The sequence below is a fragment of the Falco punctatus genome, assembly GCF_963210335.1.
Source record: "Falco punctatus genome assembly, chromosome: 11".
Taxonomy (NCBI): Eukaryota; Metazoa; Chordata; class Aves; order Falconiformes; family Falconidae; genus Falco; species Falco punctatus.
Window position 1 is genome coordinate 18,032,865 of NC_137591.1, and position 72,089 is coordinate 18,104,953.

General features: G+C 40.1%; 3 protein-coding genes across 8 annotated transcripts in view; 1 reads left to right on the plus strand and 2 right to left on the minus strand.

Annotated features, from left to right (window-relative positions):
• Positions 1 to 1,934, plus strand: part of PKN2 (protein kinase N2) — a 56,254-nt gene extending 54,320 nt beyond the window's left edge. For both annotated transcript variants that reach the window (XM_080406653.1, XM_080406652.1), the window contains one exon: positions 1 to 1,934. This exon is cut by the window's left edge and continues 491 nt beyond it. The gene's annotated coding sequence lies outside the window, so the exon portion shown is untranslated.
• Positions 1,935 to 4,719: 2,785 nt separating this feature from the next.
• On the minus strand, positions 4,720 to 29,099 carry GTF2B (general transcription factor IIB). The gene is made up of 7 exons (XM_080406665.1): positions 28,959 to 29,099; positions 26,280 to 26,386; positions 14,761 to 14,894; positions 7,976 to 8,122; positions 7,710 to 7,839; positions 6,782 to 7,063; positions 4,720 to 5,225 (listed from the first exon to the last, which is right to left on the minus strand). Exons 1-7 carry the CDS (start codon positions 28,973 to 28,975, stop codon positions 5,092 to 5,094), a joined length of 951 nt encoding a protein of 316 aa, XP_080262791.1. The 5' UTR covers positions 28,976 to 29,099; the 3' UTR covers positions 4,720 to 5,091.
• A 4,349-nt stretch (positions 29,100 to 33,448) lies between these two features.
• Positions 33,449 to 60,133, minus strand: KYAT3 (kynurenine aminotransferase 3). Of its 5 annotated transcripts, none has more exons than XM_080406657.1 (14): positions 60,081 to 60,133; positions 55,578 to 55,678; positions 52,380 to 52,438; positions 50,973 to 51,117; positions 47,119 to 47,268; positions 45,832 to 45,918; positions 44,318 to 44,440; positions 44,107 to 44,227; positions 40,107 to 40,183; positions 39,118 to 39,207; positions 38,310 to 38,496; positions 37,242 to 37,315; positions 36,714 to 36,800; positions 33,449 to 35,387 (listed from the first exon to the last, which is right to left on the minus strand). In XM_080406657.1, exons 2-14 carry the CDS (start codon positions 55,674 to 55,676, stop codon positions 35,325 to 35,327), a joined length of 1,362 nt encoding a protein of 453 aa, XP_080262783.1. In that variant the 5' UTR covers positions 55,677 to 55,678; positions 60,081 to 60,133; the 3' UTR covers positions 33,449 to 35,324. The 5 variants fall into 5 exon arrangements, with proteins under 5 accessions (XP_080262783.1, XP_080262781.1, XP_080262782.1 ...); XM_080406655.1 differs by having other exon boundaries at positions 55,578 to 55,706; XM_080406656.1 differs by having other exon boundaries at positions 55,578 to 55,696; positions 60,081 to 60,125.
• Between the last annotated feature and the right edge of the window lie 11,956 nt (positions 60,134 to 72,089).

Consider the following 72,089-nt stretch of genomic DNA (forward strand, 5'->3'; position numbering starts at 1 on the left):
TCTCTGGCTCTTCTACAGCAGATAACATCCCTCTTTAAAGTATCTGCCTTAAGTGGGAAAAGCAGACTTTGAGCTAGGTAATCACTTCTCTCGGCCACGTTGGAACAGAAGTTTGGGATAGTGATGATACTCCCACAGAACACGGTTCTAGCTGGAGAAGGCAAATGATTTCAGTTGATTATCTTGTGCAGTCTATAAACCTACACCTTTCTATGTACACCTTCATCTTGTGTTCTTAAAATAATGGTATTGAGAACAGATATGCCTTGTTTTGTAAATTTTCTATGGTATTTATTAGGAAAACTGTTAAATGCCTTGCCTTTGAGATAACAACAATGTAAGTGCTTCCATTACAAAGAAAAATCCAGAAAGTTTACCAAAGCCACTTGCCAAACAGTTTTGCCTTCAAGCTTTTTAAGCATGGCTTAAACCCCTGGTCGATATAAAGAATGTAACAAGGATGTTGCTCAGCGTAACCACAGAGCAGAGCATATGCATTTCCCGAGCCCATCCACTTCTGTACTCAGACCCCTGCCTTTCCCACTCACCAAGTGGGCAGATCAGTTAACCAGTCTCTATCTAACCACCTAGATACTGTATCTGCTGTACAATATTGTTTCACTTTTGGAAAACACATGGATTTTCAATGTATACATGCTGCGAACATGTATATTTGGAAGTTGTAATGTATTATGTCCAGGCAAGTAATTTAATCATACCACTTCATTAATTTTGCGCAGTGGCCAAGCGAACAGGATAGAACTGAGTGAAAAAAGTATGTGTATACATACAGGCCGCTGAACTCCAGAACATCGATTGGCAGTTACTGAGGGTAAAAGCAATATGTTGTAACAGAATGTATAAATATTTTTGATAAAAACAGTGTATATTTTATAAACCCCTTAACACTAAAAGCTGTACCTCAAAAGTTGAAAAATAACTTAGACCAGACACTGTGCATACTTGTAAACCACAACCTATTTTTGGCATCTGGTGTTCTGTAGGCAAACATCACTTCTTGGAAAATAAGTTTCCCACGTGGTCCTTAGCCCTAGCACCATTCAGAGCCAACAGTGTATGTAATCTCACACGTTCGTCCCAGCCAGGAGGTTGCTGGCTAAGAGCGAGAATCAGCACTCATGAATTCAAAACTTGTCATCTTATTCATTCAGAGAAGAAATGCAAACCACCCGAGTGTGCAACACCAAGGTGGTTGTTCAAAATCACAATGCTGGACAGACCTGCACGGTCTGGCAGGGGAGAGACTGAAGGAGGGGAGGGGGGTAAAAAAATTAATGGTTAACAGGTCTAAATCGACATTCGCACCGCCACCACCCCGGCAGGAACAAGGCAGGCATCTTTACCGGCACCACAAATCACGTTTGGCAGAGTGAGTCAACTTTTCAGCATTACTTGTTTCCAGATTCTAATTAATCAGAAACAAATCCTGTTCCTGTATCTAGCTGAAACCAATACTTTTGAGGTACAGTCAGCTCACTCTCTTTGGTTCCCAAATATATATATGAGCATCTAACAAGGTGCTTAACACTTACGAAAGTATCCTCAAAAATACCTTTTGTAACTACATCTTGTACAGAAATCTTTTTTTTTAATCTAAGTAAATCACTAAAAAAAAATAAAAAAATTAGAGGGCAGGGTATGTTCACCCAGTTAAGCTGAAAGAAAGCACTAATTTTATCTCTGTAGTTTTTTAAATATTTTTAGGCAAATTAAGATTTTAAACCCTAGATTGTAAATATATTTTGCTATACTTTATCTGTATGTGGCTGCTGAAGCACTTTGTAAGGAAATTAGGATATTTTAGAATGGTACACTATGCATTAAAATGAAATGTGCCTTTAACAAATGTCATTCTAAGTGTTTTGCAGTCATTAATATCACAAATTAAAGTTTTAAATAGAGTAATTTGTAAATTGTGTCCCAAACATGATTTGCTGTTTCTTGAAGTGACTTGTCACATTTTCTCCACAGGTAACTTCAGAAAAGAACTTGTAATCAGGAGGGGACTTACAGAAACCCAATTTCATGCTGGTAGCTCAGTGTGCTTCCATTCATTTCTTTAAAAAAAAAAAAAAAAAAACAAACACAAAACAAGATAATTACCTCTTTACAAGGTTGAAGAAAAGTAGCCTCCTCTTGCTTGGGTAAGAAGTCCTTCTGATGGGATCAGGAGAAGACTGTAGCTGTTGAAGTCTGGCCAGCTGGGATCAGCATGCTTCCTTTGAGGGCAGGGGGAGTCAGCACTCGCTCCCCTCACCAAGTATTTCTTCATTATAGTCTCTTTCCTGCCCCCCACTATACAGGAAGGCTCTATAAGCAAATCAAAACCTATACCCAACCCCCCATGAGCCTGTTCTTTAAGCAGAAAATGAAGCTTGCTTTTCCTGAGTGCACTTAGAAAAGAAATCTTCACTCTTCAGAATAAACTAAAATTTCCCATGAGACCAGTGCCTACAGGCACTTAACTTCACCACTTAACCAAGCAATCATTCCAGAAAGGGCTGGCTCCAAATGAAGATGCAGTTTCAAATATCTCATCTAAATTGCAGCGGAATTAGCACAGGCAGTGCCTGAAGATGCTGTGCCCTTGCCTTTGTTGCCGAAGGGCTGCTCTCCCCACACCCTCCTGCCTGCTCCGGGCTCGCTGCTGAACCACCTCCCAGCACCGGCATTAGCAGAGAACCCCGAAGCTATAAACGCCCCCACTGTAGCCCAGCTCCCTGCTCACCCTTTGGGTTCTACCAGTCGCGCGGTCTCCGCTACCGCTCAGCTTTGGCAATGAAAGAAGGTGATTAGCTAAAACCAGGCTGCAGAGCTGCAACAGCCTCCTCTGCGGCTCCCCCCGCCCATCCCTGCGACCCCCAGACCTGCCTGCCGGTGGGTGTACCGCATATACAGCTGCTGGCAGACACCCCCCCGCTGCCGAGCAGCGCTCCCCCAGGAACAAGAACTCATTGCTGAATGCGAAGCTTCTCTAAAAGAAGCCGAATTCCTTAGCTTCATCAAAACAGCTTCCTAAAGGGGTCATAACTGCCTAAAAATTAATTCAGTTACACTGTTGGGTTTTTTCCTGGAATGCTTTACGCTAACCGTAGCAGTAACTGGTTTTCAAAAAATACACCCCCTTCACGCATACTCCTCGTTCTGCCCCTGGGCTGCACAGTTACTACCCTCCCCACGCCGAGGGAGGTACAGGAACTGCTCGTGGAATAGCAGGAAGAGGCAGGGTCAAGCCAGGATAGTGTCCCTGCCTCCCTCTGCTGCACACCAGAGCTCTGCACAGATGTATTTAAATTTCCATCCAGACAGCTCGTGCTGTGTTTAACAACATCAAGTACTCGCACGTAAGGCCTCAAAGCATTTAAAATACAAGCATGATTGCTAAACCCGAGCTTCGGCCATTTCTAACCTGCGTGCGGTAGCTCTAACACACTGATCGATGCTGGGAGGTACACCCACGCCAACATCGCTTTCACCTTTGCCTTTCCAAACCGTAAGGGTACATTAGAGATCAGGCCCCGCCTATTCCAAGCATCACACCTTCTCCCACAGAGCAGCTCAGAGCAAGACGGGGACAGCCTAGGTAACAGGCAATGTTGCAATAAAATGTAAGGACATGCACTGGAATACAATCCCTCCAAATTGCCAGGAGCACCACCTTTAACATCTGCACCAGAATTGTTCAGGACTGCAACCAACAGCCTCAGTGGTGTAACAGAACTGTTCAGCCTTTGGTATTTGTTTAAAGAAAAAAAAAAAAAAAAATGTTGAGCTGCTGGTTTTCCATAGTCCTGCCTGGCAGAAGAGGATTAAAACTAAACCAGCAAGAAAACACTGAGGGCTATTGACAATTAGTGCTATTGGCACTGGACACGCACCATCCCTCTGGATGGCTCAGGACCAGATGCATAGCAAGCTGACCCCTCAGCTGTTCATTTCGGTAATTAAAATGAATTTGCACCTGTGATACAAAATTAACTTGGGAACCAGAAGCCTCCCAGTCAAGTACATTTGTGGCTTTGCACACAAAGAGACACTGTCAGGAAGCAACTAGTTTTTCAAGCTGTTAGTTTGGGGAGGGCTGAATAACTTCTGCCTTTACTCCTCGGCACCTGGTGCGTAATTTCAAACAAGTGCTCACTTCAGAGGTAACTGTGCCGAAAGCTTAACCGCTGCCCAGCCAGACTGCAGGGTAGGCTGACGGGTCAGAACATTTAATAGAAACTTAACTAGAACTAGCTTTTACCTTTCTTTGTACAGTACCAAGCATCACAATACTGTCAGGAATGCAACTGAAGGAAGAGCCCTTATGTTTCACTTCAGCTGCTTTGTCATTATGTCAAATTCACAGAAGCAAAGCAGAGACACATCAGTGAGAATCGGGGAGACCATGCCAAGGATGTGACTAATCCTTTTACAACAGATTTGGAAATCTTCAGCAGCAGTTGTGCAAATATTCAAAGTGCTTTTCAGCAACTGCTTGCGTTCTGGGTTACATCACCCACACTACAGCTAGCTACAAATGCAAAAGCCACGCTAGAGATTAAACACTGTCAAGAAAGCGAGTGTTTAAGCAGCCTTGTGACCAAGTCCATAAGCAGGAAGCTAACCCTACCGTTCTATGGACTGCATTCCCGCTCTCAGCATGCGGAACAGTATGTGCATGTCAAACTGCAGTCATATTCACAAGATGGTAAGTGTTTTTGGAAAACAGTTTATTTGGGAATTACATAATATTTTAAATTTTCCAAAATACATCTTACGAGATCCCTACAAAAGAAATCTAAATAAGTACAACAATATGAAATTAAGTTTGTTGCAACAATCATTAAATACTTACTTCCACTAATATATACATACAAAATGCCAAACTGAACTTTTTTACCCTTGGAATGTGTGCTGTCTTCCAGCAGTTATGCTCCATCTCCATATCCTCCAGTTCCACAACATGAAGACTCAATATTAACACTTTGTACATCCTTTATTATAGGCAAAAATCAAAAGTTTGTTGTTGGGTTTGGTTTTGTTGGGGTTTTTTTAACGAAAAATTAAAAGTAACACTCTGCAATTTCACAGCTGTGGTAGCTTATCTACAGGGGTATCAAACTTGAAGTCTGCTGGGAAGAGATCTGGAGCTCGAGGATAGATCAGCCTGTACGATTGTCTAATCGTAACATCAGCCACACCAGCAATATCACCAATTTCTAAGATAAAAAGCAGAGAAGTGATTAGTTTTTACTTTTGACATTTGCAATGAAGAAACCAGCAAGCATAAATTCTCAAGCAGTGCTACACACTTAGCTTAAATCCTAACTCTCCGGAAAGGCTGGTAAAAATGGTTTTAACGACAGTGACTAATATTTTGCATATATAAGTCTGCCTTCTCATGTGCCGTAATTAAACTTCTGCTATTAATCTTGAAGTAATATTTTCAAATTGACAGAGGATCAAGACTGCAGAAGTCATCAGAAGCATCTAGTCTAAAGTCTACATGTGCCCAGCAATATTCTAATAAATTATCATCAAGATCAGGATCTTCATTTTTGCATTTAACTTAAATACAAGCAGAAAGAGCAAAAATCTTAGGCATAGACAAAAAGCAGTAACTTCAGCTAAACGTGAAATGCATTTACCTTACAATGTACAGAGAAGTAAGCCGGCAGCACAGAGCACCGTTTAATGAGCTGAGAAAACACTTGTTTGAGATGCACAGAAACTCTAAATTTATTCAAGATTTAACCAAGTTTGGATTTAAACCTTGAACTGTGAAAGCCTTCAGCATTGTCCGAGGACACTGAAGGAGCATGGAGGCATGTCTCTACGGCAGGCAGCTGAATTTTGTTTCAATGATCACTCCTCTTAAGACACATAATCCAATAGCTCAAGGCGAGCGAGGATGAAGGCGCCGTACTGCTTGGGCTCTACATCACTCACACGCCCAGGAAACTGCCAGCACGACGAAAGCTCCAGGGGCTGAATAAGCTGTGATTAGTGCAGAATAAAGCAGCACAACCTGACAGATAAAAGCTATTCTTTACCTAAAAGCAGCTCTCCACTACGAAATTGCTAGATTTTTTAACATTTCTAAACAGGACAAGACACATCAACAGAGCTTCCACAGCCAGCTACCAGCAGTTGGATCCATTTGTCACACCAAGTTTAACCCCAGCAGCCTCTGCTCCCTTCCTGCCCCATACGCTGCCCCCACACAGGCCTGTGCCTCTTGATCCCCGGAGGCACATCCATGCTGCTCCAAAGCTCAGGAACAGCCTGCACTCTCCGTCTTTACCACAGGCTCGCAAGAAGTCAGGGAGCATGTACCCATCTAGGCGATTCCCTGGCTGCTAGGGTTTAAACACTCGGCGTACTCTAAAGCCAGAACACTGCCTGCCACTGCCCTCAGGTTTGCGTTGGGAGCATTTCAGAGCAGCACAATGTACACATGCAAATACTAGCACGGGTAAAGTTAAAATTAGGCTCATTTGAATGCACTGGTCTATTGCATTCAAGAATTCAACTCCTAGCGCCAGAATAAAGTAAATTCTGTTTACACTGAGCATAGCCAATTGCTCGATTTTCATTTTAGGGAGTGGGAGATGCTGGTTTGTTCCTTGCTGTGTGCAATGAGAACAGCACTTCATCACTACTTTGCACAGACCTCATCCAAGTTTCACATTAACACTGAATCCTCTTTCAAGCAGCAAGACATGGGGACGGGAAAAAAAAAAATGGAAAAAAAAGAAAAAAAGTTAAGACTTACCTTTCTGCGTTCTTTTTTCTGCAGAAGCTTGTGATGCCATGTAAATGGCTGCCGCTGCTACAGAGATAGGGCTTCTCCCAGGAACCAAATCTAATTCTACAGCTTTACGGGCAATATGCGTTGCTGCCATTTGTACTTGTTTGGGAAGACCCAGATTGGAACAGAATCTGGACATGAAGTCTCCAGTTGTAATCAGATCAACACTGGTTTCCAGAGCTTTCAAAATAAGTTTAAAACACCGGCCTATTTCCTTCTTTGAAATCCTGGACACCGCACATATTTCTAAACAAAGAGTAAAAATTTAGCCTTGACAACATTTACTCCCCCAAAATAATCAAGTTTGATTCTCAATATATTAAGACCCACAAAAAAGGCCAATATCATGAAGGTCACCATCACTAAATAATTTGCACGTTAGTGAAACTTCCAAATCACTTTATCGGTGCACATTTTTCAAAAGGGGATAATTAAGACAGCTTGCTTAATAAGGGAAATTTGGTACTCAATGCCAAAAAAAGCTGCATCCCTGACAGGGAAAAGTTACACATATTTACTGCACAATTGTTGGTTCAAACTCAGTTACAACACTGCCCACCATCCTCCAATCAAAGCAATACCTTTTAAGTTTCACCAACACTCAGAATGACTTTCAACTGCTGCATTAAGACTAAAAAGCTTGAGAGCTTTATTATAAATATACTTTATATATTTATAATATATAAAAAGTAAGACTAAAAAGCCCGAGAGCCTACTAACGTCACAAGTATAACACGTGTCCAGACTCCCTCCTACCCTTCCCCAATAAAGGTGAGCTGTAGCTGAGAAGAACCAACTCAAAGTCCAGGAATGAGAAAGCCAACCTCGTACAGTGACAGTAACTAGACCTGTACTTCACAGCAAAATTGAATCTGTATCACTGAAAACTTACCTTTAAATGTTCTTGGAACACCTTCTTGCCTACAGGCTATGTAGAGACAAGCAGAAGCAATAGCATCATTACTCCTTCCCTTCAGGCTCTTCTGCTCATACACTTGCTTGAATAAATTATTTGTTCGATCCTTCAATGCAAGAAGACTAAATTTAATTAACTCTAGGCCATTTAATTAGCAGCAATATCAAAAATTCATGTGCTCATTATATTATGCTAACTAAGTCAATGCCAGAACAATTTAAGGAAGGGAGACATGAACTTACAACTATATTTCTAGGGAGGTTGATTCTGTCTGCCATGTTCGTAATTTCTTTAAAAGCATTCATCATTGCCCGATCAGAGCTGCTCATAGTTCTGCGATTTTGGTACTTTGAATTCCCAAATTCATCAAAACTTGCTGCACCTGTGCCCTGAAAAGAAAAAAAAATTTTGTCAATAAAATACAAGCAACTTCTTCCTCATTTCAAGAGTAAACATCTTCCAGCTTTATCCATCTTAATTCGACGCATTCAGTTGCGCAAATAACCATCACTGAAGTAAATCATACAATCGAGCATTGTTCCAAACATCAGGTTCTATACTTCACACAAGTCTCAAATTGTGAGTTGATTTCCAAGGACCACAGATTATGCAGGGCTTTTTTTTTTTTTTGCTAGTGTCACAGTAGTTTAAAGAATGAGTAATACGTAGCCAATGTGTGCACCTCAATACTCCCGTCAGCAATGCTGAGGTCCAAGATTAGATTTTATGCAACACGTTTGTTATCTGGGCTGCATCTGCACTGTGGCAGACTGGCGCCTCAGAAAAACAAAATTTTATGGTCAACTGGAGACCAGTTGTTACAATGATAACTCAAATAGGAAAAAGAAGGCATGAGCAAGGACAACATCCAAACCAATGACCTACTCAAAACCCGTTTGATACTGTGCCTGCTAGCACCTGCAAGCCTTAATTGTGGCAAAATGTAAATATCCATAGACTCTGCCTTTGCAGGAAAACCACAGACCATTTAAAAGAAAAGCTTGAGGTCTTAGGAAAAGTAAGAGCCACCAACTCAACCTGGTAACTTCAAAAGAAGTTCCTTCCTAAGTGCCTTTTTTTTTTTTTTTTTTTTTTGCATCTTACAACTGATAGTGTAAATTGCATACTTCTATTAAATATGCCATCAATTTTGCCCAACTAGAAGGGTTTAAACTGTCTTCAATCGGCCATCAATCTGAAACACATCTAACAAAAAATGCCATGTCAGACCAGTAACAGCTGATGACAACAACGTGGCCTGTAAGATCAGAACAGCAACATCAGTAATTTATATTGCCTACTTACATGTTTACTGCCAGTGTGCGGGGCTACGAGCTCTCTCAGGCAGAAAATACTTCTTCACAATTCCACATCATGAGTAGAAACCTGGATTCCCTGAATCAGCAAGCATTTATTGCTTTCTGGCACCTTCAAACAATTTAGCTGGGCAGGGACACCCAACATTCATTGCAGACAGATTTGGTCATTTAAACAAGCTGATACGGTGGCTGCTGCAGACAGACCGCTCCGCTGTTCTGTTTTGCCAAGAACAGTAAGCACAAAGCAGATCTAGATCTCTGGCTGACTGCTAACCTGGCTATTCACATCCAGCACTTGCACACGGAGTTCTCAAGTTAAGAAGTCAGCAACCTATGAGGACCCCAAGGGGGTACAGCGTGGGGCCAAGACACAGCGAACAAAGGGCAGACCGCACCCTAGCACCTCCCTATTCCTCCCAGCTGCCCGGGGGGAGTCAGAACTCATTTCTTCTTTCCTGTACAGTGTTCTTAGGAACTGCCCTTATATTTTACAACGGCCTCTGATTCTGTAACCTTTGTGGTGCACATCTGCATTTAATACATGTTCTTTGGCTGACGCTATTAACGCTCGCTCTTGACCATTCTCTTACACTGTCCCACTTCCCTCACCCAAGGACTCCACTACACATGAGCTCAGTGGATACCTCTGCTGTTGAGACCTGTATCTGTCGGCAAACACACTTTAATGCTGCTGTGGAGACCGAGGACTCCAGCACAGAACCCTCCCTCACAAGTTTCGGTAGCCCCTTGAATAAGCCCTCTATGACAGATGCTAGAATCCAAGATCATTATTGGGCTTTTTTTTCCTGCTCCCTCAAACATCCCCACAAGTTAAAGAACCACGCAGAAAACGATCCTGGCACCAGCACAGCAGAAAGGGCAATCCTACTTCCCTGACTCGATGAACACTATCCAAAGGTCCCCAGCAAGGTTTAAAAGCAAACAAAGAGCAAGAATCAAGCACAACAAACCTCAGGCCACAAAAAGCATTACAAACATCTGCAACACTAGATCTTCCTTTCATAGATTACATCCCAACAACTTCCCTTGGCCCAAGGTATACAAAACACCCAAGTCTCAGAGCAAAAGGCTCCTTCCTGGCCATCACTCAGACCCTTGCTCCCAGCAATGCTTTAACACAGCAGTGTGCATCACGGCCTCCTAGACCAGCACCACGCACAAACTTTACAGGGACTGCATATGCTCACCGTCTTGTAGATGCCAGGAGAGTGACCAGAAACAAAGGCCTATCAACCCTGACAGCAAGGCCCCGGGTCCTTGTCTATTCAGGCTTCACAGCAGAAAGTTCTTTACCAGGAAACTGCTCTGTCCTGTGCCCATCAAGTATTCCCCTTCACCACAGGTATCTTCCCTGGTCCATCTACAATGCCTAAATTTATGTATTTATTTTTTTTTAGCGGTTCTCCTAAAACTCTCATTTTTTACTTTCTTGCTGGTACTTACGGATTCCTTTTCCTTTGAATGTTTGCTTATGTATACTGGAAACTACCAATGCAGCTATAGGCAAGTACTGTTAGCCAAAGGACTTTAGCCTGTCGGTATGAGCATTCTCCAAGAGACATACCCAATATACAGCTCACAACTATAAAAGGGTTGGAAAATACTCTTCAGTCTCAACCATCCAAAAAACCCACAGCAATTCTCCCAGCATTTACTATTTAAATGTACCATCAACTTTCCTTCTGGAGCTTTTCAATTGAGGGACAATGCTTTGTTGGCTTCAGCCCTTGACAACCATGTTTGGAGTCCCTTTTCCTTCACGGGGAAAAAAACACAAAAAAACACCACCACAGAAGCCACAGTTTAAACTGAAATCAAACAGATTTTAAGAACTCTGCATTTTACTGTTGTGGCCTGAGATATCTACTCATACCTTCCCATCTCAGCAAGAAAAGTACCTGTCAAAGTCAGGAGTTCCACCTGTTTGGCTTTCAAACAGAGCAGAAACCACATGGATACACCCTGGAAACAGCCTCAAAAGACAAGAGTGAGAAAACACACTGTCCAGTAAACTGTGGTAATCTCTGAAAGGGTTCAATGGAGGTCAGGCTTGCAGTGCTGGCAGCCGACAGCTTTGTACCCTGGTGTATCCCCTTCCATAGCAGAAAGCAGAAGGATCACCAACATCATTCACATCATTGACTTGGGGTTATTCACAGCACCAAAGAACGCCCCCAGAGCCGGCAGCCTTCTTGCCCAGTACAACCAGTTCATTATATAGTCTGATGGATCCTTCTTTTCCGAGCACCAGCCCTTGGTATCTTGCCACTGCTTATCAATACAGCACTTCTAGATCCAGGCCACACAGGCTGACAACAGGCAGCTTCCTTTCCGAGGCGGCTGATCCAAGGATAGAAGTTATACCAAGAGATGGCACTGGGTTTCTTGTTCAACCAACCTAAATTCTCTTGTAGTTGCAGTCACTACAAAAAGGAATAGATTAACTACAAAGTGTGACAAAAGACAACTTCTTCCACAAGGTAAGTAGCAAAACTCAGTTTTCTTTTAAATTCATATAAAAGCGTTCTTTATATCAAGGCAGATCTAGAAGCTGTTCGTTCAGTTATTTTTCTTGGATTTTACAGAAGAATTTGAGAGAAAACTATAATATTCTGGCAATCAAGTCACAACTAATGCCAGAACTCACCATGTCTCCAACTGATCTACACCGTCACCTGATCAACTGCAGCACAGTATCGACTTTCAGGTACTGTTGTGTGCCAATATCCTCAAGATCTGCCTGAAGAACACAAACCACTTCCACCACAGCCAGCTATGCTATTCGTCCTCCTCTTCACAGACAAATTATTCTTTCTTCCAATGCAGGCTGCTGCTGTCTCAGACAGATGGGTCCCTTAAATGCTAAAACCAATTAGGAACTAATCCCTTTGCATGGGCAAAGCAGCCACTCTTTTGCTGCTAGCAGATACAGACCACCTACCCCCAGCAGAAAGGAGTCCCAAAGCAGCCCCTCCTGGTTTCGAAGAGGAAAGAGTGACAAAGCCATCCTGTGAAGCGGAACTGGCCCCCTTCTTTTACTACTTCAAGGCAACAGCCAGTCACCAGAAATTACTGTTGTAACTGGCAGGTAGTTCAGACTCCATTTCTACCTGCGTTCCCAGGAGTTTACAATACATCACTAACATGGCGTGCCATGAGAATTATCCATGTCCTCTTTTGGATTTTCCACAATACGGGTTGGGGGTTGGTAGTAGGGGTGTTGTGCGGCATGGATTTTTGTTTTAAAGATTCTATTATCACCTGCAGCTCAAGCAGAAAGGAATACTTCTACTCCTTGTCCCATGTGACAGGCTAAAGCAATCTCTGGCACACAAATTTGGGGTCCACTCCAGGCCATTCTAAGACTTGTCGTTAACAGAAGATAAAATCTTACCCTGCTTCATTCTCTGGGATCCATGAAGGCTATTCTGTACCTGTTGGATACTACTTACGTTCTTCATTACTACACCAATTTCACCCCTGTTCAGCCACTGTGCATATCTAGGTCAATCCTCATCCCAGCCTATTGCCGGCAGGGACTTCAGAAGACTGCTTGAGAAATGTACTATTTCCTTGGTTTAGTTACTTTTGCCGCAAAATTCATGCCCTTTCTGCACTGATAGGAAATTTCTTCAGCATCTTCCGATCTAAGCCATTCTCTCCCTTTCAAATGACTGAGGAAAAAAGCAGATCCTGATACAGAGTACACATCAATGAGCTGACACCCCAGAGGCCCTGCTCACTGGCAAGACAAACACAGGAACTCTCGTTCAGAACACATCCTGGCTTGTCAGAGATTCCCAATTTACTGTAGAAAATAGGGTGTCTCTTCTGTAATTCCTCCCCACGCAAATAAAATATCCATGGTAGGACAGACAGACCCCTCTACATTCTCCAACATGATCCTGGCAGTTCCAGTACTTGACTTTTACTCACAGGTCTCATAGGTTAAATCACACCACAGTGACGTTCCCACATCTTGTCTTCACTGAATGGCACTCTGCCACACAAGTTAGATCATGCCTATTCTGGAATGTTCTAGATAACAGCAAAACTGTTTCATTAAATGAATGTGCATCTCTGAAAAATTCTAGATTTCATTGAAAACCAAACTTTTCACCAACATTTATGTCTTTCTCTCACTGAAGCTGCTATCCCTCTTGTTCTAAATGTGGATTTGAACCTCCAGAGAGAAGAGGGTTAACACCACAGCTCACCTGGATACAAATTCTATCTTTAGCTGAAATACCTTTTGTCTCTTTCAACAGGAAGGTTCTAAAAGACCTCAGAAGGTCATTCTACCTACTGAATCAAATTGAGCTCCCAGAAACAAACCCTGTATTTACACAGTCCCAAAATGAGACAACAGTGTAAACCTGGAGCAAAAAGTCCATTTAGCTGTCTGTAAAGGTCTATTTCTGATCTCTATCATATCTGACCAAATCAGTGACAGAAATCCAAGCCCTGAGAACTACAACCTTTCTGGACCTATACAAGTGACATTAGAACTCCAGTGACCTCTACAGCACCACTTCACAGAGCTACTTAGCCATGCCTGGTTTTTTAATGAAGCAGTGCAGAGATTTGTTTGCCTAAACAGAGCCCAGAAGCCACCATAATGCACCCTAAAAATGTAGGGGGCAGCAGTGCTTGGTGTTGTCCAAAACAAGCATCTACTTGGACAATACTTTGAACAGAAAGATTCTTTTTCACCAATGGTGAAAGATTATCTGTCCATATCAGTACTCACTAGTTGACTTCATCTCTTTGAAGAATTCTTGGTTGAGAAGTATGGTGCACACTCCCCTATACGTATCCATACATATTTTGGTATGTCTACCTCTTCATCCTAGCAACATCACCGGAACAAAAACTTCTGAGAAATCCTGGTGTCCATGTACAACACACAAAGCAGCATTACATTTTTAATAGTTACTTATCAGCAACTGGACCACCTCTCATGAAACATTCAAAAAGTCCACAAAAATCAATTTGGGTCTGGCAGTAAAAAAATGTAACACAAAGTACAATGAAAACTTACCTGGGTCACTACTTAACTAAAGGGAGTGCATTTGCACCATTAATCTTGGTGCAAATTAATCTTAATGGGAAACAGCAAGATATGGCTGTACCACTAAATTTCAACTTAAATATACATTGAACACTTCCTTCTGGAGCACTCTCACCATGAAAGAATTCTACATTTAGTGCTTCAACATTAACAGGAAGAGTATATGTACACCACGCATTTAGATCTCCAGGTCTCCAATATAAATCTGATGCAGATTTTATTACCAAAAAAAATGATAATTCAAGTTAGGCACTACTAGCTAGTGAGACCTCAAAACTAAGTATCTGTTATTTCAGAATCATCTTAAACACACACGTTTTGTTTGCCAAAGCATGTCTTTAAAAGATTGCAACACCAGCTTTTCTATTTATAGCCGCTTACCAAAGAATGGCAAGTAACGCCACAACACTGCAAACTTTTCTTTTGTTGAAGAGGTCAGCCCTTTCCTGCTACCCCCAGGAAAGAGCCACATGTTACACACCACTGAAACCTAAGAGTTCAGTTTAAACAAAATTCCTCTGTAAACACATTCTCTAAATAGTTTACCTATGGACATACAAACACGTACATGACAAAACCACTCACACTTATTAAAATTAATTATTTTAAGCATTACCTTGCCAATCATTGTACTCAAGTCACCGTCGCTCAACAAAGGATTCTGGGTATCCCCAACTCGAGACGGATCTTTTGTTGCTTTGTCATTGCTGAAAGTTCTCCACTCTGACCCTACGTCTATGACCCGGTCACCTGAGTTCACAGAAAGCAACAGTCTGCGTTAATGTAACATTTTGAAATATTTCATGAAACATTAGGTTACACAACCTGAGCTCTCCCTTATAAGATGGCAGTCTCCTGGCATTCCCAACTGAACAGTAACTTGCAAGACAATGGACCAAAACTTGGTATTTACACGTTAAGTTGAAGGCAATGGGGAAAAAACCTGCAACTAGAGCTGCACAGAAAACATAAATAACTGACGAAATGCATCCAGAATGCAAAAAGTTACAGTTATCCTTAAAGCATCATAGGGTCTTCAACACACACAAGACATCAAGACCTTTATTTCAAGCTTGAGGTCACAGCTGCCTACAGATGTTCTCAGGGCTTAGACAAATGAGCAAGTTATTGTAACTTAACAAGTTCTCTCACATCTGCCATGTGTCCAAAGTGCACATATGCATTACCTATCATGCACAATCTCATTACCCTGTAGTAAATCACTTCTGTGCACGAGCTCCAGGTCCTTGGTACTCTGAAATACACCACTGTCCTGGTTTCAGCTGAGATACAGTTTATTTTCTTTTTAGTAGCTGGTGCAATACTGTGTATTAGATTTGGTGCAAGAACAAAGCTGACAACACACTGACAGTTTTAGTAGAAACATTACCTAGCAACAGCTAAGTCAAGGACTTTTAAATTTCTCAGGCCCTGCCAGCAAGGCTATAGGGGCACAAGAAATTGGGAGGGGACACAGCCAGGACAGCTGATCCAAACTAGCCAAAGGGATATTCCATACCACAGAACGTCACGCTCAGTATATAAACTGGGGGGAGTTGGCCGGGGCCTGCCAGTTGCTGCTGGGGGACTGGCTGGGTGTCAGCCAGTGACTGATGAGCAACCACACTGTACATCACTTTTGGGTTGTTTTTTTCCTTTCCCTCTGGATTTTATTCCTCTCCCCTTCCCTCTCCTTATTATTACCATCATCATGTTGTTTTATTTCAATTATTAAGTTGTTCTTATCTGAACCCTCAAGTTTTACCTTCCACCACCACCACCACCCCCCCCCCCCCCCGATTCTGCTCCCCATCCCGCTGGGGCGGAGGGAAGCGAGCGAACAGCTGTGTGGTACCTTAGTTGCCAGCTGGGGTTAAACCATGACAGCCACCTTCTAACCCACTATAATGACATTTTGCAGCTCAATTCTTGTTCTCAAAGGGAGATCTGACCCTGTGCAACTCCACTTACAATGCTTGACAGTATCAACGTGCAATATATACACACAACTGTTTCTTCTTAAACTCAGTCTACTCTATTTAAACTCTTCCAGGTATAACAAAGATTCAGAGTAAGCAGAAAAAGCACTAAATCCAAATTCTCTGAACAAAATAACTTTACTTGCAGTCCTCTATTCATCTCACATTTATCTAAACCAACTTTTCAGATTAAGAAATAACTCTAACCAACATTCTGATGCAGGTAAAAGTCCTGCAAGTCATCACAACAATACAGTCTTAACAAAAAAAAAAACAAACACCCCACACATCCCCCCACCACTGGCAGCACAGTTCATTCTATCCACAGGTCTGGTAAAAGCTTCATCTCAAAGGTGTTGTTTCCAGAACAACACTACAGGAATATTTATTTTTTAATACATGTACAAGAAGTACACTTTTCTTAGTTTTTGCAGTAAAGCAGATTACAGCTCTGTGCAGGGTATCTGAAGAAACTGCAATATAATTGTCACCCTGCTTTGCTAAACTTGCAGAAAAATTCGCTACATTTATCAGTGTTTTAAGCGTGTTGTGAAAGAAGTGTCTGCAAAAAATACGTACCACTGACTGCAAGAAAAATTTCCGGTATGGAAGTCTTAGTATGAAACCACAAAGGGTTATTTCACATGGTGAAAACATAAGCAGACAGAAAAAAAGCACTCTGCAAACAATGGTAATACAAGATATGAAGCTGAAGAAAATACAGGAGCAATGGACAGATGGTGCAACTGCACAATTACTTGGTGGGGGGGTATCTATTCTGGAGTGGAATTATTCTGAATGACAGAACTTTATTTTTAACACAGAATATGCTTGAAATTGAAAGCAGCCAATAAACCGTAAGTCATCACCACAACTAACAAGAATAAATTTAGGTTAGAGGTGTTCTCATCAGTATTTGCTGACATGCTCACAGCTATGCTCCACCTTTATTTGCTGCTCTGATGAAAACCAGGAGGGGGTGGAACAAAAATTATCAAAAACTAGAAGGTTAAGAATACAGCAGCAGAGTAAAAGACAGCACAGATCCATTCTTTCTGCTACAATGGTCTCCCCTCCTTGCAAGCTTGAATTAGCAGAGTGGTGCTCCTCTAGCTCCTGGAGTCTCTGTAAATATTTGATTCAGTAATGCTCCTTCTATGGCCTAGCAGTAACTTTACTTGAAGACAACCCCCCCAATACTGTTTACAGCATCTAAAAAAAGCAAAATGTACTTAAAATTCTGGCATGGTATAAATAGAACACTGAGTACAGGGCAATGATGTAATATTTTTCCACACAAGTGGGAATGACCTAAATGACTCACTCAGGGATCTGCCTCTTGTGAGTTATGAACCATTCCTGCTCTAACAAAAAAGCGTTATATCACTGCCTGCTTTGGCAAACATCTTACAAACAGAGGATTGAGACTACTATTTCAGAGTGAGAAAAGATTAAGTAGAACAAATCACTGAATATAAAGCATTCGTGTAATTAAGATGCAGTATGCAAATATCTTTACTTTGCCAGGAGATCTGCTAATGCAGAAGTTTGTCTGTATACTCTCAGTGTCTAATGTAAAAGGTCCTAGGAAGTGCATCCCTCCTTCAAAAGGCTTCTATAAAACCGTGACACAAGCTACAACTATTAACTAAAATGGAATAGGCCAAAAGGTTTCCATAAATGGAAAATATACTCAACTACAAGCAGCTAATTATCCCATCTGATACCAAAAAAAAGCGTGGCATTTATTTTTTTTAACTCTTCAAAACACAAAAAAAAAGTTGGAACTGTGATGTTATGATAGATGCAATTAAGCCCCACCCTAAGTAACTGAAAGAAAACCTTAAAATACTAAACCCTGTCTTACAAAAAGCAGTGTAAGGAATCAGCCTTGAAAACTGGTCCCGAGTTAACATTCCAAGTCCTAAACTGAATTTGCTGGGTCATACACAATGGAAGCACCTGGAAAATGGGTCTGACAGTCAAACATCGAGTCAAAAAAGTTCCCAATAAGTACCTTATAAAATAGTCTCTGCTTTCTCACATCATAATTATATTGGTTTTGGCAACAGTATCTAGCTCCGATAAGTATGGGAGTGGCTGCATAATCCCTTCACTACTTCCTTTTGATGCAGTTCTTTTGAACAAAAATAAGCTTCACTAGAAAGGTTACATTAGACACTCCTTTATTTAATCTTCATCAAACACACGAGTTCGTCTCCTCAGCTTCCTCCTCTGAAGCACATACCAAAAAAAAAAAAAAAAATGCAGTTTACAGGACCAAATCTTTATGGAACCCATATCCAGATTGATATCCTGAAGCATCTTCCCGAACATACAAGTTTTTCCTCCATTGCCCCATTGCATTTCATAAACTCTTCCAGTATTCAGTTACTCTTTAAAATAAAAGTCTAATAGACTAACGCACAGGCTGTAGTAGAAATCCACACTGCAAACTTCACTGACTCAGGTTACCCATCATCTGAAAAGCTCATTTAGTAAAATGCAGAACTGTTACTCTGAACGGAAAACCTCAGACCAAGGTTAGTTTTCTTCACAACTGCCAAATGCAAAGAGCATGAGCTACAGAAATGGAAGAGTAAACTCAGGTCAGTATCAAAAATTAAAATATAATTTTGAACAGCTTTTAAAATTTAGCTTAAAATATCTACATATCAAATTATAAGTTTATTCCCTCCCTAAAAAAAAAGTGATTTTTCAAAGGAATATATTTTCATTCAACAAGCCCTGATTTTGCAATTACATTACAGAGAAATAATACCAGCTATTTAAATGTTGCACTCCGCTTGCAGTAACACATAACACACACATATTTCGTTCTCTTTTTGCATTTGGTATTATCCGTTATATGAAGACAATATAGCTGCAAATTGAAGAAGTTTAATCAAAACAGGAAATAGGATGAAATTCAAGCATCAAGTAATGTTCTCTTCCATATCCAGTCTTGAAGCAGTTTTGAGAAGGTACATTCTTAAGTCTTTTTCAGAGAAGCTCTAATGTTAGCTGAACACTGCATCAAGTTCTACATATTATTAACCAATATTTTAATTGTAACAAACATGGTATTTAAGTTTATTGTACCAAAATACCAATTGTTTCTACAGAATGGTCCATTCTTACAGTTAGGTAAGGAATCTGCTGCCATCTAGTGAGCACATACATTAAGACTTTTAATTAAAAACATTTTCAATGCCAAATTGAAAAAATGTAGAGAGAATTACAATTAATTTCAGTCAACTTCTTATTAACTATAGTAACGAGGTGCTGAGACAAACTACAATGAAAAACCTAGGTAGCAGACTACAAGCTGAAGAGGATGACAAAGACACGTAACTGCACAGAGCCAAGCTCAACTAAGCGTTCTCTTTTCCAGGCGAACAGTGCCAGCTCTCAGCCTCTCCTCATACAGAAGATGCTCCAGTCCCTCCATCGCTTTCCCAACCTTCTGCTGGACTTGCTCCAGCAAGTCTCTATCTGGTACTGAGGAGCCCAGAGTTAGACACAGTACTCCAGATATCTACTCTTCCACATTCTATTTATTAGCTTACACACTGCCCCATACAGTAGTACTCAACTTTATAGCTTCCAAAATATAAACTGAACTTTTTTTGTTTTCAGTTTTAGAACTTCTGTTTAAGACCAGATGTATTAGACGTTACCAAAGAATAAACTCCTGGGGCGGGTGGGGGAACACCCATGCCCACAATTTTAGTGTGATAGCTTTTTCTACAAAATTTCCAGCCTTTTGTAAAACAGCAACTTTTTTTGCAAAAAGTTATCTTGTTTTCTATATATTGTCAACATGACAAATGTTATCATCACCAACAGCAACACCAGCCTATTCACAAGACTCAGCTGAAATAATAAACAGAACTAGAAAAGGCTTTGAGATGCTAAACAAAACCAAGTAACAAAAAAAAAAACAACTGACAAAAAAGACACAGAAGACTTTTGACTAGTTTCCAGACATCAACAACATCATACTAGTAGCAACAGGCAATTATGGATTTAAACAGACAACTTAGTACTGCAGGTAAACCACTGTTACAAGAGCAAAGGCTTAGCAGCTCCTACATATCAAAATGATGACAAATGCAAAAGGACTTCCAGGCTTCCTAAGCCATCAACTTATTGTAATAGAGGAAGCAAATGAGTAGACATGTTTAAACAATCCAGTGGACAAGTCTGGTCAGTTGAAGTTACACCTTTCCAGGACTTGTGGTCTTTGAAAGACAAACAGCTCAAGTACTTGTGAAGGATGCTCCAAACTACAGAATCTCAATGAAAAAGTTGTGCCTGATCTACACTATATCACAAAAATAAGAGGCTTTTGACTCTTGCATCCATCAGGGTTGTTCAGATTATTTATAGCCCTTATCTGCCCTAAATCACTCTGCCAACTTGACACTGAAGTAAAAAATTTACAAAAAACATACCCTAAACTGGATGATTCAAAATGTTACTGTTACTCCACTAGACAAATTAGCACTTCAACTAACAGAAGCATTCTTCACAGCAGCCCTCAAACACCTTCGGTTCCCAGCCCAGAACCCACTAGAGAGTCTCCTCCACCCTCCAGGCGATTTCATGCTAGGAGCAGTACTTATCACAGAGCCTGACAAAAGATGCCAACTTTTGACATCCGAAGCCTAAGTTTCCACTGTGACAAGCGTTCTTGCTCTAACAACAAGAACCATCACCCTTGTCTTTAAAGTTGAAATGGGTTAGACTTAACACAGACTATTTGAAATGCTGACTCAAGAAGGCTAGCAAATGACTTTCCTAATATTACAAATTCCCTGTGTAAATCAAGCATCCATGAATGCTCATGCAAAAAAGTCAACTACTACTTAACTACCAGCACCCTTCATTATTAGCTTTCCCGTGGATGCAAAGAGTTTTACATGCAGGGACTAACTTTTGTCAGATACTTTTCAGTGCTCTGGACACCCAAGTACAGTAACCAGATAAAAGGTGCTAATACACTTCCACACCTAAAGATTTTTTCCTATTTCAGTAATATTTTACATTGAGATTTCACATTTCTTTTTTAAGTGTTGATAATACACTCAAAAATACTTAACCAGGAACACACAACCCAAAGAAAAAAGTTTTTCCACCATTTGGAGGTGTAAAGATACTAGAATAGATGTAACTGCCCTCTACTGGAGTCAGAAGTACTTAAGCACCTTCTCCACTTAAAGGATACTACCAACTGCTTTTTAAAAAACAAGCAAGAAAATTTTCTTCGGTTTACATAAAATCACCATCTATGTATAAATGCAATCAACCTTATCCCTAATAACAGACATCCTGAACAACGGACTAGCCAGAGAGGCAATTGTGAAACCCCTTCCTACTCACGTGCTATATCATAGAAGAAAAAAATATCTGCGGCACAGTTAAATCTTATCTATCCTTCACAGACCATACCTGAATTTAAGACGCATCATTTAGATCACAACCTTTTCAGAAGCATTAGTGTCCTGGTTTCAGCTGGAATAGAGTTAATTTTCTTCTTAGTAATTAGTACAGTGCTGTATTTTGGCTATGATGTGAGAACAATGTTGAGAGGACAGATGTTTTCAGTTGTTCCTGGGTGATGTTTATACTAAATCAAGGACTTTTTGTTTCTCTGGCCCTGCCAGCCAGAGGGCTGGAGGGACACGGGAAGCTGGGAGGGGTCACAGCCAGGACAGCTGACCCAAGCTAGCCAAAGAGGTATTCCATACCATATGACATCATGCTGAGTATATAAAGTGGGGGGAAAAGAAGGAAGGGGGGTACATTTGGCATTATGGCTTTTGTCTTCCTGAGTAACCGTTATGCATGATGAAGCCCTGCTGTCCTGGGGATGGCTGAGCACCTGCCTGCCCACTGGAAGTGGTGAATGAATTCTTTGCTTTGCTTGTGTGCATGGCTTTTCCTTTACCTATTAAATTGTTGTTATCTCAAACCTTGAGTTCTACATTCCTTTCCAATCCTCCTTCCTATCCCTGTGGGTGGCAGGGAGTGAGCAAGAGGCTGTGTGGTGGTTGGCTGCCAGCCAGGGTTAACCCATGACAATCAGCCAACCAAATATTCTGACAGAACTTTGTAACAGCCTTACTGCCGATCATAAGCTATTGAACCACTTCCCTCAAAATTCTTTAACTGAACACTCACGTATACGTAGAACACAGAATAAAGATCTGAATATAGGTCAATCTGATTCAAAGCTTTAAGCAAGTTGATATATGTCCAAGAAGTCTCACCAGCTGAAGACAGACTTCTGTTTTTTTTAAGAAAGCTATCCAAAAAGACTCCATACAAGAACACTGTTCTCTAAGCCATATTACCTGCCTACCGAAGCAGACAGAACTAAACAGTTAAAAGTCACTTACTACATGCTGAAAATAAACCTCTCGCTGCTTCAACTCCTGCACACAAAGACAACATTTAATGAAACTATAGAATAGTTGAAGGGAAGTCTTAGGTCAGGAAAGGCATTCCTATCTAGCCGAGACACTACACAGCCACACATGCCACTAGACTCATTCTTAGCCCCCTCTGAAATTCAGCTCACCGCCTTGCTACATCAAGAAAATTCAGTGCTTTGTATTCCACTTCGATTCTGCTTTCTTCAGCCTCTTCTGGCATATCAGCTGACTTCCAGCCTTTTTTACTGCCTAAAAGGTAGTAAGCAAAATATTTGCCTGTCAAGAAAGAGGATTTACTAGCCTTGTGTTCTTGAACAAAATGCTTCTCCCCTGCCAAGTCTGTCTGAAGAATGAGATATGGTCAACGTTTTAAATGAACACAGAACTAACTACTTCTCCAAACCCCAAAAACCTCTCTTAGTGAATTCTCAAGGCAGCACATGAACAATTACTGTACCATATATCCTAGAATGATTTGAGAAAAGTATGTATAATAAAACACAAGATTTATGACAGCAAATATACTTGGACAGACTAGTAAAGTTTCAGATGCACATCAATCCAGATTAATACCAAGATTCCATGGATAACTGCAATTTAGGTCTCTGACTGCCTTTCACGCAAAAGGCAACCAGCAGGAGGAAAGGTTAACAAGTTGGAAACAGTTACCATGAAAAGACAGAACACAAGCTAATCCAGGAAAGGTAACGGTGAAAAGGCAGATGAGTTTTTAGTAGACTGAAGCTGTGTTTTGAAGCAGCAATAAAACAACCACCAGCTTCAGTTATACTGGACATTACAAGATTTAATTGTTTTAATACTGCACAGCAAAACAGTACAGTTCACTTAGAACAAGCGACAAATGCTGTGCAAATAAAAATAAGCATCCTGGATTTAACTTGAAATTTCAGTCTGAGACACTCAGAACACCCCCTACGAGTACAAAAACCCTTTGACTGAAAATCTTTCTCAAAATCCCAATATACAGCTCTGCCTAAGACATGGAATTCAACTGTTAGAAGAGCTCCTCCTCCTCCCTCAAACTTTTCTACTGCTTCACCCTTTCAGCAACAGACCTTTATGGCTGAGGTTGCATTTATCAGTGCTTAATTAAACATTAATAAATGCAACCTCAGCCATAATACTAGTTATTGATTTCACCTCATACTCCCAGAAGACTATGCACCAGCTATTTTATCCTATGACAAAGTTTTACATTTAATAAACTCACACTCTGTCCACAAATGTGAAACTTTAGTACTTCCCCATAGCAAGAAAAAAAAATACCAAGTGGAAATACTTAGTTTAGTCAAAGACTCTTTACTCTTATTTCGCTTAAAGTGTACTAAAAAAACAGCGAAGTCACATCACCATGTACTTTACAACAGTAAAGTAAATGCACAAATTCAGTATTAGCCATTCTGTTCCATGTACACCAGCAGTGCTCTGCAGACACCAAAATCACAGTATTTTCAAATAAACATTTAATACTTCTCTGGCTACAGAGTACATTGAGTCTTTGGGGTTTAACTATTCTAATTAATCCTCTTCAGTGATAAAGGTCTTACTAATTTTCAGCCAACCTCAAAACACATTCTTATTGAGCCCTGTTCACATCAGCTACACATCATGACCTATATAAACCTTGAAAACACAAATCCACAACTTTTCTATGTAAAAGCAGGAAATTAAATCACTACTCTCTTAAGGGGAACGTGTATCACTGAATCTGTAACAAAAAAGTAGGAAGTGTTCTCATTTGGAAACAAAATGTTGTCTTCACTCCTTTAAAATACTCCTACTTCACACACGTCTCCAGAAAACAGACATCAAGAATTGGATCTGTTTTTCTCCTGCTCTTTATTTCTTACCAGACTAGAAAAGAAAATGCTGAACGTTCACATTTCTGTTTGGTCATGCACTCTTCAATTATTTATCTTCATCTGATTTAATTGGTTTTCCAAACTAGCTGCTAGATACCCTAGCTAATGAATTGGACACATGCAGGTAAACCAAATTGCTGAAGGAAAGCAAGACAGAATGAGAACAATCAACACAAAAATAAATGTTGAAGCCTTTTAGCAATAAATCCATAGAAAGACCTACTTAAAAAAAAACAGTGAACTCTTAAAGAAAAAAGACTTTTTACCCTACCAGTAACGCTGGCTGTAAAGGACTAAGACCATTTTAAACATATTTTAAAAATTCAACTCAGCAAAAGTTTTTATAAATATTCTAATGATTCTGTTCATCAAAAATGCTGACAACATGAACTAAAGGAATCTCCAATGCTGTTGATTCAGAAGAGACCAGAGAGTAAATCTCTAAAGCAAGAACACCTTGTGACTAGGCAACAGAAGGCACACCAAGTGAGACTTCTAATAAACTCAGGTTCTAAAAAATGAAATGTATTAAGCAAAACCTTTCCCTCTTCTTCTAAAGCCAGAAATATCTAAAAAGTTATGAACTGATCGAGATGGGCTTTTCTAAGCTTTGGTTCAACTTTTATGGCAGCCACACAAAGACCTGAACATGGACCAAGCTACTTTTAAGCAGTAACTTCGAAGCCTATTACTGTATTTCAATTGGAAATATTGCTGTAGATATTTGAATTTTTAACCAGCAAATGTATTACAATTCACTTATCTTTACCAGATTTTTTTTGCAATTTAAACAAGCCCTTCTTTTAACAAACCAAGTAACAATCCTCCCTCTTGTCTTTTACATGGTTTCATAATTTTAAAGGAAACTGGTACTCAAATATTTTAACATTTACTTTACAGCTATACAGAAGTTTGGTTTTTGCATAAACAAGATGCACATATTTTAGTCACCTGGCTAAATTAATACTGCTTTTGCTGCAACTTACTAAGGCTTTAGCTTTACACTAACAGCTGTATGAAAATTTTTACTTGGGTGCAAGACAAGAGCCAAAACAAAATCACCACAGTCTAGGAGACAGGATTATAAAACTATCTGAAATATTTAGCACCACTGGATGAATCACCTGAATGTGTACCCTCAAAACAAAGATTTTCTTTTGGTCATGGCATGTTTAAAAAGATAATTTATTGAGTTAGGTTTAAACAATCATAACATGAGCATGAAAAGTTTCCCAGGCAAAAGGAATAAAGACAGTAAGATGCTCATCCTAGAAAAGATACATAAAAATAAATATGCAGCATGTTCTATGGCAACGTGGTTCTCTCTCCCACTCAAAGACAATGCCTAAAAGGCCTTTAATTTCAAATATTCCCTTATACTTATAAATATGTTTTAGCCTGTGGAAGTTCTGCCACATGAATAGAGTAAAAGAGCTCAGCAAAATTCAGAGGAAAAACTGCATATTTACTTTGGATAATATTAAAAGCCTTAGGAGAAATAATTAACAAAAACAGGTGCTGGCAAGGATATCAAGAGAAATCCTTTAGGGCAGAAGATAACCTCTAATGGCAAACAGGGATTAATTTTTTTTTTTTTTTGGTAAGCAGACAAAGAGCTTTTATTACATTTCTTATACTTGCCTGACTGAAACAACAGTCATGATTAAAGACAGAATACTGGACTAGACAGCACAATAGTCTAATTCAATATGGCAACATATTTTAAATTTTCAATCTTTAAAGAGAGTTATCATACACCAGTTTTGTGGGAAAACAATCTACATGCACAATTTTAGTTAAATACAATTCCTAAAAATACAAATAGCTACTTACCCACTACTAGTCCACACTCAGAACAAATCATATCACCAGCTCTGTAATCCTCTACTAAAATGGAATCTGGATGATTTGGGCAAGTCACTCTTGGAAGTACATCCAAACTAAGGAAAAAAAAATTAGAAGTGTTAATTACTTTTAACCAAGCAGGCTGCAAATCCAAAAGCCTAAGAGTTCCTTGCTGAAAAGAACACTTTAGTAGTACAGAATTTACAGCGACCTGAATGATAAAACGTTACCCTAAACAACTCAACTTCACCTTTTAAATACTGTAATAATACATTTGACAATCAAGACTTCAGATCATCTTAAATTCCAATTTTTTGTGATGTATCTTGTACCAAAACCACTTCAAATTACAGCATGAAAAATGTAAATAACAGACATAATTAAGTGCAGTCTAATTCACAGTCTGTTACTAAATGAGGATCCCCAAAAAGTTTGTGGTGATTGTTTCATTCCAAGTGAGCGTTCTCACTCGTTCCGATCAGGTCAATGTTACTTACCAGGTCCTTAATTCAGGAAGTAGTACACACACTATGTATCAGAAAATAGCCGATTCTACCACTGTTTTTTTATTTTCATGTATTTGAAGAAAAAGTCTCATTTTAAATTAAGCAACTCATTAATTGTGAGACCTTCACAAAATACAAGCAGCTCGTGAAGGGGATTATGTGACAACTGCTTCTTATAACAGGCATCCGTCTCGCATGCATCTTCAGGAGTTACAGCAGATATAAAAAACTTCCTATAAAGCATTAGTTCTATTTAACACAACAGCTTTTAGCTACTGATTACAGTAAAAACTAATTGCTTTCAACCAAACGTTTTAAAACCAAACACCAAATTCAAGCGAATTCTGTTAAAACTGGTCATTTCAAAATTGGAATAATAAGTATTTACAATTGGGGTCCGTATATTCAACAAAGCCATTCTGCCTGAGCTAAAAAGCAGAGAAGGTACAAAAGCTGATAAAATAGAATTTGTTGTGAGTACCCATCAACCTCAATCTGACCATGTAAAAAACCCCTTCTAATCCTTTCAATTGTAGAAAATATCCCATTGAAAGTGTAATTAATCAGTTTCCCCCTTTCAGACTAGTCCATTATTTCAGCCTATATTAATTTTTACTTTTTAGGTGTTTCTGATGAGTGAAAAAATAACAAAAAAAAACCCCACCACCAAACATTTTAATCCAGTGACTGTCCAGAAAAATATCTAAAACTTGAAACCAAAGTTGAAAACCAACATCGCTATTACTATTAAAGCCTCCAGAAAGAACATGCACACACAAGATCTTCAGATGCAAATTATGTTCAAAATACTACATAAAAGCTCTTTAAATTACTTTCCTTCTCACTACTCCCAGCCAGTAGTTTCATATGACAAGACAAAACTGTTGACAAAGCATGTGAAGCCACCTGATGTTTGTCATTACGCACATGGCTAGTGACACACCGAGCGAAAGAAAAAAAAATAAAAATCAAACCCAGAGGCCTGAAAGCATGCTAACATTGTTTTGTTTCAGACTTTACCTTCGCAAAACATTGTAACAATTAGCTTTCCTATGCCAGTTCTGACCCATTTACTTGGCCGTATATTTTGCACTCCTTGTAACATTACAGCTTCAGCACGCTGAGCCAACTATAGCAAAGGAAAAGGCATGGCACGCGTGTGAAGGTCCGTATCAGCAAATAGCTCCCGAGTTGCAGTAAGACACTGGGAAGCACTCCCTGCATTCTAGGACAGGTTCTGCAGGAGTAAGAGTCGCTCCACAGCCCGCTCCACGAGCCATCCTTCATTCCCGACTCGAAAGAAACCCCCGATGCACCTCCAGGGAAAAGGACTAATTCAGAGCCCGAGACCCGCCTGGCCACTGAACGGCGGCTGGTACGGATTTAGAAGCCTAAAAGCTGCTGGCAGGACCCGATAACCTGGAGCCACGCCAGGGAGCTGCCACCTGGGCTCGGAGCGGCGGCCGAGCGGCACCGGGGGCTCTGCGCCCAGGCGGTGCCCGCCCGTGGGATACGACGGGAGGCTCCCGCTGCCCGCCCGCCGGCCCCGCACCGCGCCCGCTGCCCGCCGGCCCCCTCCGCCACAGCCCCGCGCAGCGGCACGGAGGGACGGCGCTGCCGGGGCGAGAGCTCGGACCGCAGGAAAAAGGGCTCGGTCACGAGCGCCGGCATACCGAGCTCACGGTAACGAGGGACCCCGGAATTGAGTCACAAACGGCCACGAAATCCCCTAACGCGCTCGCTTCCTCTCGGAGCGCTACCGAGCAGGAACGCCGCCCCAGCTCGGCCCCCGCGGCGCTCCCGACCTCCGGCCGCCCCTCAGAGGCCGCTGGCCCGGGGGGGCCCGGCCCGGCCCACACGGGGAAGCGCAGGGAGGCCCGCCCCCCGTCCCCTGCCCCCGCGGGAGCCGCACGCAGCGCGGCCCTGAGAGACGCGAAACCCGAGAAGGGCCGGCGCCGCCGCCAACCAAGCCGGGGACAGCGGCGCCGGGCAAGGTCGGCGTCGGCCGCCGGTTCCTCCCCGGGTGGCGGCGGCAGGGACAACGCGGCCATTTTCTCTCCTGCGCCCCGGACAGGAAGAGATGGCGGAGACCCTCCCGCCTCCCCCCTCGCGGCCCTCCTCCGCACGGGCCCCTCCGAGCGCCCAGGCCGGCCTCCCGTACCGGCTCGTGGACGCCATCTTGCCGCCCTCCTGCCGCAGCGCCAGTATACAGTCAGGCGGCGGCGCGTCGTTCCCGCTTATATAACGGTAGCGGTGGGCGGGGCCCGCAGGCGCTCGCTACGGGTCGCGCGAAGGGGCAAAGGGACGCGAAGCGGCCGGCACCGCCCTTCCCGCACGGCCTACGCGGGGGCGGGGCTGCGGGTTGGGCCCGGCCCGGCCGGGGGCGATTGGCGGAGCGGGGCGGGCTGCCTAGGGGCAGGGCTCGGCCGCCAAAGGGAATGGCAGGTGCGAGCAGGGAGCCAGCCCGGGGCCCCTGGCATCGAAGGCGGCTTAGGGACCAAAATCTTGTTATGATGCACGAAACGGTGCGGGGTGCCAGGGGCGGTGGGCGCGGGAAGCCGCTGTCACACTCCTGCGCTGCGGGAGGCTGAGCTGGAGCCTTCCCCTTCGCCCAGCCGCGGCCCGCTGCCCCCCTGCTGCCACTGCCCCGGCCCCTGGGACGTGCCCCCGGCTCAGCTTTTTCTGTACAGACTCCATCAGCTCGGTGAAATACCGCAGAAAAGCAGTTTAAGCTAAAACTGGCGGGGTTTGCACAGAAATGTCTGGGGCACAACATGATCTTGGCTCTGGAACTGAGACCAGTCAGAGACCAGTTCCCAGAAAGGGTAAGAAAAGACAAAGTTTAGTTCCCCCTTGCTGGCATTGCCTGCTCAGCTGGTCTGATTTGCTACTTGGTTATTCAACCAGGAGGAAAACCTGGCCCTGCTGCAGGACCCGGGCAGCCCAGCTGTGACTCGTTGAAGCCCCTGGCAAACGGGCCATGCAGGCTCCAGCCCCACGCAAGCAGACACACACACACCTGCTGGACTGTGCGTTTCCCATGTTCCCCCGCAGACTCCTGCGTGAGGTGATCAGTTCTTTCTGTCTCTCTCCCTCACACCCACCCGGGCAGCAAACGTCAGGCCAAGGGAGAAACCCACAGGAACTGCTGCAAAACCAAAGGCCTCCAGCACTGGATTTCAGTCCAAACTGATACTCCAAGAGATTATCCATATGCAAAACTAGTCTGTATATTGAGCAGTAACAACAGGTTTTCAAGCCCAAGCTGTAAAACAGTGGAAAAAACCCTATTCCTTTGGAATAAGCCTTTCCTCACTGACAGAGAGAGGGATAAATAGGACAGGAAGGTCTACGGATTTTGGAAAGTGCCATTACTTCAGTGCTTTGAAGTGCTCAACATTGAAGTCTCTGAACAGTTGTAAATTGCCTATCTATTAATCGGATACAAAGGACTGTTCACATCACTTAAGACCGCATCTCCACTATACAGCAAGAGTATGTTTCAGTTTGCTAGCTCAAAGGAGGAAATCCAGCAAGGTTGAAGACTTCTCTTAATACTTGCCAATATTGAGTCAAATTCATTAACACACAACTTTGACACATTACAACATTAACACATAAACATTTTTCTGCTGACTGAAATGCTGTGTGCTGGTTGAAAATGAGCTAGTTTAAATTTGCCAACACATTACTTAGCTTATAAAAAATATGTAACATTTGGAATAAAAGCTGAACTATTAGAAGATACAGATGCTAAGATACAAATGTAAAGCTTCTCTCTTGCCATTTGCAATGATATTTTTTACAAAGGAAGATAATAAACCCAAAAGATGAAATACTAATAAAAAAAATATCACTGTAACTGTCAATGCGAATACAGCATGCAATATCAAGTTTCCCCATAACCTCTGAAATGTGTATGTAGCAGTGTCTACAACAGATGTGCCTCATCAGCACTGTCAGTCCCATCAAGCTTTCCAGGTTTGTCCTGGCTTCTCATGATGCAAGGAATTTTATAAAATAAAACTTTGTAGCAATAAAGCTTAGCTTGTATAGATGTTAAGTTGCTTAAGCTGCACAAGATGAACAAACACGGCGTTAAGTGTTTGCAAAAGAATGTACAGAGATAACAGGCAAAAGAATGTACAGAGATAACAGGCAGTCAATTAGAACGGAGCAGAACTATAGAAAGCGGAGGTTAACACTGGCTTACACCAGTTCAGTAGTCCGGCTCTGAAGAAACAAGCTTTTAGAGCATGTGTCAGGACCAAAGGTAAAAAGTTCAAACCTGAGGAAGACCTGCGGCCTTCATCCAAAACGACCACCAGGAGATTAACAACCACCACAGTAGAAAACTACACAAGCACCAGATAGAGGACTTACCTAATGATGTAATGTAAAATGATGAGGGCATTAAAGACTGCCGGCAGACTGCCCAAATGTAACGTATGCTATTGCTAAATGTATAAATATCTTTGCTTTGCAAAAATAGAGTGAGTGAGTAGGGTGGAGTGATCCCCCTCACTCCCAGCGCTGAATAAACAAATACCTGCTGCTCAGAGATGTGAGTCTGTGAGTAGTTCTTGCTACCAGGCAATTTTTGGCTTCACTCATAATCCATTCTATGAAGATCTGCTGGCAATCACTGTCAACAACAGGCCCCTCCTGACCCTGTTCTCATTAACTAGAACTGAAAGAGTTTAATTTCCACCACAGAAAGACAATAATTTTCAGAAATGTTGCAAAAAATACGATAGATCTTATCTCAGCATTTCTTTATTCCCTATCCCCAATAATTTCTCAACCACTTTGTCTACAAGCAGGAGGGGAAAAAAGCAGTTGATGTGGCAGATGGGAATACCACTATTAACAGTCTCTGTCAACAACAGATCATTTTAATAACTTATGGAAAGTTCACCTTGCTGTCCCCAGCTGTATGTTCTCCCACATCACTAGCTACAACCATAATCCTATTTTAAAACTTACTTAATTGGTCATTCTGGAGTTTCTTCGAATTTCACCCAAAGTATTTCATGCTAGCTAATGTCAGTAATTAAAATATGTAATTAAATTGCAATTCTTACATTGCTAATGTTACCAGCATCATTTCAACAATAACGCAATGGGATATTCAGATGCCTTTGCAAACACAATGAACAGTACATTTAATGAAAACAAGTCACCAATTCTTACTTGTACATCTAAAGGTCCTTTGTAATGGTTTGTTGATTTAGCCAACGGTTTTTTGTTAAAATAGCAGATGCCAGTCAAATGCCTCAAAGGAGCAAATGAAGGAAACAATAAATAGCCAGGGCAACTGAATTATGCTTGGTATGTTAATTCATCTCTGTGCTGCATCTTATGTGTTCAGACATTTCACTAAACAGAAAGATTAACACATTACAGCACCTGAACAAAATAGGAAAAAAGAAATTTAAACTACTCAAGTCTAATACAATGGGTTGTATAACATGAGGGTTGTGGTTTAACCCCAGCCAGCAACTAAGCACCACATAGCCACTCACTGGGGGGAGAACTGGAAGGGTAAAAGTGAGAAACTCAGTCGTGTGTTGAGATAAAAGCAGTTTAATAATTAAAAATAAATATTTTTTTAAACTTAAAAGAGAACAAAAATATCCAAGAGAGAGGAAAATAAAACCCAAGACAGACAAGTGATGGAAATGAAAACAGAACAATTGCTCACCACCAACAAACCAATGGCCAGCCAGTCCCCAAGCAGTTGCCCCCCTTCAACCTTCACCACCACCCAGTTTTATTCCTAAGCATGACATTTTATGGTATGGAATATCCCTTTGGTCAGCTGGGGTCAGTTCTCCCAACTGTGAACTGTGTCCCTCCCAGCTTTATGTGCACCCCCAACCTACTCACTGGCAGGGCCATCTGAGGGACAGAAAAGGCCTTGACACTGTGTAAGCATGGCTCAGCGGTAACTAACAGCAGTTATCAATGCAATTTTCAGCACAAATCCAAAACATAGCCCATAGTAGCTACTATGAAGAAAATTTACTCTATCCCAGACAAAACCAGTACACCAGTAAGCCTCTGCACCTGGGTGACCCAACTTAAATTTGGTGCTTTAGCAGGCAAGTTATTAGCATACTAGTAAGACATTCAAAACAGTCAAACATAACCATGTAAAAGTTATTTTGCTATAGTTTGCTGAATTTCCTTTTCAGCCCTGCATATTATTTTTCTTTCATGCACATTCTAGATTAATTTTACACAGGGTGTCCCATTTGCCAGTAAGAGTAATATAAGCATGGTATATCAAGTCTTTGAAACAAGTGTACTCAAATGTGCCTTCTTTTTATTATTTTTTTACACAGCACAAAAACGTTGTAAAGAGTGGTGAATGGAAGAACCCTTAATACCTTACTGCTGTTATGAGGTCACATAACCTAATTATGTATATGCTTACATGCTAAAACCCCAGCTATCTTAGGGAAATATTAGACTGTAGAAATAGCGGTTTAAAAAAATACGATGAGAATTGTGCTCTGTAGCTGTTATCTTCAAGAGAAGCATGATGCAATGATCCTTAAAGCTCTTTATATATAACAATGATGAAAATACCATTACTTGCATAAGGTTTAATTGCATTGAGAAGCACCTGTTTCAAGGACAAGAAACCAAAATTCAAGTATTTTATTATTTCGTATCATTTCAGAGGCTTAAGAAATTAGAAAATTGATTCACATAATCATAAAAACATTACATATAAGCCTATGTTTTACCATGTATTTATGCTAGAAAATTCTGTTTAATTTTATAAAAATTTACTTTTCAGTTAAAGCAGCAGACTATTTTACATTTTCTTTTCCCAATTCACCATGCAGCTCTATAAGACTGTTGCACTGTCCTCTTAGTTCCTGCAACAGCACAGCTCCCCAGTGCAACTTAGATAAACAGATTTTAAACTCCTTGTAAAATAGAGTGTAGATTTCACAGAAATCTAATATCATAAAGAATAGCTCCTCCTGTAATTTAATGTAGGAATTTCCACATGAAATTCGTGCTGAAATTTCAGTTAAGTTAATTTGAATAACTAAATTGATTTTTCTACACAAAGACTACACACCACCTTAAAAATACCAGCCAAACATCTTTTGGTGAGATTTGGGGAATGGCAGTGCAAGACAGCTACAAAAACTACCGAAGTCCCAGCTACTGGACTCCAAAAAGCCCAAGACCAAGAAATGCTAATAAAAAAGCATAGCATCTGTTCTCACAGTCCAGTTCCTATGCTTTTTTTTAGGCCCTGGTCATGGTCAGTCTGATGGAATTCAGTTAAGATTCCAGCTGTGTGATCATAGTATTAGTAAAATATTTGCAAAACTAGTTATTGAATTCATTCAGGCTTGCCACCATAAGGCCTGTGGGAAGAATATAGAAATAACATGGAGAACAAAACGCACAGCCTTAAAAGGTTACCTGCCTGGCTTGCTTCTGCTAGCGGGAAACTCATCTGTGGATGAAAAGATGGCAGAGAGAACTGAAAAAGGCGGCAAATAGAAAGGAATCCTCCATACTGATCTCTTTTGAAACAGTCCTTTATCAACTGACCCTTAAACAAAGTTAATTGACTTCACAGCACAGTATTAGGTCCACCTCTATGATCCCCCTAGATCTAAAGAGTCTGAAATAAGTTTGGTGTGAAGTTACCAATGTTTTGAATATGGTAAGAAAAAGGATGATAGGATTGTGCCACTGTACATCTGATTGTGAAGGAACCTCTAAAGAAGTCTTCTATTTTGCTTTGTAGATTCATCCATGTAATAAATAAATAAGTAGGCAGACATGAGTAAATAGAATTCCTATTCTAGATGCCACTTCTGTAACTTTATTGAGGACTGAATACTTTCAGAACAGCACACATTAATATCGTGGAAAAATAAAATAGTAATTATGCAACTTACCACTTTTCAATCTTGCCTATACTATAAACACTGTATAGATTTAACTCAATCACTTTATTTATACTGATGCAATGTGTGCATGGACAGGGTAGGTAGGTATTATGTAGAAAGTCACTAATATGAGTCATCTAATATGAGGCATATCTTAATTTTCCTCCATTGCAGGCTATTGAATTTCACAGATCACTATGTTTAAGTGTCATCCCTAGTTCCTATGTTCTCTCATACAAAAAAAAATGCTCCCACTTTTTTCTTATAGGTTTTAAAATACCTATATCATCTATTTATTTTACAAGGTCCTACAATTTTTTTGTCTTTCAGTAGAAGTAGTGAATCCCACGGATTTTCTTATTTATTTTTTTTAGGAAAAAAGTAAATGATTTTGGAAAGACTGAAAACAAACATCTGAGTTGCATCACACATATTTCAGTAATTCATTGTTTTAACTCCTCAGCAGGTGGCAGCACAAAATTATTTACAATGTCACATTAATTCTGTACTGTATTAAGTAATTTGTTCTTAAAATTGCAATAAACCCCCCTTACTATTAGCTACTAATTATACCGGATGGAACAGTTAATTAGAAAAAATCAGGCTGTCTGTTTATTCCAGTTCTTCAGGATCACTTCAGCTGCATCTAGTGTGCTGTCTTTCTGTAAAACAAGGAATATCACTATTACTACAAGTGTGGAGTTCTTTAAAAGAGAGTAGCAGTCATGATTATATCATCCCAAATCAGTATTTGGCAGTTTCACCTGCATCCTGTAAATATCTGTCAGTCAGTTTTTCATTAACAGTTACAGCTACAAACCTAGACTACACAAAGAATTCAGTGCTGATTCCTTGCAAATATTTATTAGGTAAATTTAAAATCAAATTCAGTGAAAGCAATAATTCTTATACAAATGCCTGGCATTTATGCAGTGACGTACTTGGCGGCTCTATATCGGAGACATGCTAGCATAGCTTCCTAATCTTCATGTGTACAGTTGGGATTTTTAAATCTCCATGCAACCAAGTTATGCTGTGAACTACTTAAGCGTAATCCCACTAAATATGGGTAATCTCTCCACTGGCCAGTTGTGTGGCTTCGCTACAACCATACAAGTAGCCATACAAGTAGTCTTTAACTTGACATGATTAGTGCTGTTCATCCCGGCCAAGTCACATTTACAACCAGCAAGTTTCATCCTGGTTGTTACTGGCTCAGTTTATATCATAGTCTTTATACTTACAAAGTAACTAAGTAACACAAGCAGAAACTCCCCTTCATTACTGGTTCAAGCTAAGGCTCTCATCTTTATACTACATCAGTTGGAAAGTTGCACATGTTCCATTATGCTGACTCTGTTACAGAACAATTGGGAAACATCTTAGGGCTGTGGGCTTATCAAAGTTTATGTATCTGTCCCCAAAGTCTTTCAGTCTTTTAAAGAATAGATTCAACAGGAGGAAGAACATGTGAAAAGAACGTGCTCACAAAATGGCAAAAGTCAGCCAATTCACAAAAAACATGTAAGATAACTTACTGTTTTCTTTTATAATTTGGAGCTTCTGTGAAACCTTATGCATCTTCAAACAATTCAGCTAAACCCGAAGGTGACTTCTCTCTCACACTCTGCTCTGGATTATACAATTCAGCTTAACTGACAGCATACCTGTGACGTTCATTTTCACTGTCACGACTGGACAAGAATGCTTTTAAAAATCAATAGAGGAATCTAAAAAAGGCCTACCCACCCTGTTATCTTCTGCCAGTTACCCTTCTTAGCCATGTCACCCACATTTATGGTTTAAAGTCCCTCAGCAAAAAGGCAGTTGAAGCTATTTTGTACTGAATTTTACACCATGCTAACTTTCTGTTCCTAAAACCATCCAGTCCAGGAGATCCTAAGCAAAACATAAAAGTCAGCCTCTTGCAGATTTCTGTACTGCATTGATTTCTAGGAGTCTTAAGTCTTCCCAGGACACAAATTTACCTTAATGAAGCAAAACCGTATATATTTTTCAAACTGCCTTTTTGTCTCAGGACCACAGAATGCTGAAAGAGGAATTGCTGACAGCTTCTGAAACATAAACCAGAAATATTATTTGCTTATTTTATATATGTATAAAAAAAAACATTTTAAGCATGATGATTTTACTATTCCTTTTCAAGAACTCCCCCTCCCAACATGTGAGGGAAAGACAAGGTTCGGTTTCGTATGCACTAGCTAGGCTTAAATAAATTCAAATTACTTTTCTTAGGCACAACATTTCAAATGTACTTTTGTACAACTAGCATTTAAGCATGCTGAAAGATAAGTGCTGGGACATAACACAAACCTACAGGGTACATTCTCAGCATATTTAGCAATATTTTAGCCACATCGTTATCAGCAGTTACTATAAACACCAAGCGATATTTTGAATGGAATTTATTACATTATTTAATAAGTACAGTTGCACTGCTCTTGCTTTCAATAGAAAAGCATTTCTAAATCTAGAGTATGACTAAGACAACTTACCTTAGATGTTATCATCCATTTGACAAATTTATAATCATAAGGTTGTTTGTCATCTTTCCCAGAGAGACCCACATCTAAAAAAATCAAATTTAAAACAAACATGTTGTAAGATTTCCTAGACTCCACTGGGAAGGTATCCATTAGCAGCACTTGATTATAGTTAGCACTTAAGGATAAAGATGCATGCTTTTATTTTTTAAATATAACTAAAAATTGCACTACAACAATTAAAAAGGCCAACAGACTTAACTTTTCCATTCTGACCTGAGCACTTGCTCTCCATTCAAAGCAAATTCAGACATGTAGCTTTGGAAGAAAGCTATGCCATACTCTAAGTAGTCCTCAAGTTTGGGTTATTGAGGGATCAGGACTGTGGAGGGTACTGAAGAATGCATTTATTGTCTGGATAGCAATAATCACTGCAACTACAGCTTTTTAATCTGTGCAGCTGGGGTATCTAAAACTTTCTGACACATGGTAGCACTGTGTGTAAACATTTCCGTGTGAATGTCAAGTGCCAATAGGACAAGTTAGTGAAGAATGTGGAACTAGAAAATGTTTCTGTGTGGCAATTTTTCCTCCAAAGTTACCAAAACTTCCAAAAGGTTTTGTAAATTTTGGTAATATTTTACAGTATTTATAAATCAGAGTGCCTCAAAGAGCCTTCAGGGTATGACTTCAGATTAAGAAAAACAAACTAACCAACCAACCAACCAACCAGAAAGGGCAAAGTACAAATAGTATGACAGGAAGGTACTTGGCTCTCAAACATTTTCATAATCAGAGACCTATTGAAAACAGAATTTTTTATCCACCTCCTTTATCCTCCTTAAAACCTTGCCAAAGCTTTGCAAAACATGGACAGTAGTTAGGATCACAAAGGCTTTGCTGAAGCTTATAAAATCCACCTCTCAGGCTAAGGTCAAACAGAAAATTTCAGTCCTAGTTAGCACTTCTGACAACATTATGCAAACACGAAATGAGAATATAGTTTTAAATGAAAGTTGCATTTTCAGATTAACTATATTATTTGCTTTCCACACCCTTTTTAATAAACTTTATACTAACTTAATGTAGAAACGTTGACAATCATAAAGTATCCTCCATCTGGAATGACAGGCTTTAGTCCAGCTTCTTGAAGTAGCTGAGCCATCCTATCACGCTTGCTTTCGAGCTCTCGAGACAGTGAGTAAAAATAGCAGTCTGGGTCATCCATGCGTTTATAGTCTATCCAAAATGCTTGTGCCAAAGCCTCCTGGAAACATAATCGATGTTTAAAGTACTCATGGACACTCAGTAAACTTACATTCACATACTTCCTACTGAAATCACATGGATTTTTCTTTGATTCTGGCCCTTATTAAGCAAATCAGCATATACAAATTACACAAGCTACATCCAAGCATGTAATTTGTTTGTCACTTTGTGCTGCGGCAACACCCAAAGCACCCAGTCATTTGCTAGGCACGAATCATATGCAGAAGTCACATAAGGGTTTGCAATCTGAATTGAAGCTAAGTTTAAATTATTGATAATAATGTATCATAGAATACTAGAAAGCAGTAGACAGAGATAATGGTCAGTAAAACCTTATTGCAACAACTGTTGTTCGTATTTGCTAAGAAACCACTACAATTGTCATGTCTTATGTAAGAAGCAGCAGTTTGTAGGTGAAAGAAGAATCTGCAAGACAGATTATTTTTGTATTTTATTTTTAAATGTCTGGTGAGCTGATCAAATTTGTCTCCTCTTCTTGCACCCCAGAATATATATTCTGACAACTGAAACTTCATTGTTGTGATTATTGTTTTATTACAGTGAGGCCTACAGTTCTGCTCCACCACAAAATAACCTCCTCTGCCCCATATGAACCTACCTGTAAGGGAGTGGGGCAAGTATACAGCGTATTTTGGTGAACAACTTGCAAATGCTTAATCAGGTTCTGGGGGCCAATAGACCAACCAAGCTAAGGGAAGAAAGCATACATATGTTATACTTAACAGCAGTGGTGCTACCAAAAATTAACAAACAAAGAATTAAAATTAGCTGATGTCTCAAGTTTTTCTATTTTAAGAATTGGTACTGAATTTGTTTTGACAAAGAATTAAGAAAAGAGCCGGTTTACACAAAGTTTGTTGAATGATCTCATTTAAAAAATTCTAGATTTGAGACAACAGGGTGAAATGAACTCTATCTCTCACAGGGTACTGAGGAAACTTTTAACTCTTCATATAACAAGGCTTAGAAAACAAACTAAGCATTTATTAAGAATGTTATCCCTAATTGTTTTAGAATCTTTCCATCTCATAAGCTCCTGTGTCAAAGATGGTTTGAGCATAAAGCAAAAGCTCACTACTGAATCATAGATGTTATGGTTAAGTTTGAACACAGGTGATAAAAAAGAAAGAATTTAGTTGCCAAATGGTTAAAAATTCTTGTTTACTTTCTGACATGTATTTTAGAGTCAAGCAAAATATTATCATTACATATTTTACAGAAATACAAGCCATTCCAAAACATACCATTATCACAATCTGAAAATATCACCACAAAACTGAAAAAGTTAAAATATGATAATATCCATGTCTTCTCCCAGAATCTTGATGTTTTTTAAAAAAATCATACTGTGTTTATTTATATTTATTTTTTTCTCACAAGAGCTAATTAATCAAGAGACAAGAAGAAAATTAAAACATGGGTGTTTTGCTGTAATTGCTCCAACTGAATGTTATCTTCATGTTTTGGAGACACAGAGGTTTGCCAGAAGCTTTCAAAAGACAGGTCATACAAACAGAGGCTTTTTTAGCATAATAAATGCATTCTGTTATTTATATAACTGAGCTCTTTTATAGTGATTCTTCTTACCTTCCAGCCAGTTACACTGTATGTTTTTCCAGCACTTCCTATAGTTATTGTTCTTTCCCACATACCTGGCAATGTAGCTGTATATAAAATAAAATAAATTGGGTACAGATGCACTCACATATTCCATGTAGTTAAAAAACTGTACTGCCCCTAGTTCAGAGCTATATGTTGATATATCATTGCAGAATATTAAGTAAGCAATGAGAATATTCTAAAATTATAGCAATTGTAACAAATGGGAAAGGATATGTGAGCCGAAAACAAGGTAAGGATTAATGAAAGGAGAAAGAAGAGGCAGAAAATGAGAGGTATAGTTTGTGAAAACTATGTTAGTTAGCCTCAGCTAAAATGCATAATTATTCAGAAGAAAGGTATGATGTAAGAAGTGGCTAGCCATTCATCCTAAGACAGCATTATTTCTGATGCCTGATAATCGCACCATATACAACATTAAGTCAGGCACTGCAAACCATTTTAATAGAGTTGTCCAGTTCAGTGTCGCTGGCTGGCTGAGAGATCAGAAGAAAAGAATTACTGAGACTTCTAACCCAGAACCAAACACTGTAACAATCAGAAAACTAGCCGAGTGAGCAAATAAATTATACTTTATTATATAATTTGAACAGGCCTGGGACTGACAATAGCAGCTAGCTAAGGATGTCTGCAAGGATGAAGGGACACATGGAGGCCTGTCTCTGTATTTGTATCTGGTAGGAGACCAAAATCCTGTTTCTTTTCCAAGAAGATAACAGAACAAATGTCTCCCTGTAGTTTGCAATTTTTTTTTCTGTACACTGCTTCAGGGGAGCTCTATTTGGACTCTTTTAACTTAATTCACTTTCAACAGAAACAGATAAATCACGACACATGTAAGTCTGAGACACAAAATTAGACAAGCTTATACCACTACTGCAATTGCAGTGATGAACGACATCCACCTCCACCTCACTGGAACACTAGAACCACTACCAATGAATCTGTCACTTGTTAAATCCCCTCTATAGGGAGACCAACGAACAAAGATTTTCCAAGTAAAACCACTTAATTTCATAAGGAAGTTTTTGCAACAGTTATCTGCATTAGACATGGTATAAATCTTTGCAGTTATTTGAAAACATGTAATAATTTTTTGAGCACACTTGCCAAGAAGAAAAAGAAAACAGCAGAAAAGAAACTCATATTCACTCAACTACTCTGTGACCTTGAAAACAAAAAGCCAGTTTGAAGAGACGCGTTTTCTAGCTAGCTAGGTCAAGAGTATAGATCACTTCCTAAAGGCAACCAAACTAGCTCTCTCAGACAGCAAAAAGAACTGAATTCCAAGCTAATGCCCTCTAGTGAGACTGTTTCGCCATACAGTCATAGGAACTCAACCTTGGAGGCAGACTGCAACAGCATTCCCAACAGCAGCAGCAGTAAAGGGCACAGGGGAAGAAGCAGTTCCATTGCTTTTACAAGCAGCAAGTTTTAAATTGAGAGGGAATACCTCCGTGTCACATGGCAACATCATTATATGACACCATAACCAAGTCTGACTCCGATTTAAAAAACGAATGAAGTGCAAATTAAGACATATAATAAGCCTTCTACCTGGGATGGCACTCAGCTTGTTGAAAGGCTTGTTCAGAATCCTCAGTTATGAGATGCAATATCTAAATCTGCCACTGCAACCCTAATCACTGCTTAGGGGAGGTCCACAGTTTTATGGAAGTCAGATAATGATCTGACCACACTACAGAAAGCTGCTTCAGTGACAGCACAAAGACTGTACTATTTTTATGATCTGTGGCTAGCACCCCCTGTTATATTGTATTAAAGAACAACCATCAGACCCTGTAAATTGATGCAATATCCATTTTGCATCTCTCACAAAAAAAAGTGTCCCTGCATTTGATGGAATACATAGAGGTTAATATGGAAATAAAAGTTTTTAAATAGTGAAATAACACATTCATTTTTTCTTGTATTATCTTTGTAGACTTCAAGAAAAAAATATCTAAGAAACTTCAGTTAGAAAGAGTAGATCTTGTTTCTTTTATTGAAATAATATTATTGTTTACAGTGTTACCCTGAAGGTTTTATAGTGATTTTAACACTAAAGTTAAAGATAATATCATGGGATCTGTTAGAGAATATGTACCTAAACCTAGCTGACCAAGTCTAGGCTTTAACTTGCATTATCAATGCATGATATTTTTACATTCTATGCTAAAGTACATAATACCTTATGTTCAACTGGAAATGTTTTGAAGCATTAAAATGACAATACTGATACTAACAAACAATAGAGTTACTATGTCTTAAGAATTCACCACCTGTCCACTAATGTGAAGTGTAACTGACAACACAAACATTTGGACCTGCTGCCATTGCAAAGGGAAATGGATTACCTCACACCACCCACAGAGATTTTGGTTCCGAGAACAGCTATTTACGTGAACCACCTGCTAAGCCCATGAAGAAAGCTTTAATTTAACTCATTTTACTTTGCAAAAGGGACATGATAAGCCACATGTTATCAGTTACTGTGGTAACTTGTTAGGATGCACTGACTCAGATTACTATCACCTGAATGTACCCAAAATGTTCCCCTTCTTCCGTGTCTGAAGTTCTTGAAGAAGGTATCACTACCAAGGCGTTAACAAGAGCCATGAAATCAGACCACTTTCAAAACAGACGCATAGCCTATACAGATTCATGGCCAATACAATCAATGTACTGCAGCCGTATGATCAGTGACTGTGTGGCTGAGTAATAAGCATTGCAAGGTCATTTAGATACAATTTCCTTTTTATTATTTATAAGATTCAGTTTTTACAATGATGTAGGCCCCACTAATGGAAAGTTTCTTTTATTACTACTCTACACACATGGAATTGAAGCATAGAGGTAAAGTTATTCAGCATTCAACCAGTGGTAACACCAGGAAAAAAGCTAAGCTTTTTCATGTCTAAGTTTTATTAATCTCTCTTGGTTTCGTTGTTTAATTTCAACTAATTGTCTCTGTTGCACAACTGAAATGTGCCTTTGTTATGTCAGTAAGTACATCATAACAGATAGTTGATGCCAGATGCTACCATTAGAAACAAAACATCTGTACATATAAGGAGGAAGTTTTTGAGTTTAGCCAGCTAAGATACATCAGCAGATCCAAACAGAGATCACCACAGTAGAAATTTCTACATAAATGCTTAGCTGTAGTATTATAGGATTGGGAAAGGAGTTCAATAACCTGCCCTAGGTTCACTTGTTCTGAGGCACTGGGAGTAATTCCACTAACTTCAGTGAAACTTGCATCAAGAAGTAAAACAAGAGGGACAGGGTCATAACATCATATTTGGTTTTCTGGTTTGTTCTTGCAATGGTGTTTTACTCCTGTAACAAAATTGTCTGAAGACTTCAGCATGCTTTCACACTGCCCATGCAGTGACTTACTTCATTGGGTTCAATGTTTATTGAATTTTTATTGTTTAACACCCTGCACTTTGGAGCAACAGTGTTCACACACCATCTCCACACTAACCGTTATACTTTTTCTTTATTTCTTTTTGTAAGTAGTGGAGCAAAAATAATTATGTTTCTTATTATGCATTTCCCTCAATTATTATCTCTGCAGTATTTGGAGAAGGAAGTTTCAATCCCTGTTTCTTTTATTAGTTCTTCAGCAAAGCACAGTTCAATATACATACATGAACAGCAGTTGTAAGTAACTGAATAAGGACGGGATATTCAGATGATCGTAACTGACTTGTGAGAATCGGTCCCACTGGTTTCTATGGATATCTGCTCCGAAGTCACTTAAGAGCTTTGGAAATTCGATTTGGAAAGTATTCTTCAAAATATTTTTCAAAAAAGGGAGGAGCTCTTGTCTGTAGAGTCTAAACATTGTAAAATAGTCAAAGCTTGAAGTTTGAGCTCCTTCTAGCAACCATTATCTCCGAGAGGTACATTTACAACATCATTCCTCAATCACTTCTAAGATGCCACAAAAAATCAGTACCTATTTTAATGTGTTTATTTCCTTTATAGACCAGCCATTCATACACCTCATCACTGATGCAGAGAGTATCATGTTTAATACAGAGATCAGCTATAACTTGGAGCTCTTCTCTGGTAAATACCTGGCATTCAAGAAAGTAAGAGACAATGCATTAATCATAGTATTTAATGCATACTCTGAAATTACAGTAGTGTTAAAGCAGGACTCTTACCTTGCCCAGAGGGTTGTGTGGAGTATTCAGAATAATTGCTTTTGTTTTGGAATTAAATTTATTTGCAAGTTCAGCAGGATCTAAGACCCAATCAGCACTAGATGCAGAGTTTCCATCATTTTTCTATAAGAAACCCAATAAATCTATGCATTACTTGAATATAACATGTTACAGCCTAAACAGAGATACACAACTCATCACCCTCAGACACTTTCACAACCATACTTCTCAACCTATCCAATCTGTCCTGATTTCCTGGGAGAAGGCACTTCTAGGAACAGGGAGGCAGGCTAGAAGCAAAGTAAAATATTACACTAGTGGCTGTCCTGTCCTGGCCACTGTCTGTCTCAAAGCACCCCCAGGAACTGGTTTCCAGGATCTGGTTGCACACATGCTGATTGTAAGTGGTAATGCAGGAAGCCCAGTCACATGACAGGAGAGTTTATGGCCTTCACAGACACTAGAACCAACACGTGCATACTTGACTGGAAAGATTGATCACTACTGGAGAGACTCAAGGTCTTTTCCTCCTCCTTGTCCACCTGAAAATGACCAAACAGTTAAAAATCTGCACCACTGAGGCTCTGGAATTTCTGTGGTATTACACAAGGACAACAGAAGTTTGGGCCAGCTGCTACAGAGAGCAAAGAGCATGGCCACACTAACTTTCTGACACCTGCACATTACTGGGAGAGGTCCAGACCAAAAACAAGGGTGTGAATCTGAAAATACTTGGAGGAACCCCATCACTCAAAACATCCCTAGAAAGAAGGCATCAGAGGAACAGTCTCACCTCCACTGCAGTTTTGGAGGTTCGGTCACTCTGCATTGTTCTGATTTTATGGTGTTCGTGCAACAATCCTGCCTAAAGAGCCCCTCACCCCTCCCCATACAAGGCTGCAAGTCACCCAAGGCAACAGTAACAGGATCAATACTTTGCATCCATAACAATCCTTGTAAGCTGCCAGCATAATGCCAGCAGTACCAATCTGAAAATTAACCCATAGCAAAATTATTCCTTTTCACCAATAAAGGAAATGGTAATTCTCATATGTATAGGAAATATGTCTACTGCATGATCGCTCATTAGTAAACAGGTTTTGGAAAAGAAATTGTATTCTATCATTGTAGGAATTGCTGAAGGAATCAGAATCCAAATCTTTTGAAAACCAGCAGATACGGAAATTGCACTGATAATGTGATCCTCCTTCCCTTATCTACACTGAAAACATTCTCTGATGACATACAAAAAAGGAATTTTGATCAGCTTTCAGAATGCAGAAATTAAAGTAAATGAGAAACATTGTCCCACCTTCTCCAACACTAATAAAATATTCTATCTTCTTTGGATTATTGTTGTCTCAGACTACACTATAGCAATCTATCTCATTTTTATATAATTGGATGTTATGAAAAACTATACAGAAAAGCATCACCTAGAAGGTGTTCATCAAACTTTATTGAATATAGATGAGAAACTTTATATGATAAATAATTTTTAAAAAGCTACTCACATATCTCAGTGGGATAAAAACAGGCTTTGCACCCGCCATCCTTACCATGGGTTCATAACAGTCATAAAATGGCTCTATTATTATTACCTGAAATTACAATAATCAGTATCAGAAACAGAGGATTTACCATGCATGATACCATCATATTTCCAGATTTATTTTGATGGTATTACTTGATCATGTTTCTGGCACTCCATCCTGATCTAACATTGCAGAATATTCCTCCTTTTAGAGCATCATATACCAATTTCCTCAGTCTAAGTACGATAAGCACTACTCATTTTTTACAACACACAGAGGCTGTTCTTCTACAGTTACACATTACAACAATTAAGACAACAATATTAGGAATGTTCGGGTCCAGCACACAGATTTGAAGGTGCAAGGCAGAGATGGGAGACTGCAACAGCAAACTGTTGAACCACAGCATGAGTGCTCTAATTCTGTCCATGAAATTTGAGGATTTCCAAGTATCTAGAAATGTCAGAAGAATAGCTTAAGTCCTCAAACTTTATCAGAAGAAAATTTTCAGGTAGAAAAAAAAAAGAACAAATTAAAGGAAAATTGCATAATAGCAGAACAACAAAAAAATCCCAAAAACTCATAGCAGAAAAACATTACAAAAAGAGAGAAGTGACTGTTTGAGCAACAAAAAAGAAAGAAAGATGAGAATACATTATACAAGTGAAACCAACAAAACACTGAAAGCAAAATGCATGACAACACAAAAAGTTCTTGTCCATTACAGGTACAAACATCCTCCTAAAACTTAATATCTTTGTGAAGAAGGGATACATCAGTAGTGAAGGGATAAATGACCACAGCTAGTACAGTAAGCTAACAAGCCTTTCTTTTAAATGACTTTTCTGCTACCTATGCCACTACCATGCGATAGTCTGAAACAGAACTTGATATACAATTGTTATTCAAACACCAATAATACTTTGTGCCACTCCTAGTCTCCTGTTGCAGACACAGCCCACAATTTTTATCAAATAAGAAATCAGTGTGCATTGTGTCACCTAACAGTAATAGTGATAAACAACTGCTACAGGTACCACAAGTATGAAAGAAAGGAGTTTGTAAGTGGGTGAATGCTAAGAAGATATCCAAAGGATAGGCTGCTGAACACAGCTTCTGAAAATGTCAGATGTGCAACTGTAACAAATCAAATTAACAGAGATCAGAAAGAAGTCCCAACATAAACTTATTTAAAAGTGGATGAATAAAAAACAGGCAAGTTCTCACTTCAGTGAGTACACGTGAATATTTAAAATAAAAACCTACTTCATCTCCCTCTTCAATTAATGCCTGTATTGTACTAAACAGAGATCCATAAGCTCCCACGGTCACCAGGATATCCGTGAGAGGATCAATCTTTCTTCCACAAACTCTCTCGTACACTTGAGACAAGGCTTTCACCAGCGACGGATGTCCCTGTTCAAAGCAAACAGATGCAACTGATTGGTGTCTTCCTGACAACATACAAAGCCTATGTTTGGGGTCTTCTCCACACAATAATACATTTTGAAACAGAAAAATACATAATGAGTGTTAACAGCTGTTAACATGGTAGCATGTTTTAAAGTTTTTTTGCACATTACAGGAGAAAAGTGGTTTCAATTTATTCATATTTACTAGGAAATTCTTTTTATATATCTGATGCTTTTTAATTTCTGTCTTATCATTACATCTCAGGTTAGCTCCGGGTAACCTATAGGACAGCCAGGACAAAAGACAGCAGGAAAGATTGGAATTCTCTGACACCAATTCATCCACACCTCCTTCAGAGTCTCTTTCTCCCCACCCATATTTCTGGCTGAAGCTCCTTCTGTTTCCTTCCTTATCTTTCAAATAAAAAATATTTGGTGCAAGGGCAAATTTTTTATTCTGTTTATATACTGCTAATAAACAGCACTTGTAATCAGAATAATGATTCATATAGTCATAGCCCAAATCTCAGAATACCATTTCTGTCCCCTACAGGGACATGGTGGTTAACATACCTTTCTCAAAATGTGGAAAGAACAAGAAAACAAACATGCAAAGATCATATACAGTATGGAAATAAGAAGGCATGATTCTGTTTACACAAGAAGACTACAGATTTCCTGCTGTGAAAATCTTTTTTCTTTTTGGATACTTGGTAGGAATAGAAAACAGCTCCTTGAGAAAACGCAACTATGTATCAAAAATCCTTCTCTAAAATACTGAACACTGTACCTCTACACACAAGGCATAAATCATGAACCTTCTGTAAACAAAAACATTACTATAAAACAAGACTTACAAGTCAGCGCTGATTCAATTGACAGACATTTCTTGCCATGAGTGTGTCAGCTACACAGGAATGCTGCACCGCCCAAGCCATGTTAGGCCACTCTACAGGCCATAGCCCTACAGTCAATGAGAGGTCCAAGCGCTGCAGAGGGCTGAGACAATGCCTCTATTATCAGGGGGATGTGCATCATTCATACGCATCCTGTTGTCTCACCCATGGAGTTCATTACCCGGTGTGCTAAGAGCCAATCTCACACACAGAGCCAAGATGTCATTTATTGTAAGTCTGCGCAGAGATGGGTGCTAGGTGGTAAATCCACAGAGCTCGCACACCTCTAACATTTTATACACACATGTGTATGTCTGATCTAATACTGAGCCAGTCAACTACAATCGCTCCCATATTTGCTACTAGAAATACTTGTGCTCAAAACCTTAGAAGTGCAGATGTTTGTAGAAGAAGTGCAAAGGCTGAGGACGGGAATATTGCTAAAAAATCCTCTTTAATTACTGTCTACAGTATAATATAGCAGCAAGCATTAATAATTATTGTGGGAATTATAAAACTATTTGAAAATAAAGAACAAAGTGCCAGAATACTGAATAACTGCATGCATTGAGAAAATTATATTTATGCTTGATTTGCAAATTGCTTTGAAGAATCAGTCTGTGAATAACTGTCAGAAGGTAAGACTGTAGCCCATTCTTTCTGTAACCTTTCCCTCTGTTCCAAGGCTCCTCCAAAACCTTGTCTGCCTGGTAAGCAAAAACTTTTCAGGTACTTTTCATGGGTGATGAACATACTAATGCTTAGCCCAAAAGTTCACTAAATCCCAGCCATATTGTGTGTGTCCCCAACATAAAATAATTGCTTTATACTTTCAAGTTTATATATATATATATATACACACACACACACACATATACACATCTTGTACTTCCAGACTCTTTGCACATAGCTAAAGGTGATGAAACAAAATGAACCAAATGTTACCATGTATTGTTGTTTGTTTCAGTATAGTCACTATGGAAAATAACTAACCAGCCTTAGTCCTGTAACACCGTATTGCTGATTTCACATCAAGAGGAAAGGAGTCATCTAAAACTTATGGTCACTGAGGAAACTGTTGTATAGGAAACTAATGGAACAAATCTGGATAGTCCACATTAGGAAAGCAAACTGACGTTCAGTTTTGTCAGCCATAACTATAGGATCGACTATTTTTGAGACCCACCCATGAAAACTCTAAAAAACATGTAAGAAGCATGCACGATGCTTAATTAACATAGTACTACCTAGTCTTGGAAACTGAATGAATATGTATGCTTCTTCTGAGAAATGTAATGTATAAACATATGTATGGTCTATATAATCTTGCCTAAATGTAACATACAGTACACATGTTAGGTGGAGCGATCCCCCGTGCATCCAGCATTGCAATAAAGGAATACCTGCTTCTTAATGCTACATTGGCATTGAGGAGTTTTCTTATTCCTCATTTCAGTGACACAAAGAGGGATGGAATGAGACTACAGCCACTGGGGGGGGGGGGGGCAGGAACATTTTCTTTTTGTTTCTGTTCTTGCCAGGGCCCCGAGTGCCCTAATAGGCCTTAATGGCCCTGACCAACCTTATCTGGGGACCCCTGATCCAGTCGCTCCATTTAAGTGCTGTACAGTGGGGTTGTTGGTCTGCAATTCAGTTATAGCCATGTTTGTATCTGGCCATAGACTGTTGAACCTGTCTCCTACTTGTAGATTGATTTTGTGGTTTGACCTTAGACCCGCTGTGTCACCCTGGACCTGCCCAGTGATCACTGGGTTATGTCTAACCATGGTTAGCATTGCCGGGCCCGACCCATGGACTGACGTCCTGCCTTGACCTCAGGTCCACGGCATCACCACAAGCTGGCCTGGCGATGTGGGCAGAGCTCAGCCACCATCTCTGGGCCTGCCTTGCTCAGGTACTGTGGGACTGGGCCCTGGCTGGCGAGGCCTCCACCCTGCTCACTGAGGCAGCTTGTCCTTCAGGGAAATGCTGGCCACTGCTGCTTCCCGTCAGTTCTAATGCATGCAGATTCACAGAGAATAGGCAAAAAGTTGTGTTGGAATATATATATACGACAATGCCACAACTACCAATAAAATCACTGGCCTACCAGTGTATAAAATGTTTTTCTATCATTGTTATATAACAGGATCATACAGAAAAATACCAGACTCCTTCGGGTCTTGTAGCAATCCTGACACATGATTCTCAATTGGGCAAAATGGTTTATCTTTGCCACAAAATAAAAGACGGACAAAACAAACAAGGAAGTGGTCATACTAAAACAGTAATGGTCCACTTGACTATCCTGCCTTGGACAATGATAAATGCCACACACTCACACCCAGCCCAAGACACACACTCTACAAGCCAACTTACAGAATGGGTAGCGACTACCTTCCAGAGGCAAAAACTTACTGTTTTCATCACTTCCAAATCTCCACTGAAATCTACTAAAAGTTACGGGTGAATCACGTATTTCTTTCTCGTTCTACCATTACCCTATCTAATCCATGTTTACGCCAACCGAAATCAGAGGTAAATGTGTAATTTACATTCTTTAAACTGTGAACAGACTCTTCCAAGACAATCTATCCCAGATGTGCTCTACCATTTTGCTCTTGCTGAAGGATTCTGCCTTGAAGAAGCCTACACAGAGGATGTTCATTAGTAACAGATAAGGCTACTAGATCAACGTAATTTGGGACATAACAGTATGATCTACAGATAAAACCAGTTTCACCAAAGTCAGTTTTTTCCCCTGTGGCATGTTCTCCACTGAACTTGGGTTCTCAGGTTCCATAGTACTTACAAAGCCTCGTGTGTACTGATTCAGCCTGTCAACTGCTGCTGCCTTTGCCAGCTCTTCTTTAACATAGGCGGGAGGGGATATATCAGGAAGGCCTTGACCAAGATTAACAATTGAGGGATCTGCAGCCACCTTTGTAAATTCAACCCTAAAGGGAAAAAATATCTTAAAGTAAAACCACCAGAAAAAAATTATCTTTTCCTTCATTAGCATTAAAAGGCAAAAAAAAGTATTTCACTTTGCCAAATTCACAGCAGTGGAAACATGTTTAAGTAGAGTGCTCACATGGAGACGCAGGGGCTGGCACAATGGTAAGTAACCACAGGAGCCAGAGAGAACCCAAGAAAAGGTTGACCTTCTGCATCCACAGAATAACTTCTCTGCCAGCAGAACTGTGCTCAGATGTGTACAGGCACAAACACACAGTAACTCTGGATATGGGCAGAAATAGAACACTACTCTCTGCAAAATGAAGTAGACCTAATTGGAACAGGCACGATAAATGATTTAAAGGCTAGACACTGTCAAGTGAAGGTGTCATTTAAACTATCCAGTCACCTCAGAGTGCTATAAATATTTTTTGATAATTTTAGGCAACAGTTTCAGGCTGTTCATTAACTATTTCTAATAGCCTGCCAGATACAAACATTAGGATTCCTGAACATTTTTTTTCCCTCCCTTCACAGGTAAGCTTTGCATTTCACCCTTTCCTCCCTAACCAAATGTTAACAAGATTTAAAAAAAACAAAACCAAACCAAAAACCCACCAAGCAAAAAAAAACAAACCCCACATAACATCACAGTTCTGTCAAAAATGAATACAAATTACTGAAAATGAATTTGAGGCTGGACAACCGAAACACTTGGTGTGTATATATATATACACACATATATACATGCAATTAATGTAAGCCCAAAATAGTGTTCTGACCAACTAACACAATCCCATATTTACCACTGATGCCAATATTGTTTTAAGACCAATTTAACAGCTAGAAAAAAAGTGTATTAAAAATAATGAGCTAAATTATAAAGACAAGTATAATGGCTTTAAAAAGAAATCTGACTCATTTTGTAAACATAAATCAAGTGTAATTGAAATATGTTATTCAACAAAATTAACATTTAAATTTGAAAGTCAGCTATACTACCATGCCCAAGAGTTATATTTGTCTTATGTGGTTTACTAGATGAAGAGAAGCCCAAGCCTAATATTTAAAGCTCAAGAATAAAAATTCCTTCGTACCTTTAATAGATTTTGGTTCACTGCTGCTAAGCAGGTGCCAAATATATTTCAGTAGTGATAGCAAGTGCTGTGTATCTTCTTATTGACAATAATTATACATTTGTAAAGAAAATATAGCACACAAAAACATTTTCTGAAAATACAGATATTTTGCTTTTACTTACCACACATTGCTATCAAGGCCTTCAATTCGTCTTGTGTTTTTGGGTCTGAAGGCCATTGTCTGCAAGATCAAAATATAGAGACAGAAGGGTTTTGTTAATAAAGACAAAGTATTATATTGTTGGATTCTGCATGACAAACCCTCCTTCATGCCTTCTCAGATAAACCATTGCCAGCTGAGTTCAGTAGTTATACAAAATTATAGACATGTTCTTTCAATTAAAGCTTCTAATAGCTTGAATTCAGACTAACAAGAAAATACATAAAAACATGGTAAATTCTCTTTTATCACTATCTAAAGCCATTGAACTTTCAGCAAGGATGGAGCAGAGGCAAAATTTAGCACAACAGCTTTAGAAAATGACTTAAAAAAAACAGGGCACATACGTTCTTTTTCTTTTCTATGCAAGACTAACAATGTATTATTTCTAGCCCAATTCCTGCTCAATCCAGTTCGGAAAGTGTGCATTTTCAATGTAATTTTATTTGTTAAATTGATAGGTAAGACGAAAATAGCAGACACTTCTTATTTTCATTCAGACTTTTAAAACTTCTAAATAAATGTTTACTTACAGCACGGCAAAACCACATTAGAACATATTTTTGCAGTATATTCAGACCTTCAATTCAATTCAAACCAAAAGTCTTGGAAAATGGCTTTAGAATAGACTTTCAATGAGTACTCTCTCTAAAGGCAGATAAAACCCTATTGACAGCTGTGGTATTTTTAAGCTAAAAAGAGAAAAGAAAGTTAGGGAAAAAAAAAAGATTTATTTCTATGTGCAAACAAAAAAAAGGGCAAGCCTATTTCTACCTTTGTAAACCAGCTTGATACTGGGAAAAAAATTACATAGGCATTGCATAGTACCTCAGTACTCCAGATACTCCTGTTTCTTTGAGTTAAACTACTAATTTTAGTAACTTTTACCACTGCTAGCTATTATTGTCTGAAATACTAAAACCCCATATTCTAGCTACCATACTCTGAGAAGAAAATCTCAGCATTTCCATTACACTCCAAGTTTCAACTATGAATCAATGGGAATTACTCATAGTAGAAATATTATGTAGGCACACGTTTGCACTCAACCTGTTTACAGTAATGAAGCTACCATATACATAATAATTTGAAGAATGAGAAGCTATATATTTAAACAGATGCTTCTCTGCTCATATGTCTTCTCTACAGATCCGATTTTGACCTCATCTATGAGGCACAAACAACAGAGGAATCAAGCACAGGACACCTTTTATTTGTCCTAGAAAGAAAACCATTAAGATAACTAAGACAGGTCAAGTTGTACTTCTTGACACAGAACAAGGGGGAGTTAAGAGGGGAGTTCTGACCAGCTAATCTGTACTGCATCTTTTTAAAAACACACATGTGGTTTAGAGGATGAATCCAATTTTACAGTGTATGTCTTGGTAAATATGATCAATGTTTGGCTGTACTATATAAATACAAGTAACACAGGTACTATTCAGACTGAGACACACACATCTTTTCGCATGCTAGACAACTTCTTGTACTGCAAGGAATAAGAAGTCTTACCTGGAATCTTTCCAGTTAATAATGAGAATTCTGTGTGCTGCCATGGGTAAATTTGTTCCATTGACCAGCTCTTCTTGAAATGTTTCAATTTGCTAAAAGCTAAAGACTTATCAACTGCAGGACTTTTATAACTATCTGCAGGACTTTTATTACTAACTATAACGTAAATCTTAACTGCATTAAGTAACCTTTCCTAGCTAAAAATGTATTCACAAGTAAGCCTTCACCTTACAGCTCTTATACTGTTTTAAATTTAAATATTTAATGATTCAAGTCTTCCTATTTATTTGTTTTTTCTTGTGCCTTGAAAGTGTTTTAAAACAGAATAGCTGGCCCTGCATTAGTTTTCAGGTTTTCACAGATTTCAGCTTACAGCGGGGTTCAGATCCACCTTATCACTTTGAGAAAGGTAACCAATTAACTGCCATTTTAAATGATACCTCAAGCAGCATTCTTTCTTCAAGAAGGTCATGAGAATTCTTATGACTTTTTTTTTTAGCCTAGTTATGTCATCACTTGATAATCTTCAAGCCATTTTTAGGTGCAGGGCTAGTATTTCCATGAGTTTAAGATGTGTTAAGCAGGAGAGGTACGTCCTCCTCAAGCCCTCACTCTGACCTCCTGCTTTCCCTAACACCTTCTACCATGGAAAGCACCTGACAGAAAATCAGGTGCTGTTCATATTTATCTTTCTTCCCAATACAAAGAAACTTGTGATTAAACTGAACTGCAGTATGTTTAATAATAATAGAAGCAAATACTTTTACATGGTGCATAATTAAATAAACCCACCAGGATTAGATTTCAACACATTTAGTGAGAATATCCAAACTCCATACAAATACTTACAACATATAAAAAATTTATTCAGGCAAAAGCTGACCTTCAATGTGGCTTGCATTCTAAAAGAAACTTCTCATATGGGCAAAATATGCTACAACTGTCCAGTATAATGGTTTGAACACCTGTTTTGAAGGATCTGACATGTGCTACGGTTGAAACAATTTGCTGACTACCTGAACTCCTGTTCTGACCTGGGAACACAATCTACATTCCAGTGTTCTATATGCAATGTAGAGTGTGACTTCCAACCACCTACCATGTTGCAAAGCCCTGTTTTCTCTCAACAAAACTGGAAGACTTAAAATGAAGTTACACACTCTTATAAGTTGGGAAAATGGAGAAGATTCTGTATAAAATTATGTTTGAGGTACTTATATAGCCCTTATTATTGCAGCATCAAAAAGCACTGCTACTCTCATTTCGTTAAACAAAAACCGCGATACATATAAATTAATTGTCTCACAAAAGTCTGTGATAAAGCTGGGATCATGGGATTGTCTCCTGTATCTCAAGCTCTAGCGCCCTAACAACTAGGCAATCCTTCTGGCCTGATAATGTGCTAGATGTGATTTTAAAGACTGAAAAGGATACACAAAGCAATAATCGCCAAATTCTGTTTTGCTAGTGTGGTTAAATATTTCACTGATTCAAACATCTTATTTTGTTCTTCATGTTAAATGTTTGGAACGAAGTAGCAAGAAATAAAACACAGATAATGCAAATATTTTGGCAACACTGCAAAATTAGTGTGTCTCTAAAATATTGCACAAAACAGTTTTACTTACGAAGCTGAAGGAATACTTACTGCAGAGGCTGCAAGTCTGATGGATCTGGAAAGCAAATCTGTTCGTAGTTGGTATGTTCTAACGCCAAGGCAACAGAAGCTTCGTGAAGCAAAAAGCATGCCTGCATAATAAATGTGACCTGAAAAAAACTTACAGATCCTAGGAATGAGTTTCTACACATCACTAAGCAATTTTAAAAGATAGGATCCCTTCCCTTCAATGGGTGTTTTTTTCATTGAAATAAGTATTATTACCTTATCACATTTGTAAGCATAGAGGATGAAAACTTTTAACTGACAGGGCTGCAAAATGTTTCTGAATGTCATCTAGAAGGAAAGTTCCCTCTATTTGACAGCACCAATCTTCTTTTCCTTTAATGACAATTAAGACTAAATGGAATTCAAGTTTCAAAGCCTCTGTTAGAATTGTTGTGAAAATGTGTTTGTGTAAAAAAAATTGCTATTACAATTGCCATTTAGACAGAACTGAAAAAGAGTCCAATTGTAAAAAGACACACAGCTTTAAAACTGGTCTCCATTTTCCAGTGTTTCAAATCAGGTATTGTGAAACAGATAATTAGATCCCCAGTCACACTGGAGAGGCAGGCCTACACACTTTATATAACTACACTAATTTTTGCCACAGTGACTTGATCCACAGCAAAAACCAGACAGCTAGAAAGGATGCTTTGTGTGGAGTAACAGATCATTCACTGACTACAGAAAATGTGCCCTGGTAATCAATAACTATAAAAAAGAAGTAAGAGCTGGTACTTCAGGCAACCACTTCCAGAGTGTATTTTTAAACATACGTATTGGATGACATTATCAAAATGACTGGAATGTGTAAGAGAAAAACATGTAACCCATAGACCAATGTCAGAAACACAGTAGCCACAGCAATATAATTATTAACTTTGTTTTCCATAGTTTACTCATTAAAGAACAGATAATCCCTGCTTCCCTCCAGCCTTTGCTACATGAATGTGCAAAACAAAAACAAACAAACAAAATATATTATTTGTATTAGAAACAAAGGAATGCCATTGCCTGTTAAAACACTACCATGCAAGCCTTGCAGATACAAGTAGAGAAGGTAATTCCGTATCAAAGTATGATTTTTTTCATTAAGAATGGATTTAGTCCAACAAGAAAGTGTTTTTTACACTTCCAATGTAAACTAATAGAAAAGGTCAACCAATACTCCCTTTTAAGGATGCCTTATTGAATGAGTTAAGTTTTAAACTTTCTCTTATTCCAGTGCTACAAACTCAAGTCTCGATTCTGAAATTAGTTTTTTTCTCACACAGCACTGAGTTGTAGCTAACTCGATTAGACCCCTCGATTAATACCCCTGTAATCCCATTGCATTTAGCAATCTCCAAGTATACAATGCATTGATGCTTCCTTTACAAGAAGAAACCCTGGCAATTTCCTTAACTCTGCTGGCCTGAGCACTAGGGAAAGTAAACAGCAATTAAGTCTTTGATACTAGTCAGCAAGTACTCTGAAAGACACAAAAGAAACACCTCTGTTTAAAAAGACCTGTAAATACATTTTAAGTTACTTTTAATAACAGCACTTAGCATATTTGACATAATCTTTGATAATAACTACATGAAATCAAAAAGATTGTGAAGGCCTCTATTTCTCTCCTTGTGTATGCTTACAAAAACTACTTATGTAACATACTGTTACTACCTTAAAATGTGACTATAACAATAGCGCTGTTCTTCCAGGGTCAGACCAGAGACAGGAATACTCTGGCAGCACACTTAACACTTGCAGTAGTCAGCCCAGAGGGACAAACATGCATATCTTTGCCTGCTTCATTTTGTATTGAGAAGCAGCAAAATGAAATAAAAAACTTGCAAAACTTACATGCAAAACTAACTTGCAACTTTTGTAAGAAAGATTATTAGCAGTTGTAAATAATTCTAGCACCGAAAGACAGTCTGGTATTTGACAAGCCATTATTTGACCCAAGACAATCATACAAAACCACAACATAGCATGAGGAGCAGTAGACACCACTACACCGATCTGCTATACATGAGTAGACAGCAAAGCATGCATCGTGGTGGCATGGTCAATCTCTCCAAGTACCTGAAATACCTAAAGTAAAAAACGGTATCCATGTTTAACACCACAGAAATGTAAAAATTGTGAAAACTTCATGAGGAACATAATGGAAACAATACTTTGCTGAACAGCCTCAGTAAACAAAGTCAAGGCACTACCATGCCTTGTCCCACATTTCTCCCACTGCATTTCAATCTGTGGCACTTTTCCAGCAAATGCTATACAGCACTTGTTCAGACTCCAGAGCACTCAAAAGACAAGACTACTGACCATTAAATGAGAAAGCCTCCTATAAAATACTTTGACTTTTTTTCTTTCTAAAAATGCTTCTTCTCTCTTCTGCAACACTGAATACCTTCATTTAAACTAGTCTAGGAGGTACAAGCAAAGGCCTCCTTAATATAACCTGAAACTCTCCCAAACTGATCTCATAAAATGCAATACCTAGTCCTTTTTTTTTTCCCCTCCCCCCAAAAAAAACATTCCCACTGTAACTATATCACATGGTAATACATATCACAGGCTCAAGAGAATTATTTACTGTTACTTTTAGGATGAGTGCATGCCTAATTATTACCTCCGTATGTGTTTTGGCAATGACCAAGTATGTATAAGACATCAGTGAGATGCTTTACAATGTCCTAAGGTAAGTTTTCCTCACCAAGACGGAAAGTTTCTTCCAGCTCAGGAAAGTTACACAGTGCTAGGCAGCTACAGAGGTACTGCAAACCCTGTTTCAACTCTCTTAAAAATTTGTAAGGTTCTTCTGAGACAGAAAATGCACTGTTCTTTGTGGGGGAATGAAAAGGTAGTCTTACTAATGTCTCTTTTTTCAATTTTGGAGCCAGGCACTGGCTTTTTGGCCAAGAGTCATGTCTGTTAAACTCAGAAATGAACAGGAATACTTTTCACCCCATTCTAATGTTCAGTGCTCTGAAGCAATCATGCTTTAACTCCTGTCAGTCCTCCTGGAATTCAGGCTTGCATACTTACAGAGAAAACAGGAAAATTAACATGTTAGGGAAGAAAGGATAACAAATGATTACTCCTGCAGCTTCCTATTTTTTTAGGGGAGTGAAAAGCAAGGAAGACTACCAGAAAGGTCAACCCAGGAAATGTTTTTTAGTGGGGCTGGGAGGAAGGCACGTTCTGGTTGCTATCTGGTTTAAACTCAGATTTGGTGATTTAAACTAGACTGGAAGATATAGTTAGACTTTGTCATGGGAACTCTCTGAATACATCTGCATATTAACAATCATTCAGCTCATGGTGTGCTCTATAACCACTCCAGCACAGATACAACCTGTGAGTTGCAGGCTCTTCTGCTCCCTTCACAGCTGCCCAGCCTCCTGGTCATACAGTACCATGACATTGGATGCTGCTGTACCACAAGGGCATTTAATGAAAAGTTACATGTTGGTAATTAATTGAATTTTTCCCTTTAAAACTGAAGGCCAGTTGCTGGTGTTCCTTCATTTCTGAGCTTTAGTTATACCACCGCCATACAAACAATGCCTTTGAACCTGAAAGACAGTCAGATCCCTTAAGCTGCTCTGCTGCATTTTTTCCCATGTAACAAGTGGTCTCATTTTACTGTGCAGTCTCAGCAGCAAACATTACTGGAAATACTGTAAGTCCATCAGCCACCACAGTAATGTAAATATAATCCCTGTTATATTTGTGTTATGTTTAATATTTGTTGGATACGCAAACCTGGGAAATGTCACATCTCAGCCAAACTTTGTGAAGCCTTTGACTGTTTTTTTCACGCAGCTATACGATGAAAGCTTTAAAGAAAGGGTGCTCACCAAGGCCTCTTCAAAACTTTTTTTCCCAACTATCTAATAATTGATGTGTCAAGCCAAGAGACCTGTTGCTAAAACTGCTGGACTCGAGCAAGCTGGTTATTCTTATTACAGGCACTGAACTCAAACACTGCTTTATGTGAAGGATTTGTCACAGAGGTCAACATTTTATAATTTCTTCTTCCATAATCTAAATGGAACAGAGAAAGCTGAGTGTGGAAAAGTAAATTTTACACTGCAGGGGGGTGGGGATCTTACTTTTTTCCCCTCATGTAGCAGCTTTGCCGTTTAGCCCCTCAGTACCGTACTCAGCTCTCGCTGCCGCCCCCCACCCTCGCACCCCCCAGCCCGAAGCGCTTGTTCCCAGCACACAGGCTGCAAGGCCAGAAGCTGCCGGGACCAGCGACCCCCCCGCCAGCCACGGGACGCCCCGACACGCTGTAGCACGCTCCTCAGGCACCGGGCCGCGGGCACCGGCTCCCGGCCGCTCTGCCAGCCAAGGACCGCGGCCGCCACCGCGGCGCAGGCTGGGGGCCCGCAAGGCCCTGCACGCCGCTGGCCGCTTCCCCCGCGGGCCCTCAGCGGAGAGGCCCCAAGGGCAGAGCCTCCGCCCCCGGCCCGCGCCGCCACAACTCACCGCCCCGGCGCGGCCTCCACCCGCCACCGCGCTCCCGCCCGCGAAGGGCGGGGCGGAGCTGAGGGGCGGGGCGCTCCCTCGTGGCGCCTGAGGGAGAGGGGCGGGAAAGCCCTGAGGGAAATGGCGGCCTGGGGGGGGTGGGCGCAGGGGGGTTCTGCCCTCAGCGCCCGCAGCGGCTGGGCCGTGAGCGGCCGAGGAGAACGTGAAAGCTGCACGGCCCGAGAGAGATTGCGGGTTGGCTGGGGTGGGTTTCCCCAGAGCCGCCGGGGGAGCGAGCGGGAAGGCGGCGGGCAGGCAGCGCCCTGCGCGGGCCGGAGCAGTGGGCGATACCCCCCCAGCGCAGCGTCCGTCCTCGCACTGAGGCAGGCGATGGGAGGGCCTGGCCGTGCGGGTGGAAGGTTTTCGCCAGGTGAGAGGGCTGCTGGCAAAGTAAGGCACAGCCACTTGGCTGAAGTTTTAGAAATGTCTCCGCATTTCCATGTTCTGGTGGATTTTTTTGTCAGTACTTGAATTACGGCTTTTTCTGATCTCTTTCTGCGCCAGCGCTTCTTGATATGGAGCTGCACACAAACATGCACATAGCATCTCAGCAACATCACAACTGGGGTGCAGTTGGGGTAAACGGGACTAACTAGTTACCTTATTCGGGCTGTCTTTCTGGAAGGAATGAAGTGTCAAACTCATTAATAATCATCTCATACTGAAGCTAACCCCTTACCAGGAAAAGAATGGGTTTTTCCAGATTTCTTCAGGTATTCCAGAAAGTCACAGGATTTGCATTTTTAAGGTTCCCCTTCACAACCAGGGTCAACAGAGACTTACTCCATTTGTAAATGAAAAAGTTCCTTTTAATCAGCACCTCATCATCACTAGATTTGATTATTCAATTAGAAAAATACATATATTTGAAATCTTTGTAACCTTTTTTTCCTTCTTTTATAAATCCTTACAAAACCAATTTGCCTCAATGTCAACATTGCTGAACAGAGCTTTAAGAAAGAGAAAAGTTGTGCAACTTCTGTTGTTGTCAAAATCAACAATTGATTTTGTGTGCTAAGTAACGCGATCTTAATGTGCACTATCTCGGACCAATGTGGAGCTGGAAGAATCTCACAAGATTTTTACAGGGGCCTGGCATGACATTAAGTGTCAAATGCATTTCTTTTTTTAAAATGTCCAGTAATACAGATAAATATTTTAAAAAGAACTGTCTAAGCCAATGAGAAAACACTTTCTATAGCAAGTTTTCATTGTGGTTTTTTTTAAATCTTGATGCTATAAAGAGTTCTAGTGTGTCAATAATAATCGCAAAGTGGCGGATTAATAGGCAGAATGCAGATAGTTTCAAATATGATAGATAATTACTTGGATGTTATCACTGTGAATTGTGTTACATACATAATCATATATATTCATAAAATGAAAGAGCTGATTGAAGAGAACCAGTTTCATAGAATGAATTAGAACACTTCTACTTGGTTGTAGAAATACTCTGACAAAGACAGAACAAAATTGAAAAATTAAGAAATGATTCCTAGCTATTATTTTTGAGCCTAAATAAGGCACATGAAGAATTTATCGCTGTATTCCTTTTTTCTGTCGGGCTTTTTGAGAATTCACGTGGTCTCGTGCTCCTGCTGGCGGAGAGGACCTCTCCAAACATCCACCGGAGGGCAGCAGATTCCAAACCTTGCCATGTCAACAAGACGGTTCAAAAAGGGGGAAAAAAACCTCCAAACTTTAGACTTCCATTCGCTGTTCATCACATTGACGACCATATTTTTCACAGAATATCGTGCACAAAGCAGACATCGTGGGGTAATCCATGCAGTGTTGTATTTTCCGGCTGCCTTCATGACACCAGTACTCTAGATCTATGTTAAAGACAGCTGAGGATGTTAAGATACTGCTGATTCATCCTCAGCTGATGAAACAAACACTGTTTGAGTCCTTAGCTTGTTAAGTGATGTTCAGTGTTTACCAGATCAGCTGAGATAGTGAAGAATAAAGGCGTTTTTAAAGTCTCAGCTGCCCTAACTGGCTCTGACATTTCATCTCTTGTGAGACATCTGATTGGTGAGACTCCTGCTGGTAAAACAGAATCTTATGAGCACATGAGTTGATAGAATCTATTGCATTTAACTAACACAGCAAAGGCAATATTGTCTGTTCTTTTAGTTACAATTCTATAGCATCTGGTGTAGAAGAATGGCTGCAGAAGCATGGCCTTAGAATCTCTGAAGATCTGCACGATCCAGGCCTGGTATTAGGATAGGCCTGTAATCAGAATTGTGCTGAAGTTAACAAGAAAGGTAGCCTTGAGCTATTCTTGAATCCTGAGACCAAGTAATTATGTTGTGCCAACAGGCCGTGGCTGTAACAAGATACAGCTGCTGGGAAAGCAGGTGCAGGGCCAAGAAAGATAGGGACCAGTATGGGAAAATAGGGAGTAACAAACTACAAGGCTGAAGCACAGTAACTCAATTAGCTACATGGATAGAATGCTTATTTTAGTCATGATAATTAGGGGTGTGAGAACCGCGTGCGTTTAGAGACTACTAACCAATTATATTTCTGCTTTACGAATATGCATGTGTATTGGTTCTATATAAGTAGTGTTAGAAACTAATAAAGTTGAGCAAGATGCATAACTCGTATTGAGCATCTTCTTGACTCCGATCTGGTGCAACAGTTCTGGTCTAAATTACAACTGAAGTTATATGAGCAATGTATAAGAGGTTCACATCACAATCAAAGTCTACTGTAATGATGGACCACTAGGAAAATTCTAGTTGCTACCTATGCTCAGTAGCATTTTTTTTTAGTTCTCCCCCAAAGCTGACAATTTAATTTCTTTAACTTAATGCCATTTTTTGCTTTAATCAGGAAAGACTCACTTTGTATATCAGTCAGATGGTCTTGAAGGAGGCCTGTCTCAGCAGTGTTAGAGAAACTGATTGAGCAATTCAGCCTTGCTACACTTTTCAGCAGTGCGAAGGGCCAAACCTTCTGTTTCAAAGACTGCTAACTTAAAAGGATTTTCCAAGTTCTGGCACAGCAGGGAATACAGTCTTTTGAATTCAGCATTCAGCAGTTTTCATAAAATTTAATTGGTCCTGAATCCCAGGACTCAGCTAAAATAATAAATTTAGGTATGGTGAGGTACTTGCTTTTTCAAATTTACCTTTCGTACTTAGAAGTACTATTTATTTCTGTATGTAAAATAAGTAATTTTCCCAGCACCTTGCATTAAACTTTTCTGGCTTTTTTTAAGCCACCCAGGTATCTCATACTGACTTTCAGTTTAGAAGCATCTCATTCATTTTGTAAGTGCACAGTAATGCATCCTGAATTTTTGATAAAAGCCTAACTTTTATCAAATGTCTTAGATAAAATGTCTAACTGCTTAGGACATTTTCATTCATTAGAAGTAAGAATTGGTGCATTTTTAGGCTAATTTATTTTCATATAACTCAGCTTCATCTGATTTGTGAAGTAGCAATGGTAGTCAGAAATTTCTACACTTCAAAACAGATTAGTGAGAGGCAGTTCAGTTGAAGAGGAGAAAATTATTTGGCAGAACTTGGATGTGCAAATCACACTATTAACAATGTACAGAAAGCCAAGCTGACTTCAGCTCTGTTTTGTGCATTAGAGTTTTTTACCCTCGCTGCGGTAGGTAAGACTCTAATGAACCTGTATCTTGGTCAAACCAAAGTAAAGATGAAAAATGAAAAATTTGGATCAGCTGTCCCTTGGGATACAGCCAGTGCTTTCCAAAGAGGTATTACGTAAGTCATAAAAATAAAACCTTACGCATGGCTGTTCAAAAAGGCACATATGTGTTGTCATTTCCTTTTTATATGAATTTAGGGCCCTGAAGACTTTTTTATCCAGAGGAAGAAATGTTGAATTACTGATGGGACGTAGAAGTCTGTGACACAGTCTTTTTCACTAACAAGAAATCGATGCAGGCTTGTTTTTCTGAACACAAAAGCCACTGGACAGCAGATGAGGGAATCTTTTCGCTCACAATTCCTCTTCTTAGTATTTTCTTCTATCCAGTTTCTTCCTCAGAACTGCACAAGTGCTGTGCTAACAGTCCTGCTTTTCAGGCAACAGCAGAGGAAGACATGCTGATGTCAGCATCTGTTCAGTGTCCGGTCCTGTACTCATGCCTGTGCAATAGGTTAGGCAGGACGCCCACACATCTCTTGGCCGTAGATAATTTGGAGTCTCTTGGGTGGAAGGTACCATCCTTAGCCCCGGTCCGTGCCATACTGCTGCTTCATAGTCTGTCACGTTGTGGCTGTAAGCCCTGTTCAAGTAAAATGGTATGAATCTTGTCTTTTGCAAATATTTATTAAAGAGGTATCTGAGAAATTAGTGTGCCATCTTAAATATGATGTATGATAATAGAGATGAAGAAATACAGCCCAAGTATCTGACAGGCCTAACTTTATTCCTAAAGGCTGAGTCCAGCTAGTATCTGTACTGGGGAAGAGGATGTGGCTATCCAACTGCTCCCACACTGCATGACTAACACTGGATTGCACCAGGGAGTCTAGGAAGCTGGAAATATTTCAGTGAGAATTTCCTATATTACTCATAGTATGGAGTATTAAACACGTAAGACTTTTCAGTTGTTTGGGGTAAGCTGTATGATTTGTGTCTAACTACATATTTTTATGATTAAACATCCCAAACATGTGCCAAAGAACTTCTCCTATCAGGCTGTGCTGTATGCATTTATTATTTACTTTGATTCTCATTCAAAAATCATGACTTTTTCTGCTGCACTGTGATGATTTACTTATCAGGTAGTAGCTATGGTATATGCTTGGCACTATTTTAAAAAAGACATCATAGCCAATTAGTTTGATCCTGGAGTTCAGATTATAGTGGCTTTATTGCCTCTAAAGATCTAATCGTAGCAGTTGCTGAGAGAAGTCCAATTTTAAATGACCTCATACATTTTGTATATCTCAGGGAAAATTGAATGCAACTCCAGAGTGAAGCAGGTGGTGGGTAACTCTAGCATTTCTTAGCAGTATCTATCCATAAACAAATTAGTATTCATTTATTTGGATATTGTTCATACTGCCAAAGTTGATTTTAAATTGTGTGTCTATATCTTTGATTTCTTTATAAAATTACCTATTTTTATGCTGTGAAGGTTTGCAGACAGAATTGTTGCTTATTTTTCCTGCAGAATCAAGCCATTAATAATGAAAATGGGTATGACAAAGGAAGTCCTTTCTGACAGATTACGGAGGTGCCTTCTTCATATTGAAATTTGGGTAGAGATACTTTGGTACAACAGACCATGTTCTCTAGAAAACAGAAGGCAAATTTCTGCTTGAAATGTAGCAGTGGCATGTTTTATTACAAATTCCTCTAAGCTACCAGAAAGTGATTCTGTCACATTTTTGCTGGCAGGGACTGCAAATAGTATAGAACTTATGTTTTCACCTTCTGGAAGGCTACTGGGAATAAATTTTTCAGATAAATCAGTGGCCAACCTCAAACTACATATTAGGAAAGAAGACTGAAGAGAACGAGAAAAAAGGTCCAGAATGAGAGTGTGCTGAAAGACAAATAAATTGCCTTTGGTCTTTTGATCTAACAACTTCCCTGAGGATCTGCATCCACAAGGTGCAGAGCAGATCCTGCTATGTTGTAAATTGGAAAGAGCTTATACTAGTTGATCCCAAACTGGGTCTTTCAAAATTATTCCGATTAAAGAAACCCTGTTTAAACCTAAAGTGTTTAAACTGGTCAGGTTAATTTCAGTAGGACCAAACTGGGGAGCAACATCACACATGAACCAGACTGCCATTCTGAGGGAGCAGCAACTTCTGGTGAAAAATTACTTGGGGACTATAATCAACCACAGGAGGTTCTTGGAAGGGGATGGCCCTCTTGAATTGTCTCAGTTGAAATCAAGGCTGCATGTCTGCAACCTCGCACATAAAACAATACAGTAAGTGGTTTCCTACTCGAGGACTTCTGATTTCTGGTGTGTTAACCTCCATAGCAAACATAAAGTTGTCTCCAGACAAGTGCTGAATTGACTAGAAATGCAAGACTTTGCAAGAGTGCTGAGCGAAGAGAAGCTGGCATTAATTATTTACTAGGTGTAAAATAGTTTCAGTGCAAGGTGAGTCAAATGTGAAAAATAAGATAACATAAACAAAATAAAGACCTAGTACACTTGTGAGTAACCAGGATCTGCATAATACACTGAAGTATATTTCCTGTGTTTTCTGCAGAAAATTATGTGATGTAGAGTTTCAAGTGATGGATTCTTAATTGCATTTTTATGACTTGTAGTTGCAATACTGCAATGTACAGTGGAGTCAAAGCATTTGTAAACAACAGGAGTGAATGGTATTTGAATCCCAAAGCACTATTTTTAAATTTTTTTTTTGTTAGTAGCATACTAGCAGACACGCATCAATTATTAATAATGCAGTAGTAAGTGTCACATGTGAGCTGTTAATGCCTGTATGGCTACTAGACCCAACAACCATTTATGTTGTGTTGAAAGCTCTTGGGAAGAAAATACTTATCTTTAGTTGCTCTGTCTACTTGGAGCCCACCTTAGAAGTTTTCTTGGAAAGCCTCCAAGACTTCACAGTTAGTAAGAACAACATGCAACGATCAACAGGAGGCAAGAATGCAATACCATCTAAATGAAGCAGAGAGTAATCCTTATTCTTCAGCATTTAAAAACTAGGTGACAACTGGAAAACATCCTGCTTATGCTACTTTATGCTGTATATTATTTTTTTAATTTCCTTTGCCTATTGCTGTTACTCAGGATGTCTCCTTGATCCTGACATTCTGGTTTCTTTATTCAAGCCTTTTATTTCCTCTTGAAACTCTTTGAAAACATTTTTTTTTTCATATGAAATATTTCTTATATGATGTTTTCTAACTAGACCTTCAGTGTGCTTAGCACAGGCTTTGTTCTAAACACAGATCAGGAACCACCTACTGTGAAATCACCTGTTTCCTGTCTTCTAATGAAGGTTTATTCCGGTTAACCCCAGCATGGCTTTTAGCACTGTTACCTGTTCTACCTTTTAACACTGAGCACCGCTTTGATCCAATCTTTTGACAGTTTTTTCTGTGGAACATCTTTGTCTCCCTTTTCAAAGTCAATTTCTCTGACTGTGAATAGCGTTTTAGGACTGTATCTGTGTTTTTTACTCCCCTCCCCCCATCTTTAGCTTATTTGTCATCTTCCGTGTTTTGAAGTCCACCAAAAGCCTTCATTCAGTAGAGTATGTGAACAAAATCTTTGTTCAGCAAAATGCTTAATTATGTTTTTCAGTCGTGTTTGTACAAGGGAGTTAGGAGCACATGCAGTACTGCCCTGGGACCAGTTCCTGTCCTGGTGGAGAGCAAGAATTAACCTCAATCTCACTAATTTATCTCTGCAGTTCTCCCCTTCCTCTTAACACTCCCCCTCCCTCAGCTGTGGACGGTTTTCCAACAACTGTATGACTTGAATGCAAGACAGCTGTATCTGAATATGGTCGTTTCTATCAAAACTCCCTTTAAAATGCCATTCTCTGATTGTTGCTAGCAGTTTGGAACAGATGGCCAGAGAGGAAGTGTAGCACTCAATTAAAATTCACTGTGGCACTCTACTTGGTTTCCATTAGGGTTACAAAAAATGTGGCCAATGTTTCTCTCTCTTAAAAAAAATTAATCTTTTTTTCTGTGGTGCCCTATATACACACTCTACAAAGAAATGGCTTTTGGTCTGGGTAAAAGGTGTTTTTAATATTGACTTAATTTTATGTGGCATGACTCTCCAGTTGGCATTTAAAGTTATCAGTTAAAATCAGCGTAGGCTGTGTAGAAAAGGTCTTTGCAGACAATAGATCTATATATACATCTGTGGCTGCAAAGTGAGGTTCATGCTAGTTGTATACTGTCCATTTTGGGGTTTTTTCAAGCTGCCTGCACTGTAATGGGCCAAAAAAAATGATATTGATGTGCTGCTGTCACTTTGTCTGCACTCACTTCCTCACAGGTAGGCATAGAGAATAGGTAGCAGCACAGAACAGAGGAAGAAAGAACATACTGTCAATTGTCCTGTTTTGCAGGATGGCCTATGTATGGTGATGTTCTTGGGATACCCTATGGTCCTATGGTCCTGATGCTTTTTCTCTCAAGTTCATCCAGCTAAACATGCATCTCTGGCTCTGAACTACTGTAGCGCAGCTCAAGAGCTAATGTGTCAGGGTTCTGGAGTGAATAGGAAATGGCAGACCCTAAGGTTCCCAATTTTAGCAATACTCCTGTCTTCAGCAAAAATTAAAGTGATATTCCTGTCCATCTTATGATGGATGAAACTTTTAGGGTTATCATATTAATCTGATAAATTAAGAAGACCTTTGCTAGTTTCTTACCATCCAAAGCTGTCTGGAAGGAGTAGGGCTCTTGTCTGAGCTGGAGGCAGAGGATTTGGACATACCCCTCCAGTGCAGGCAGGGCTGTGGCTGCCCACACACCCAGCAGAGGGAAGTGTTGCTCTAACATACCCACCCCTGCAGTGAGGGCCTTCTTTGTTAATTGCAAGCCAGATCATTGCACCAGGAAATCAGTGATCTGGAGCATATGTAACATGTGATTTATAAATTCTCAGAAGGAGGCAAAGAAACTAGCAAATTCTAGAAAGAGCAAGTGTAATAATAATCAGGATGTGCCAGGGACTGAAATTAAATTATATGGAGAGCTATGAAGCTTACATATTTTTTTTTATTCTCTTTAGGAGAATATGGCATTAGAGAAGTTAAAAGGGTTGTGATCTGCTGGTTCATGCTCCCACTAACTATAAAGCTGTAGCCTTTCATATCAAAAGATGGGATCTTGAGAAACAGATGGTCAGAAATGGCACTTGATGATCACAAGGCAGGTTGTCATAGGGTGCTTTATTCACAGAACTGGCTCAGCTTCAGATAACTGCAGCCAGCGTGACTGTCAATCAAGATGCTGTTGCTCCTGCAACTCTGAGCACTGCTGGAGGGTTAAAAGACTCTGATAGTAAAAAGAATGTTAAATACAAAATATTTTAAAGTGAAATTTTGAGTATAATATTACCCTCTTAAATAGACAGGACTGTGCTATAAGGCTCTCCCTTTCTTACTATGTGAGATTTCTCAAAATCATACAAGTGTAGAGATTGAAGTAGGTGCTCAGGACACCCATTAGTCACATGGAGCATAATATTTGCAACTATTACTTCTTTTGAGATTCAGAACTGGTTTCATAACATGTAAATATCAAAGATCAGGGGATGGCATGGTTGTGAAATGAAACTCAGCTTTCCCTGGATTGCTAAGCTATTGTTTTTCAGTATCCTATGAATTGCTATGATAAACAATTAGAAAGGGTGTTAGAGCTTGAAGAACATTTTCCAGAAAATGTTGCTTGAAAAAGACTGGAAGAAATTAATCCTAAAATTATTGCACTAGGATAACCCTAAAGAACTTGAACTGCTAGTTATACAGTCAGGAGCTTCACAGCTAAAAACAGCATCAGTTTTGAGTAGGCAGTTAATAAAATACTCCCTTTGCTCAGATACCATTGCTTGGATATTTGTGGGGTGTGATTGATGAGTTGAGCACTCCCCTTGTGCTTCCGCACAAGCTGCTCAGTAGCAGACTAAATAAGACCCAAACGTAGAAAAGTTGGGTTGCAATCTTTTCAGCAAGCTATTACAAACCTTACGACTGTTAACTTCAGTATTCTGACTTAATTCAATACTTATTATTTTTAGCACAAATAGTTCTTGGGTTTATAATTCAATCAAACATTAACTTGTTGTTCTAGCCTATTGCTGACAAAAAGAAAAAGTGGCAGATTCTGGAGACAGACTTTTCATTTCTGAGTTAGCAAAACACATACTTTTATTTTGCCCACAGAAAGGGGCAGTAAGTTCAGTAAAGTCTTTACTGAATTAAATTTATTGGATTAAATCATTCCTCAGGGAAACCCTAATAGAGCAGAAGATTTGTCTTGATGATGGAAATCGAGATACAGTCAGCTAAGGAGGTGGCAGGTCATGAGACGAAAGGCAGTTGGTCTCCTGGGAGGATCACTGGCCTGCTGTCTGCTGTTCGCCAGCCCTTACTGACCTCAGTACCGGTATGCCAGCAGGGCCTGCAGACAATGCCACACTATTGGCATATTTCTGGTGACAATAGCAGCTTCTCTGAGGTTAGATTACTATCAAAGTATATCACCCTAAGCAGAAACTACCAGCTTAAAACAAATACAAATGAATACATTCTCTGCTAGGCTACCAGTATGACTGCAAACTAGTGAAACAAACACACTGCTTTTTTTTTTTTTTCCCAATGTGTATGTTTGCATTAGTATTTCTATGTGTTTGGATGAAAAAGCGAGCTTCGCTTTTATTTGTAATTAGTTTCACTTTTGGCTCAACTGCAGTGCTTGTGTTTCAAAACAAGCACATACTTTTGTGTTGCACAGAAGCATGTTACGTTTTAAAGGTTCTTTTAAGCTGAAATTATTAAAAATATGTTATTAATAAAATTTTCAAATTGTTACCTTTGCAAAATTTAGTGTCTGTGCTGTTTAAATGAAGGGGGGTTTGTACAGCTGTGAAGAAAAGGATTTTGGTATTTTATGGAGGAAAAGCAGTATTTTGAAAATAGACCCTTTTTCCATGAAACTGATGCCTGAACAAACAATAAACATTCCTGTAGCAGAGTGAGTGTAAGGAGTACAATTATTGAACAGAATTTTGAACAGATTCTTGTAATGGAGTTGCTAATAATGAAATTATGGCAGGGAAATTACTTGAATGGATTGAGCTGTTTGTATGACTAAGAGGAGGCAGACACAGCCCTTTTGTCCCAGTTATTTGCAGAGATCTAGGTAGGAATCAGAATTTTCCTTCAGGCTCGCGTGCCCTTACCCCGCAGGACCAGCCTTTCGGGCGCTGGGAGGATGGAGCTGGCCGCTGGAGAAGGAGACGGTTAAGTAGGATGAATCTGTGATTGATTTTTTTTTTTTTTTTTTACAACATTGCGTACATTTGTGAACTTTTTTTACACCGCTATTAGGTTTTCACTGGAATCGAAAAGCCTTGGAAGGGTCTCGCCCCGCAGTAATACTGACTTTTGTCTGCCCCTTGCAAAAAGGGGGGTGGGCATCGGCCGTACCCTGGCACCGCCAGGAGACAGACTGCCGCTGCTGCGGGACAGGCACAGCGCCGGTGCAGCTGCCGAGGTGCAGCTGCTTCGGAACTTTCCCGGATATCCCCGGCCGGGTGAGCCCCACTGCTCCCGCGGAGTGTGTGTGTGGGGCGTCCCGGGACCCACACCCGTTCCGCCGGATCGGCCCCGGCTCAGGCCTCCGGTGCCCAGCACACCGCGCCCCCGGCAGAGCGCATCGCCTCTTCGCAAGCGCCACCTTCCTTAGTTCCTATTTTCTAAGCGTCGGCGATAACCGCTCTCACCGCTCCCACCTCTCGGCGGCCCGATTCGTTTGAATGCCGGCGCCGAGGGGGGCGACTGCTGCCCGCGGGCCGGCACGGCCGCTGCGTCGGCACCGGGGGCTCCCAGCCGGACGGGCCCCTCGCCGCGGGCACAGCTGCGGTGCGGGGAGCGCGGTGCGTCCCGGCGGCGGCCTGGGCGGGGCCCTCAGGTGCCCCCACAGGTGAGCGCCGAGGGCGGGAGGGGCCGGGCGCGGTGGGCGCTTTTGTCCGCCGCAGCCCCCTCCCCCGCCCCGCGGCCTGTCAGCGGTTCCGCCGGCCGCGCCCCATTGGCTGGTACGGCCGGTAACGTAACGAGGGCGGCGGGGCGGGGGCGGGGCCGGATCCGAGAAGTGCCGGTTGGAGCCGGTGCCTCGCGCTGCGCTGCCGGCGCCCTCGCGGACGGAGCGCGCGGGCGGCACGCCGTGGCGCGGCTGTGGCGGGCGGGCTGGCCGGGTCGGGCGGGAGGGGAGGCGAGGCGAGGCGAGGCG

What these genes read in the sequence shown, in the direction of transcription:
- GTF2B (XM_080406665.1), bottom strand. An exon ending in TGAGTACAATGATTGGCAAG is followed by an intron (nt 8,123 to 14,760) that starts GTAATGCTTAAA and finishes TTTTCTTTTCAG; the next exon opens with GGCACAGGTGCAGCAAGTTT. An exon ending in ACCTCCCTAGAAATATAGTT is followed by an intron (nt 7,840 to 7,975) that starts GTAAGTTCATGT and finishes CTTGCATTGAAG; the next exon opens with GATCGAACAAATAATTTATT.
- KYAT3 (XM_080406657.1), bottom strand. Translation starts at nt 55,676, where the DNA reads ATGCTTTTTGCTTCACGAAGCTTCTGTTGCCTTGGCGTTAGAACATAC. An exon ending in AAATAAACACATTAAAATAG is followed by an intron (nt 40,184 to 44,106) that starts GTACTGATTTTT and finishes TTTTATATACAG; the next exon opens with CTACATTGCCAGGTATGTGG. An exon ending in AATGGATGATAACATCTAAG is followed by an intron (nt 36,801 to 37,241) that starts GTAAGTTGTCTT and finishes TTTATGTTTCAG; the next exon opens with AAGCTGTCAGCAATTCCTCT.